Source organism: Quercus robur, chromosome 6 (genome assembly GCF_932294415.1).
Source record: "Quercus robur chromosome 6, dhQueRobu3.1, whole genome shotgun sequence".
NCBI classification, from domain to species: domain Eukaryota; kingdom Viridiplantae; phylum Streptophyta; class Magnoliopsida; order Fagales; family Fagaceae; genus Quercus; species Quercus robur.
In genome coordinates, this window is record NC_065539.1 from 43,894,236 (window position 1) to 43,966,324 (window position 72,089).

The window sequence follows — 72,089 nt, forward strand, 5'->3', positions numbered from 1 at the left end:
TTGACCTTGTATTCTGAAGGGATATTGTCTCTATTGAGACGCCTTCATGCTTTGTCTAAAATCTTTGAAGATTTCTATTTTGGCAATATTCGGTCTAGGATTTTAGCCTTAGGATGGCCATCTTGCTTGCCAAGCAATTGACCGTTAAAACCCGTTTATTTCAAAGATATTATACAAAGGAAAGTTTAGTATATTATATATTAATCTCATCGCATCTTCCAACGTCAACGTCACTGAAGTCATTCTCTCCCTTCAATCTATCTTCATTCGTCCATTTTACAAGGGTCAACAGGGTGTTCACTACTACTTGCGAATTGCGATCCCATCTCAGATGCTGTGGTACAAAGATTATTATGACCCTTGTTCACAATTACAACACAGCAGAAGCAGTAGCAGTAGTCGATCTAGACTCAGAAAACCCAGATCTACCCAGAAAACCACCACCACAAACCCACTAACCACACCACCACCGACCACCACCACATCATAACCCAGCAACCCAAATCAGCCAAAAGTCACGAACCTAACCAAAACCAGATTCACGGCAGTCCATGACCTGACCCACCAAGCCCACGACAGCCCACAGCCGCTACATGTCCTTAACCCACGATTCACAGCCACCAAACCCGACCCATCACTAACATCAAGAGTAGGGGCCATTAAAGACAAAGGAATCGACCTCGGATCTGCCCAGAATGACTTGAACAATCACCGGTCCACTTGTCGGCAGTGGAAGAACCATTAAGGCACTCAATGGAGAGGACCGTCGAAGAAAAAGAAATAAGAGAAAGCCAAGAGAGGAGTTTGACTCGAGAGGGAGAGGGAGAGAGAGATCTAGGAAAATGAAAAATGAGTTTGGCACTATGTCTGAGTTTAGTGTTTATTGATGATTTTGTGTTTGGTTGACAAGAAAATTTAAGAAAAATTGAGAAAGTTACTACAAGTTTTTTTTTTCTTAATCTTTAAATCTTAATTCAAGTGAATTTTGATTTTTAATTCTGTTTTGATTTTTTTATTTGGTTAAAATTAATAAATTAATTTTTTAAATTTATATGCTGATGTGTCATGGTTGATGTGGCATTTTTATAATATTTTAATTCCTCTGGCTGCCACTTCAGCTATATCCGCTGGTTGACTGACGGAAAGGACAAAAATAACACGCATTAATTGGTTTAGGGATTAAAAGTGATAAAATTAAAATGTAGGGACCAAAATGGAAAAAAGCCAAAATGTAGGGACTAAAAGTGTATTTACGCCAAGAAATTTAAGAGGATAATTCCACAGACAAAAATGAACAAAATATTGTTGAAATAGTAAACTTGATAGGTTTTCCTACAACAAACATAATAATGACAGATCCCTCTTTAGAAAAAAAATTTCATATGATCAAGAAATTGATCATAATAAACATAATATTTTGAGTTCAATTGACAGAGTTATTTTTCAAAAATGGCATACAGAAGTCACTTTAATAATTAATAAAGAATTCTCTTTGATAGAAGTTGCTTTGATAGATTCTGGAGTGGACATGAATTGTTGTTGGGGTCTAAAAAGTCATGAAGTTGCACCAAGGCCCAAAATGGCATAGAGAATTGAACCCCATAAAATGCTTGAGTCCACAATAAAGAAAAAAGATGATAGGCCCAAAATCCATTAAGGTTTTAAAAAGGAACCCAAACCCCATGAATGGATAAGCTTTAGAATCCATGAAACGAAGGGAAGACGAAAAGCCTAGCCCACCAAGGTCAAAAAATTGCTAGGGAGCCAAGTAGTGAGAACTGGGCCAGGATACCTGGGGACTACTAGGAGCTCGGGATCCTCGAGACATGCAACAAAGCCAGAGTTGGATTAAGACAGTTCAAAGGGGATCCAAGAAACACAAGGAATGAGAACAGATATGTCCCTATCAACCACCCAATGATGCAGAAAGGAATCAGAAAGCTTGGGAACCAACAATTCATGAATAAGGGGCTGGTATCTCGGCGAACCCAGAAAGAAGAACCATGAAGGGAAGTGGCTGGGAAGCTTTCAACTTGGCAGGGAGGAATCAGCTCACTTAGGAAAAATGACAAAGGGAAACGCAGCCAAAAGCTGAGACTGAAAAAGGTGAGAGGCTGTGAAGGAAGAAGGACCAAAAGTCAGCTCTTTAGGGACACACCAGAATGGAAAGTAGCAGGAGACTTTTGGTGAAGAAGTATCAAAAGGAGAAAATTATGACAAATAAGGAAGGGACCAGCCACCAATGTTGCTGGCACAACATTGGTTCTAGTACCCAGGAGAGCAAATGGGGGGAATCAGTGGTACCTCGAGACCTTGGGATGACACTATAAAAGAAGGAAGCAACCAACAGTGAAGGACATTCAACAACAGTGAATTAGAGCAAAATCATTGAAAAAACTCTATTAGAATTAAAAGAAAGTAAGAAAAGAGAAGGAAATACCGCCCAATATCCTCAAACAGCCACCAAAGAACACACTTGGATTCAAAGGGATTCAAACTTTGCAAGTCATAGAGGCCTGAAGAGCCATCTAAGTCTATGATTTTTAAACTTATTTGGACCTTGTGATACGTCCTAGTGAGCATGATGTATTACACAATTGAGAAATTAATGAAATATATCACAGTATCTTAAGGACCCCTAATGCTTACTTTGTGTCTTTCTCTATCGCATTGCCCCTTTATTGTTTCTTGCTGTTCAATGCATATATTTCTTGTTTGCTAGTATGTATGTGTTGTAGGATTCCTGTTCTGTGCACCATCTGGTTTGTAATCAGTCCATTTAGCCATGGTGAACCAAGCCTAGTCCCTTAAAACAACAACTAAAAGGCCCGAGGTCTTTGTTCCTAATTGGGCCTAGACACCATCCGTAAAGGCCCCTCACAATTGTATACAAGAAGGATTAATACCTTTAAAATATTATGAAAAATCATCTGAATGATTAACTCAAGCTAATGGAGAAAAGCTGAAAATTAATTATAAAATACCTAATGTTCACATATGTAATGATGGAATATGTTTTGAAACTGTTTTTGTTTTAATTAAAGACCTTTCTTCTAAAGTTATTTTAGGAAATCCTTTTATGGCTTTACTTTACCACTTCTTAACAACAGATGAAGGAATTAAAACTAATGTGTTAGGAAAAGACATACTTTTTAGATTCATTTTACTACCTATCCCGAAAGAAATTTGTTTACTCAATAATACTTCCATAATAAAAGAAATTGACAAAGAAATAATTGACAGGAAAAACAGACATTTATTATCTTTAAAGACATAAATAATATATGAAAAAATTGCTAATCAATTGGCAAACCCCATATTGAATCATAAAATAAAATTATTTAAACAACTGATTAAGACAGGAATTTGTTCTAATCTCCCTACTACTTTTTGGCATGGGCACCGACATATAGTACAATTACCTTATGAAAAAGATTTTAATGAAAGAAGTATACCTACTAAAGCTAGGGAATAGTAAAGGAAATGATAGAAAGAATGGAAAGACAAAACAATAGTACTCTAAAGATAGCTAATAAAGAAACTAGTTCAATACAAACAATATGGAAAAAAGATGATATGATAGATATAGAAAGAGAAAAAGGTATAATAATGAAAGAAATTGAAGATGAAAGACAAAAAGACTGTCTAATAGACTTAATCAATAATAGAAAGAGAAAACAAAAAGACATAACAATGAAATTGATTGACAACCTACCTAATCATTTAAAAGACAAAAAAAAAAAAAAACTATTTACTAAAATTGAAAGATTCTATAGACATACCTATTACTTGTATTAAGTGTAGAAAATATGGACATCATGTTACGTAATGTGGAAAAGAAGAAAAAGCTAAGAAAGAAAAAGATAAGAAAAGAAAGACAAAATAGAAACAAGATGCAGTAGATATAAAAACCAGTAACTTTACAAGATTTAATGACAGAGGCAAAAATGGTAAAACAAGAAATTAAAGAGGATAATTCCACAAACATAAATGAACAAAATATTGCTGAAATAGTAAACTTGACAGATTTTCCTACAACAGACACAATAATGACAGACCCCCCTTTAGAAAATGAAATTTCACATGATCAAGAAATTGATCATAATAAACATAATATTCTGAGTTTAATTGACAGAGTTATTTTTCAAAAATGGCATGCAGAAGTCACTCTAGTAATTAATAAAGAATTCTCTTTGACAGAAGTTGCTTTGATAGATTCTGGAGCTGACATGAATTGTATATAAGAAGGATTAATACCTTTAAAATATTATGAAAAATCATCTGAAAGATTAACTCAGGCTAATGGAGAAAAGCTGATAATTAATTATAAAATACCTAATGTTCACATATGTAATGATGAAATATGTTTTGAAATTGTTTTTGTTTTAATTAAAGACCTTTCTTCTAAAGTTATTTTAGGAAATCCTTTTATGGTTTTACTTTACCCCTTCTTAACAATAGATGAAGGAATTAAAACTAATGTGTTAGGAAAAGACATACTTTTTAGATTCATTTTACCGCCTATCCCAAAAGAAATTTGTTTACTCAATAATACTTCCATAATAAAAGAAATTGACAAAGAAAGAATTGATAGGAAAAACAGACATTTATTATCTTTAAAGATAGAAATAATATATGAAAGAATTGCTAATCAATTGGAAAACCCTATATTGAATCATAAAATAAAATTATTCAGACAACAGATTGAGATAGAAATTTGTTCTAATCTCCCTACTGCTTTTTGGCATAGGCACCGACATATAGTACAATTACCTTATGAAAAAGATTTTAATGAAAGACAAATTCCTACTAAAGCTAGGCCAATAAAAATAAACAATGAATTATTAGAACACTATAAGAAAGAAATTGAAGATCTTTTAATTAAAGGTTTGGTCAGAAAGAGCAAATCTCCTTGGAGCTGCGCTGCTTTTTATGTTGATAAACAAGCAGAATTGTAACGAGGAGTTCTAAGATTAGTTATAAATTATAAACCTTTAAATACATCCTTACAATGGATAAGATATCTCATTCCCAATAAGAAAGATTTACTTGATAGACTTTATGATGCAACCATATTTTCCAAATTTGATATGAAAAGTGGATTTTGGTAGATACAGATAGATGAGAAAGACAAATATAAAACTGCTTTTACAGTTTCTTTTGGTCATTATGAATGGAATGTCATGCCATTTGGTTTAAAAAATGCACCTAGTGAATTTCAAAATATAATGAATGACATATTTACACCTTTTACAAATTTCTCAATTGTCTATACAGATGATGTCTTTATTTTTTCCAAATCAATCGAAGACCATTGGAAACATTTAGATATATTTGTCAAAATAATTAAACATAATGGATTAGTTGTCTCAGCCACTAAGATAAATTTATTTCAAGATAAGATTCGATTTTTAGGTCATAACATTTATAAAGGAACCCTAAGCCCCATTGACAGAGCCATTCAATTTGTAGATAAATTTCCAGATGAAATAAAAGATAAAAATTAGCTACAGAGATTTCTTGACAGTCTAAATTATGTTTCAGACTATTTTCGAGGATTAAGAAAGATATGTAGACCCCTGTATAAAAGGCTAAAAAAGAATCCTCCTCCATGGACAGACAAACATACTATGATAATCCGATAGATTAAAAAATATGTTAAGCAACTCCCGTGTGTTGTTATTCCTTCACCCAATACTTTTAAAATTGTTGAGACAGATGCTTCTAACATAGGTTATGGTGGAATTCTGAAACAGGTAGCAAAAAATAATGCTAAAGAACAGATTGTTAGATTCCATTCTGGTTTTTGGTCCGCTATCTAGCAGAATTGCAGTACTATTAAGAAAGAAATTTTATCTATCATATTTTATGTTTCAAAATTTCAAAATGATCTTTTTAATCAAAATTTTTTAATTCGAGTTGATTGCAAAAGTGCTAAAGAAGTTTTACAGAAAGATGTCCAAAATCTTGTCTCTAAACAGAGTTGTGTTAGATGGCAAGCTATATTAAGTGTCTTTGAATTTGATATTGAATATATTAATGGAGAAACTAATTCAATTCCTGATTTCCTAACCTGTGAATTCCTACAGGGAAGATTAGTTCCCCCTCTAATAAGAGCAACTCCCTAAAACCCAAAACCAGACATTCCTATGCTACTACTCCTATTCCCCCTAGCAGATTCCTCTCTTGCCCTTCTTTCACATCACCTGTACTCTCTTCAAATAGATCCCAAGAAAGATCCCCATTGACATGCAGCCCAAACCCCTTTGACCCACTCTCCCTAAGCCACACTCCAACAACCAAACAGACATATGCTTCACCCTCAACTCCTCCCTTAAAAAAACCATTTAACATAACTGCATCCTCTTTTCCCCCTTTAGCTTCTCCCTCTAATCAACCAAAGTACATATCCTCCACCTCTCAGGAAGCTAAAGCCCCGAAAGAAGACCATAGTATTGAACTCCCGAAAGATTCTTGGAACTTTATTTTATGGATTGAACCAGAATACTAGCACATAACAGATACCCTCTCCCTAATCAAATAGCTCATACCCCTAGGATGGGAACATCCAAAGACAGAAACATTAAAAACCCAGAAATTTTATGAGTTTATTTTGGTTGATACAAACTCAATCCTAGTAACTTATATGCCCTGCTCCCAAGACCCAGACAGAATTGGCTACTCTAAAGTAGTCATAAAACAAATCCTCACCCCCTCCCAATGGAAAGTACCACCCTAGATTACTAAGAATTTTTCCCAACCCTTTAACCCTCAATTTTATAATTATTATGACTATATAAAAGCCTGGGATAGGTTCCTTCTATTCCAAAACAATATTTACAGACATGATTTTTCTGCTTTGATATGTATAGAAAGAAAGATATAATGATTCCAAGATGGTTCATTGACTGGTGGAATTCTCATGATCCTGAAGCTATGATTCTCCCTCCTGATCTTCTAAAAGCTTATGAGACTTTTAAGAAAGAACCAGGCATACCGCACCTTAAGAATTTTCCACATCTCTTGCAATTTTATTATAGGTTTCTAGACCTTCCATGGATTATTAGATGGGAATTCAAGATAGAAAAGTATCCCCAATATCCTTTCCCCATGCTCACCAGAAAGTTTAAATTAAAATGGTGGAATAAGTTTAATTTTGATCACATCTGCCAAGAACTATAGAAAAAATCCTCTCCTTCCTAGACAAAAACTTCTAATTTCCTTCTAGAAAATAGTCAAGTCCAATGCCAGCTTGCCTCCGTCTCAGACAGAAGACAGCTTAAGAAGCAATTACTTAAAGCTATGTCACAAATTTCGAATGACGAAGATGACTCAATGATAGAGTCTTCCTTTCCAAATTACAGGACTCACCCAAAAATGTTCCAAGACTCTCAAGATCCTTATGAAATATGATAGAATAAGACAACAGATCCAAAAAGATTAGAAATTACTTTTGATAGATTATTATTCATCAGCACACATGAATGGTACCCTAACAGATTCCCAAACAAACTACTGTTTATGAATAGTAAAAGTTATTTCTACAAGGTTCCACAAGTTTCCACCAACATATTAACTTAAGTTAACTTTACTTACTCAGGTTACTTTTGAAGACATACCATGGTTTATTTCATCTATAAAAAGATAGACTCCGAAGATAGAAGTCAGGTCCAAAAATTTCAGGTTCAAAATTTCATAAGTTTTAGGTACAAAGTCTAGAAAGAAGATAACCCTCTCTCTCTCTCTCTTAGAAAGACTCTTGCAATCCTCCCTCTATTTTGTAATCTTGTAACCATTCCCTTTAGACAGACATAATCTTGTAACCTTTCAGACAGATTTTATTTTGTAATCTTGTAACAAAGACAGAAGTTTTTATTCAAGTAAGAATTTTACTAGTTTCTGTTTTCATATTCCATATTCCGTTTTAACCTATTTTGAATATATCTATTTTGTTGTTTTCTTCTTTATCATATATTTTATCATTGTTTATGCTTCCATATTACTGCTGGACTATGATTTTAGATAGAATATAATAACGAAAAAGAATTCATGTGATTAACTCTAATTAGTCGTATGAAGATTTATAACCAACTCCAAAATTTTGGGATTAAATTTTGGTTATTATTATTGTTGTTGTTTATGATTAAGTTTTGGGTTAATTACACATTTAGTCCTCAACATTTGCCTCATGTTTCAAAATAGTTCCTATTCTTCGGAATGATTCATTTTAGTCCTATTTTTTGTATGGGGCAAAAAGGTCCTCACATTTTATTCTTGCTTTAATTTTTTGTTGAGATTGTTTAGCGAAATCTAGGGATTTTTTTATAACAGCAAAGGAGAGGAGGAATTAGCTATTCAAATACTTTTTTGGTTTATTTTATGTCTATTTGAAAATAGAGAACAATCAAAATAACAATTATTGACGTAGACCTTTTTAACACAAACTTTATAATATAAGGTTTAAAACAAAATATTTAAAAGGATGAGGATTATTTCAAAACAAGTACATTTTTTTTTTTTTTTTTTGGATAGGAAAAACAAGTACTTGAGGATTCATAATGCTGGCTGGTTCAACTGATCAGATGGAGAAAGTTGAACAGATTTTAAATCACGGCTCACCACTAAAATAGAAATAAGAAACCGCCTATATGGGCTGGAGTTTGATTTTGTTTAGAACAAAACTTACACACAAATTCTCCTATCTTTTTTTTTTTTTTCTTTTTTTTAGTTATTATTTTATCACTATATGCAATATTAGGCTTTATCTATTATGGATTAGATATTAAATTCAATAAGACATTGTGTAAGACCCAAGTTTTACACTCTCCAATCCCAACATGTCACATAATCATATCATGTATCAAAAATATGCACAACCACACTTAATTAATTCTAATACTCATCTGAAAATTTAACTTAATTTGGAGTTTATTGAAATGTTATTATGTATGATAGGATGTTACACCTCATCCTTGCCGAATTTGAACTCTATTGATTTTATTAGTGTTTTTATTGAGAATGGTGTTTTCTCTCTAGCATGTATAATTTAGGCGTAAAACCCATTTTCGTCCCTACATTTTCATGCGATTCCCATTTTGGTCCCTAACTTTTTTTTCACTGTTTTTAGTCCCTATCTTGGAAAACGTTTATCATTTTCGTCCCTGCCATTACATCAGAGACGGAACTTGCATAACTGGCAAACGGCTTAAGTTAAGAACATTAAAATAATGCCACATAAATCACGTGGCTTTCCACGTCAGCATCTAAATTAAAAAAAAATTAAAAACAGAAATGAAAACCAAAAATTATATTAATTGAGATCTAAGTGTGTCTTGAACAAGAACACAAACCCAGATCTAAGAACACAAAATTAAAATCTAAAAATCACAAACCCAGAAACATAAACACAAACCGAGCAACAGATCTTCCTAGTCAACCAAACACAAAAGCAACAAACACAAACCCAGCAACTGATTTTTCTTGTCAACCAAACACAAAAACAACAAACACAAACCCAAACATTAGTAAGAATACAAACACAAACCCAGCAATCCATCTTCAAAAAACCTGCAATCCATCTTCAGAAAACCCAAGTCCAAACACAAACCCAAATCCAAACCTGACTACTACTACTCAATCGCCTACCATTATTGAAATCAGAGCCGGCGGTGACGGCTAAGAAGAGCTTGTTTGCACCATGAGTGACGATCTCAGCTGTCGATTTCCATACGAAGGAGCTAATATTGGCTTGACCGACCAACTCGAGCGATTCTTGAAGGACGGAAGCACCAGTGTCGAGTGAAGCCAGGAAATCCATGACGATGCGCGACGCTACTTCTCAGATCACCGACGTTTCTTTCTTCAACCCAGACCCAAATTCTCTACATTGCGTCGGTAGGTCTAGATCATTGACTTCGATTTCGACGTGATCGTTTTGATCAATCCGCTGAAACTCCAAATCGCGGTGGAGTTCGAGTCCAAATCTAGGTTTGGATTTGGGTCTAGGTTTGGTTCGGGAGCGTCGTCGTTTTGGGGTTGATCCGGGTCTTCGAAGAAGATGGATTTGAAGAAATCCATTATAGTCAGCTCCTTGTACCCATTTCTTATTGATGTTTGGGTTTGGGTTTGTGTTTGTGTTTGTTGTTTTTGTGTTTGGTTGACAAGGAATATATGTTGCTGGGTTTGGGTTTGTGTTTGTGTTTTTGGGTTTGTGATTTTTAGATTTTAATTTTGTATTCTTAGATCTAGATTTGTGTTCTTGTTCAAAACACACTTAGATCTCAATTAATGTAATTTTTAGTTTTTATTTCTGTTTTTAATTTTTTTAATTTAGATGTTGACATGGAAAGCCACATGGTAATCACTTGAAAATGTAGAGACAAAAATGGGTTTTACACCTATAATTTATTAAAATTTATACTTTTTTTTTAATAAAAAAAATTGCCTTTACTATTATTTTATAAAAAAAAAAAAAAAAAAAAAAAAAAAAAAAAAAACCTATACCACAAGTAGTTTAGACAAAGACTGTACGGAAAGTTTGTGGGTTTTTTTCCTGGTTGAGAAGATACTGAAAGTAATTTCATAAAAAAAAATAAAAACTTCTCTAATTTTGCAAAAATGACAATTACCTTAATTTTTTTTTTTTGGGAGAAAATTCCCTTAAACTTTGTAATAACAATACCAATAAATTGAAATTTATTACTGATTTTTGGAATATGTGATTCTCTAAGGTTGAAAAAAAAAGTCTGAACAAGGGTTAAATTAATAAATATGAAATTAGAGTGAAATTTTTAAATAAACTACATGAGAGGCCTAACTTGGCTGACCAAGGGAATAACGGAGGTGGCCCAAACTTCATGGAACACCAGAAAAAGCCCAATTGCTATATGTGGCTGAGACCCAGAATTATTCTCTGTAGGTGGGTGAGTTGGTACACTCCAATTTAATTTGTGGTATGATTTTGTGTAAATGGGGAGGTGGTACACACCCACTTTTCCCTTAAAATTACTCACATATACCTTTTCGACACAAACTTAATAATATATAAGATGAAAACAAAACATTTCCTTCTCAAAAAAACAAAACATTTAAAAGAATGAGAATCATTTTTAAACAAGTCTTCGAGGATTTATAATGCTGGCTCGTTCAACTGATCAGATGGAGAAAGCTCAACAGATTGAAATCAAGGCCCACCACTAAAATAGAATAAAGCAACCGCCTATATGGGCTGGAGTTTGATTTTGTTTATTCGAGACTGGTGTGGACTTTGAAAATGGGCCTTAACGGAGTAGCATGGCCTGAAATGGTTGAAGGGGTGGTTTTTAATGAATTTTTCCCTATTTTTTCCTGCCATGAGAATAGTTAAACAAAAAACAACCAAATAAAAACAAAAGAATAATGATAATTACAAACTATGTTTACAGAACACACCATTACAATCGTACAACTTCAGTTATAATTATAATTATGATTGTGATTTTCACCATTCCAGAATTATAATAGAAATCATGTTTTCAAAACATGATTTCAGTTGAGTATGTTTGGCAGTGTATAATTTAACATTTGTAACAATAAATAATTAACGAAAATAAAATTAGAGTAACCAATTGAACAACCAAAACAGATAAAAGAAAACTAGCAAATATGAACACAAGCTAAGGTAGGTCATGTTGCAAGTTCAGCTCTCTCATAGCTGACTCTATGTTACTGTACATTATAAGTAGAACTGAATAAACAATGTAAAATACAGACTATGAGACAAACAGTATGGAAAACCTGTCGCTCTGAAAGCACTCTAAGCTTCTTTAAAGAATGCCATATAAAGTGCAGGCCGCATTGTAAGTTCCCAGGAATGTCTTCCTTCCTCGTACATTTTCAAGTACGAATTGTTCTTGTTCTACATATGACATTTTTTTGTCTGTTACATTATCTTTGTTGCTTGTTTAATTACTATTCTATGTTCTTCTTGTCCTTGCTTCTTAGGAAAAATACCTTTGTTTGATTGTTTCTACTTGCTTAGGAAGACAACATACTAATTGGTTTTCATCTCTCTTGTTTAAATCTGACACAATTTTATTTATAAATCTATACGCAACTAATTGTTCTGGAATAATACTTATGTACAGTTACTTATGTGCTGTACTTGAATAGGGCGGAGTCAGAATTTTTTGTTTGGGAGAGGCCAAATTGCGGCACTAATATATTTATCAAAACAACCTCATACACATACATACACACACCCAACAAACAAAAAAAAAAAAGCTTAGAATTTTCAAGCAAAATTATGTTTGATGGTGATCTTTCATAAAATAAAATTCATTTTTACCATTTTCATTGTGAAATTTTTAAAAAGTTTCATTTTCAATACAAGTTATCAAATTTTATACTAAGGTAAGTAAAAAAAATCTTTCATTCGAACTAATGAAATTTCAAAAACATGACTGATCTAAAACTTAGAGGAATAAGTTATGCTTCAAACATATTTAAAGCTATCTTACTCTAACTCATTATGTGGTAGCTAAAAAGATATTTCATGTGTAGTTTTAGTGACAATTTTTTTTAATGAGTCAATGACTTGTTAATCACCACATAACAGGTTGAAAAAGATAGATCGATCTAAATATGTTTGATTCTAAACTTCATCAAATATTTAACAAATATAAGGGCACATTTTACAATAAAAAATAAAATTGCGAAAAATAAAGTTGTCTCTAACTATTAAACCAATTATTTTTTTTAAGAACATCATTGAACTAATTCAAATATTTGGAGGGGGCAACTCTTATTATTGTAGGCTAAATTTTGAAAACATTAAAATATATATATATATATATATATATATTTTTATAGGAAAATTTCAAAATTTTGAGAGGCCATGCACATGGCTCCGTCCCTATACCTGAAGGTTCCTCAATTAAATTCAATTGTGTGGTTGCATTAACTAATGAACCATATGGTTAATGATGACGTCGAAAATTGTCACCAATGGGTCACACTGTACTCGCGACTCGAATCGAACCTGCACGACAGAAGCAATCGAAGGAATCCTTCAGAGAGCACCGGTGTGGTGCCGGCCAAAGGCTCTCCGACGGTCAAGTTAGAATTCTTCTGTTTTACTTAGAGCGTTAGAGAGGGTCAACTAAAGCGTACCTCGATTTCTGAGGGTGGCAGACCTTTTATAGTGATAAAGGGTTGACTTTTCTCCTTGGTTTCCAAATCTTTTCAATGTGGGACTCTCATACAAATTCCCTTGAGTGTAGTGAGTCAAGATTTCCGTTTTCGGATCATAGGGCTTTTCTAGGCGATAGAGATTTTGGATCATGGGCCCTTACTGTGCCTGTCAGCGATGGGCCTTCAAAGCGCGTGGGATAACCCTTGCACAGGCCCAACAGTCCCAACCCGTCGCTTCAGGTAGGCCCGTCATGCCCGTCAGGCAGGGCCGTCAGGCCCGTCAGGGAGGCCCGTCAGGCCGTTCAGGTGGGCCCGTCAGTCCCATCAGGTGGGCCCGTAAGCCCGTCAGGTAGGCCTTATATCTTACCATCTTCAGTTGCCCCCTTCACCCCAATGGTCCGTCAGCTTTTAGGATAAAGGATCAATGGGGTGACGATCCAAATGTGAGGGTATGACTGGTATTTTCATGACGGAAGGAGGCTCATGAGACGGGGAGTTTTAAGTTGTCATAACGGGTTGACGGATCAACGCAAGATGGGATGACGGTTCAAATGAGGAGTCCGTCGGTCACACTAACTACAGACAGGCTGTACGAGGGTAATTAATGCCGATGACACGTGTTACAAGCTGATTGGACCTTGTCTCGGATCGAAGCGACGCTTCGACTTCCGTGCATCTCTCTTATAAATAAGGGAGTGATTCCTCTCATTTCTTCAGTTTCAGTAGAAATCAAGCTGTCAGAGCGCACCCGTCACCCTTGTCAGAGCGCACCCGTCATAATCTGCTGATCCGTTCATTTACCTTAGTCGTCAACGCCATCCTTCATCACTTCGTTGGCAAAACTGGTAAGTGCTCTTCTTAAAACTTATACTTGTTTTAATTTTCCTTACAATCCATACCCGTTATAGACACATAGACCGTCAGAGTCTTAGGCTCTTGTCGTTTCATGTAGGAAATGTCTAGTGCGTCGAGTAATCAGTCAGTTATTCGTGACGGGGTGGATTACGAGGAATTATATCCGTCCGGTCAACGAGAACAAGGTAGTCCAGATGATAGTAGTCCGTCCACCTCCTCCTCGTCCTCAACATATGAGGATCTGGAGGTGGTTGATCCAGAAGAGGGACCTGGTGTTGGTGAGGATCAAGTTGTCAGATCCGTCATTGGTGCTGATGGGCTCAGGAAGTTTGTCATGCTACCGGAGTGGACGGTGAATTTCTTCACGTCCGTTATCAAGGAAAAGCACTTTAAGACATTTAGGGATAATTATCAAATTCCAGAAAATGTTACGATCCGTCTACCCTACAAATCAGAGGGGTGTTACTATGACGGGGTAGAGGGAGTCGGGGTGTATGAGCAAATGTTGAAGGCCGGACTTAGATTCCCATTGAGTTCGCTTCACCGTTTGCTCCTCCGTCAGCTGGGGTTATCCGTGAACCAGATTTCCCCTAATGCTTGGAGGGTTTTTATAGCGATGGAGGTCTTGTATGGTGCCATGTCCAACGGAGAAAAGAGGCTGACGGTTAGGGAGTTTTTCCACTACTACCGTCCGGACGAAATTGACAAATCCAGGGGAATTTATAGCTTCGTCCCCAGGAGTCCGTTGCTGAAAGTCATCTATGACACGCCGGACTCAAATAGGGATTGGAAGAGCCGGTTCTTCTTCCTAGAGGGCGACGGTTGGATGGGTCGTCCTGGGGAAACGGATTTCATGCCCGTCGACACTACTTGGGGCATATTGGATCCGTCTAGTATGGACTATCCTCCAAACTTTAACATTACTAAGTTTTTTGAATATAATCTAACCGTCTTCTTTCTTCTTTTGTAGTTAGACGACGGCCCCAAATTGACCTTAAGGAGTTTGCTTTCCTTGAGAAAATTCTCTCAAAGACCAAGCCGGAGGAAAGGACTTGGGCGAAGCTGGTAACACTAAATACCATTCACTGGTATTGCGACGGACCGGAACCTACAGCGGCTGCCGTCAAGTACGAAACACAGATAAGGAGGCGTAAGTTCGTCACCCTTTACTTGAAAAAATTATGCATCTTATTTTTTGTTAATTAACTCCCCCGTCCATGTTTCAGAGATGGACGATGCTAAGAGAAGAGCCTTAATCCGGTCAAAGGCTGCAAAGAAGACTACTGACGACACTCCCCCTGCGACGGGCCCAAGCAATCCGTCTGTGAAGCGGAAGACTCAGCCCAAAGCGGACCGCCAGGCCAAGAAGGCCAAAGTGTCTTTAGATCCCGTCGTGGGACTCATGGCGGAGCCTCCGAAGACGGTCACTCCAACCAAGCACGGGGTTGGCAAGGGCTTGATGAAAGGCCCGTCTAAGGATGACGAGAAGCCGCCCGTCCTTCTTCGAGAGGATTCTAAGCATGCCTTAGAACAGATTTCCTCCATCATCTCGGCGGAGGATTATGAAGATTTAGGCAACCACTCGACGGAGGCCATGGGCGAGACGGGCCTGTTTGCAATTACACAGGTAAGATAGTCCGTCTACTACTCAAATACAACTTAAATCATCTGCCGAAAGTTTGTTTTATAACTGTGTTGTTATTTTTTAGGCAATGGTCATGATGAAGGGGCTGATGGGACGGTGCCTCAGCCAAGAGACGGCCTTGGATCGTGTACGGGCCAAGGCGGAGAAGACGGAGGAAGAACTCCTCCAACTGCGAAACTGGAGACCCAAGATAGAGAAGAAGCTTGAGCTGTCGAAGAAGGCAAGGAAGAGCCTTGAACAGATGACGGAGGAGGCAAAGAAGGCTCTAGAGAGCAAGAACAAAGAGATAGCCGAGCTGAAAGATGAAGTCCGTCAGGCTAAGGACGTGGCGGTTCGTGAATACCGTGACTCCGACGCCCTAATCACTGAGCTGGGCGATTCTTTCCATCAGGGCTTCATGGATGCCCTCCGTCAAGTAAAGCAAGCTTATCCAGACGTGGACCCTTCCAAGTTCAAAGTTGAAGACCCGGTTCAGTCATCCGTCGTGCCTGTTGCCTCCGAGGATACAGACGACCTCTTTGATGTCGACGACGCCGTTGGTGATGGGGCCTCTACACCAGCGAAAGTTGATCAAGCTGAGCCTGACACGGAGACGGTTCCTCAGCCCGTCGATAATGCGGACAAGGCTCAGTAGAAGGATTTTTTTTTTTTTTTTGGAACAATTCTCATCCGTTGTTGATGATATGTAAACATTGCCTTTTAATGGCCTATTTTGTTAAATGAATCCGTGCACCTCATTTTATATGTTTTGAATTTTGCCGTTGCTTGACCTGTTTATATCCGTTCATGTATAGGTATGTTTTTGATCTTAAAAATTTATTCTTTGCAAAACTTGTGGAATGTTCCGTCCACCTTGTGGACACTACTTTATTGTCTAAAATGATCAGTCCGTCTTGTTTGCTTCATCTTACTTCCGTCCACGTCGTGGATGATCCGTCCAACCTGTGAACTTTAAGTGGTCATCTTCTGAGGTGATCCGTCCATATGGTGGACTTCATTTTGTATCCGTCCATTTTATGGACTAAGTTATCTCCATTTAGTATAGTCCGTCCACCTTGTGGTGATCGTCCTTGTAGGATGATCCGTCCATCTTGTGAACTTAAAGTGGACTTGAAGTGATCGTCCATGCAGGATGATCCGTCCATCTTGTGGACTTAAAGTGGTCGTCCTTGCAGGACGGTCCGTCCATCTTGTGGACTTATATTGTGTCCGTCCATCTTGTGGACTTAGGGTTATCGTCCCTGTAGGACGATCCGTCCATCTTGTGGACTTATATTGTGTCCGTCCATCTAGTGGACTTATATTTTGTGTCCGTCCATCTTGTGGACTTAAGGTTATCATCCCTGTAGGATGATCTGTCCACCTTGTGGACTTAAAGTGATCGTCCCTGTAGGATAATCCGTCCATCTTGTGGACTTCATATTGTATCCGTCCATCTTGTGGACTTTATTTTGTGTCCGTCCATCTTGTGGACTTAAGGTTATCATCCCTGTAGGATGATCCGTCCACCTTGTGGACTTAAAGTGATCGTCCTTGTAGGATAATCCGTCCATCTTGTGGACTTCATATTGTATCCGTCCATCTTGTGGACTTTATTTTGTGTCCGTCCATCTTGTGGACTTAAGGTTATCATCCCTGTAGGATGATCCGTCCACCTTGTGGACTTAAAGTGATCGTCCCTGTAGGATAATCCGTCCATCTTGTGGACTTCATATTGTATCCGTCCATCTTGTGGACTTTATTTTGTGTCCGTCCATCTTGTGGACTTAAGGTTATCATCCCTGTAGGATGATCTGTCCACCTTGTGGACTTAAAGTGATCGTCCCTGTAGGATAATCCGTCCATCTTGTGGACTTCATTTTGTTTCCGTTAACTTTGTGGACAATTGCAATGACATACATTCAAGTAGAAGATCAAAATTGCATCTGATTATAGAAATGCGTAAAGGAAAAGTGCCTGCCCCCTTGGGCTTAAAAAAGGCACGACAAGATTGTAGCAAAAGAAAAACAGTTAAAAGAAAAACTTATAAAAAGCTTAAACCGAAAGAAAATTGGTTGTTGTTCGCCGTGTTTCTATTACTGGTAGTATTTCCTCAAATGCTCAGCATTCCATGGATGCGGTAGCTTTTCTCCGTCTGTCGTCTCCAGGTGGTATGTTCCTTTCCTTTTCCATGACGTAACTCTATAAGGTCCTTCCCAGTTGGGGCCGAGTTTTCCCTGTGTAGAGTCTCTAGTTGCACCCATGACCTTCCGGAGTACGAGGTCTCCTACTTGGAAGTTTCTGTGTCGGACCCGGGAGTTGTAATGTCTGGACATCCGATCCTGGTATCTAGCGATCCTTTGCTCCGCCGCCGACCTAACCTCATCTATCAGGTCCAGCTGTAGCCTCATTGATTCGTCATTCCTGCTCTCGTCATGGTTGTGAACCCTGTAACTTGTGAGCCCCACTTCTGCCGGGATGACTGCCTCGCTCCCGTATGTCAGTCGAAATGGTGTCTCTCCTGTCGGAGTCCTCGCCGTTGTCCTGTATGCCCACAGTATGCTCGGCAATTCTTCGGGCCATATGCCCTTTGCCCCCTCGAGCCGAGTCTTGATAATCTTTAACAGGGATCGGTTCGTGACTTCAACCTGGCCGTTAGCCTGAGGATGGGCGGGTGATGAGTAGTGGTTTTTTATTCCTAGCTGTGTGCAGAAATCCCGGAAGTGGCCGTTGTCGAACTGCCTCCCGTTATCTGAGACAAGGACTCTAGGAATACCAAACCTACATACTATGCTCCGCCAGACAAAACTTCTAATGTTCTTTTCTGTAATGGTGGCCAAGGCTTCCGCTTCTACCCATTTTGTGAAGTAGTCAATACCCACTACCAAGAACTTTAGCTGCCTTATCGCCGTTGGGAAAGGTCCCATGATGTCCAGTCCCCACTGAGCGAACGGCCATGGAGCTGTTATAGGGGTTAGCTCTTCAGCTGGCTGTCCGATAAAATTGCTGAACTTCTGGCATTTGTCGCATCTTTTAACGTAGGACTTAGCATCCTTCTGCATGGTCGGCCAGTAATACCCAGCTCGTAACAGTTTGTGCACTAATGACCGCGATCCAGAATGGTTCCCACATATTCCTTCGTGTACTTCCCTCATCACGTAGTCTGCCTCTTCAACCCCGAGACATCTTAGGTAAGGACGGGAGAAACCTCTCTTGTAAAGAATGTCTTTTATCAAGACGAACCTTGCCGCTCGGACTTTTAGCTTTCTCGCTGCCTTCTTCTCTTCTGGCAATATCCCGTCCTTTAAGTATGAAGTTATCTGCGTAGTCCAGTTTCTTTCGGAGCGTATCTCCTGAATGTTGTTGGGGTCTATTAGCGGAAAGATTTGAACAAAGGGAAGTACATTACCCGGTGTCATCATATGTTCTGCTGAAGCGGCTTTGGCTAGCCGATCGGCGAGCTCATTGTCTCCTCTGGGGATCTGGACGAACATTGCTTTTAGCCCGTCGACTCTCGCCCTTACTTGATCAAGATATCTCTTCAACCTTTCCCCTTTGCATTCATAATCTCCGTTTACTTGATTGGTCACGACTTGAGAGTCGCAATGCACGACCACACTTTCAGCTCCGGCGGCTTTGGCTAGGTCGAGTCCTGCTGCCACCGCTTCGTATTCTGCTTCATTGTTGGTAATGGGGAAGTCGAGACGGACCATACATTCAATCTTGTCTCCTTCAGGTGACAGCAATACTATGCCGGCTCCTCCAACTCGCTTATTGGATGATCCGTCGGTGTAGATGTTCCACTGGGGGGGTTCTTCTGCCCCCTTGTCCGCGTCATGCGTAAACTCTGCTATGAAGTCGGCTACAGCTTGTCCTTTAATGGCCACGCGTGGACGGTACTTGATGTCAAACTCACTCAATTCTATTGCCCACAGCGTCAGTCGACCTGCGGCTTCAGGATTACTTAGTGCCCTTTGCAAGGGCTTGTCGGTCATTACGTTCACGGTATGGGCTTGAAAGTAGGGCTTGAGCTTGCGAGCTGCCGTGACCAACGCAAAAGCGAGTTTCTCCATAGGTTGGTATCTTTCCTCGGCACCGCGGAGCGCCTGGCTGGCGTAGTACACGGGCTTCTGTGCCCTGTCCTCCTCTCTGATTAAGGCCGCGCTGACAGCCACCGTGGAGACAGCCAAATAGAGGAAGAGTTCTTCACCTGGTTGCGAGGGGCTCAGTAGAGGTGGTGAAGATAGATAGGTTTTTAACTCCTCGAAGGCTCGCTGACACTCGTCCGTCCACTCGAATGACTTTTTCAATGTTCGAAAGAAGGGTAAACACTTGTCCGTCGCTCTCAACACGAATCTATTCAATGCCGCTACCTTGCCGTTAAGGCTCTGTACTTCCTTCACGTTTCTCGGGGGGGCCATCTCCATTATGGCTCGGATTTTGTCCGGGTTAGCTTCAATCCCCCTTTGAGATACCATGAATCCTAGGAATTTGCCTGCCGTTACACCGAATGCGCACTTTCCCGGATTGAGTTTCATGTTGTAGGATCGGAGTGTGCCGAATGTTTCCTTGAGATCTTCCAAGTGGTCTTCCTCCTTCCGGCTCTTCACCAGCATGTCGTCGACATAGACTTGGACATTCCTCCCGATTTGCTGTGCGAACATCTTGTTCATTAGTCTCTGGTATGTTGCCCCTGCATTCTTCAGGCCGAATGGCATTACTTTGTAACAGAAGAGTCCTTGACTGGTTACAAACGAAGTCTTCTCCTGATCGTCCTCGTGCATGCGGATCTGGTTATAACCCGAGAAAGCATCCATGAAGCTTAGCAATTGGTGTTGAGCCGTCGAGTCTACTAGGATGTCGACCCTTGGAAGGGGATAGCTATCTTTGGGGCATGCTTTGTTAAGATCGGTGAAGTCCACGCACATCCGCCATTTGCCGCTCGTTTTCTTCACCATTACCACATTCGCCAGCCAATCGGGGTAGTAGACTTCCCTGATGAAGCTTGCCTCTTGGAGTTTGCGGACCTCTTCCGCTATTGCTTGGTCTCGTTCCGGGGGTGGAAACGAGGGCAACACATTCAACTTATGTACCATGACCGAGGGATCGATTCCTGGCATATCGTCATGGCTCCAGGCGAACACATCCTTATTGCTTCTCAAGAAAGCTACGAGCTCTTGACGGATTGCGGGTTTGGCAAGCGTTTCGATCTTGGTGGTTCGGTCTGGATTGGAACTGTCGAGAGTTATCTCCTCTAGCTTCTCTGTAGGTTTTGCCGTCGTTCGGTGTTCTTCTATGTTCAATGCCTGGATCTGGTCTTCCACCTCCATCATAGCTACGTAGCATTCTCGTGCGGCAATTTGACTTCCGCGTAGCTCTCCTACCCCATACTCCGTTGGGAACTTGATCATCAGGTGGTAAGTTGATGTTGCCGCCTTCCACGAGTTGAGCGTGGGTCGTCCAATAATAGCATTGTAGGCTGACGAGCAATCGACCACCAAGAATGTTACGTCCTTGGTGATTTGTTGGGGGTAATCTCCTACTGTCACCGATAACGTGACTGCGCCCAAAGGGAATATCCTACTCCCTCCGAAACCAACGAGCGGGGCGTTTGTCGGTATTAGCTGCTCCCTGTCAATCCTCATTTGTTGGAACGCCGGATAATACAAGATGTCGGCCGAACTACCGTTGTCGACTAACACTCGGTGGATATTGTAGTCGCCTGCCCGCAAGGTGACGACGAGGGCATCGTCGTGTGGATGGTGTAGGCGTCTTGCATCCTCTTCTGAGAACCCGATAATGAGGCCTTCCCTTCTTGCCATCTTTGGCACTGTACCCGCCAACTGGACATTCTGTACCATCCGAAGGTATGTTTTGCGAGCCTTTTTCGACGATCTGGCCGCGGCTGTTCCTCCAATTATCATCCTTATTTCCCCTAATGGGAGCCTTGGTCACTCGTTTTCTCGACGGGGGTGTTGTTCTTGTGGGTGTTGCTCCGTTCTCTCCTTGCTGACGAACTTCTTCAGCTTCCCTTGTCGGATAAGGGCTTCGATTTGTTGCTTCAAGTCGTAGCAATCGACCGTGTCGTGACCATGGTCACGATGGAAGCGGCAATATTTGTCTCTGGACCTTTTGTTAGGATCACTCTTCAGCTTTCCCGGAAACGTCAGGGATCCTTCGTCCTTAATCTGCATTAGGACTTGGTCTATCGGAGCAGTCAACGGGGTGAAACTTGTGAACCTTGCGCCCATATGTTTTGGACGTCTCTCCTTCCTTCGGTCTCCCATCCTTCCTTTCTTCCGCCCCTGGTCCTGTCGGGGATCCTCTTGTCTGTCTCTTTTCTTGGGTCTATCTTCTCGGGCTAATAGTGCGTCTTCAGTGTTCATATACTTGGTGGCCCTGTAAAGCACCTCCGACATGGTCTTTGGGTCGTTTTTGTATAGGGAAAACAAAAACTTACCCCCCTTCAGCCCGTTCGTGAACGCTGCCACTAGTATCTTGTCATCGGCTTCATCGATCGAGAGCGCTTCTTTATTGAAGCGTGATATGTAGGCCCGTAACGTCTCCTCCTCTCTCTGCTTGATGTTCATTAAGCAAGCCGTGGATTTCTTATACCGATGTCCTCCGATGAAGTGCGTAGTGAATTGAGCGCTCAGCTCCTTGAAGGTGCCGATGGAGTTTGGTGTTAGCCGGCTGAACCAAATCCTTGCTGCGCCCTTTAGGGTTGTAGGGAACGCCCTGCACATAATTGCGTTTGCCACTCCCTGAAGGTGCATTAGGGTCTTGAAGGTCTCTAGGTGATCGAGAGGGTCCTTGATTCCGTCATAACTATCCATACTTGGCATGCGGAATTTACTTGGCAAGGGGAAGGAATTGACGGATGCCGTAAATGGCGAGTCAGTCCGGTTGACAAGGTCGTCAAGATCATTGGACACTCGCCCCTTGAGAGCGTTCATCAGTACTTCCATCTGTTCCTTCATCGCCTACATCTCCGCGATGATGGGTTGTGGAGCTGTATCCGTCACTGAAGGGATGCTAGCGTCCCGTCGCACTTGTTTGCTTGGGGCGTTACTCTCTTGTGGTCCGTCATGGTTCCTCCTTTCAGCGCTGGTTCCTTCTTGATCCGCTCCTTGGTTATTGACGGCCGCACTCTTTTGGTTCAGCTGCTCTTCTAGGTCGTGGTTTTGTTTTGTGAGGCGCTCCACGGCTGCGGCGAGCGTCCTGACCTGTCTCTCAAGGGCAGTCGTAGGGGCTTCCCCTTCCTGAACGTCGTTAGTGGTTGCCATCGAGCGTGTGAGTACCATGTAACTCCTTTGTCTAGGAAGCGATAGTGCGCTATGTTACTTCTTTCCCACAGACGGCGCCAACTGATGACGTCGAAAATTGTCACCAATGGGTCACACTGTACTCGCGACTCGAATCGAACCTGCACGACAGAAGCAATCGAAGGAATCCTTCAGAGAGCACCGGTGTGGTGCCGGCCAAAGGCTCTCCGACGGTCAAGTTAGAATTCTTCTGTTTTACTTAGAGCGTTAGAGAGAGTCAACTAAAGCGTACCTCGATTTCTGAGGGTGGCAGGCCTTTTATAGTGATAAAGGGTTGACTTTTCTCCTTGGTTTCCAAATCTTTTCAATGTGGGACTCTCATACAAATTCCCTTGAGCGTAGTGAGTCAAGATTTCCGTTTTCGGATCATAGGGCTTTTCTAGGCGATAGAGATTTTGGATCATGGGCCCTTACTGTGCCTGTCAGCGATGGGCCTTCAAAGCGCGTGGGATAACCCTTGCACAGGCCCAACAGTCCCAACCCGTCGCTTCAGGTAGGCCCATCATGCCCGTCAGGCAGGGCCGTCAGGCCCGTCAGGGAGGCCCGTCAGGCCGTTCAGGTGGGCCCGTCATGCCCATCAGGTGGGCCCGTCAGTCCCGTCAGGTGGGCCCGTAAGCCCGTCAGGTAGGCCTTATATCTTACCATCTTCAGTTAATTTCCTTAGGAAACATGTCACATATGGTTAATTTCCTTAGGAAACATGTCACTATTTTTGTTGCATTAGTCACTACAATTGCATGATTGAATTCAAATGGAACCTAAGATATAACACTATAGCTGAGTTTTGTCCATGTTAATGGAGCTTTATATGTATATCCAAATGGCATTCATATAATCAAATTATTGCGTGCCACTCTACAGGCCACCTTGACAACATCAATGCTACTGATGATCGAGGGTGTAAGAATTTGTCAAATGTAAGATATTATGATTGGGTTTTTTTTATTTTTTTTATTTATTTATAATTTTAAGATATGGAATTTAAAATAATTAAATCAAGAATTTTTCTGTTTGTGTATTTCTAGAATTGTTCAGTATAAAACTAGTAGTCTAGTGCTGTGTACCATCTATTAACTACAAGTCTACAATTGAGAATTTGAAATACCAGATTTTGAATTATCTCCATTTTTAGATGGCAAACACGGTGTTTGCTTCTGAAGAGTTTGGCTTTAACGAAATTGAAGATAACTTTAGTTTTTCTGACAAAGGTTGTCTTAGGTTCTAAAGTTTAGGATTTTATGTATTTAGAACTCTAATTTATATTGTTGGCAAACCATGATCAAAATAATGTGTTTAGAAGTGTTTAAAGCTAGCTCAAAGTTGTATGTCAATGTAAAGTTGGAATCGAGTTTAAAGCAGGAAGCACTATGGCTTTCGGTCTGGCTCAATCGATCGAAGCTTAGGCTCGACCGATTGAAGCTCGAGCAGATTGCTTTTCTGCAGATTCGTCCAACTCAGCCCTATTTGTTTTAAAACGTTTTTAGGGTTTCTTATTTGTCCTAAGTATAAAAAGCAAACCCTAGCCACGTTTTAGTATTGCTCATATTGCGGTTTGTATAAATCTCTTGTGAGATCTAGAGGAGCTTTTCTTTACACAAACTTAGGGTTTTCAAGGAGGAGATATTTTTCTACACCTTGATGATCAATTCAGTTGCTGCCATAAAAGTTTAAAGAATACACAAGCGGGTGTGCTTGTAGCTGGTGGGAATCCAAGAAAGAAGGAGTCCGTGGATTCGGAGCTTGCACGTGGTCGTGTCAGTAAGTTCTACTGGTTGGTAGCATTAGGAAGTCTAGCGGGGGTGCTTGTAAGTCCTTTTGTATGAACTTCGATTCTTTCAAGATAGTGGATTCAGGTTTACCTTGAAGATAGCTAGGTCAAATCCTCCCCAGGTTTTTACCGGTTTGGTTTCCTAGGTGATCATATCTTGCATTATTTATTTTTCGCTGCTTTGCATGATTTGATCTTTATTATTGTGATAACCTAGACTTGTTTAATTGGACTAAGTAACAACTTGGCTAATTACCTAGATTTAATCAATTGTTTAAGGGGTCTAAAAACTGTCAAGTGGTATCAGAGCGGGTAGCTCTTCTGTTGTTGATCCTTTGATCACTAAGCTGATCCTTGACCCCTGTTGTCATGGAACATGGACACTCTCTAGTTATTCCTCCTCACTTTGATGAGAATAATTATGCTTACTGGAAAGTAAGGATGAAAACTTTCCTGAAATCCATTGATGAGAGGGTGTGGAACTTCGTTGAATACGGATGGGAGAAGCCCACTACTCCTGTTAGTGAGTGGGAAACTTCTCAAAAAGAAGCAGCTTCGTCTAATAGCAAGGCTATGAATGTGATTTTTAACGCTGTTTCTATGGAGGAATTTAAGAGAATCTCGAATGTTGAGATCGCTCATACTGCTTGGAATATCCTCCAGACTGTGCATGAAGGCATTAAGGCTGTCAAAATAAATAAATTGCAGCAATTGACTTCTAAATTTGAAAGCATTAGGATGTATGGTGATGAATCTTTTGATGAATTCTATGCTAAACTGAATGATATTGTTAATTCTGCTTTTAACTTGGGTGAAATCTATGATCAACCTAAAATTGTTAGGAAGATTCTTAGATCTTTGACTGAAGACTTTAGACCCAAGGTGACTGCCATTACTGAAAGCAAGGATGTGGTCTCCATCCCTGTTGATGAGCTTGTAGGATCTCTTCAATCTTATGAGTTGGATCTACCCAAAACTACCAAATCCAAATCAATGGCTCTTAAGTCAGTTGATGATGTTGATAGTGGTGGATTTGATGATGAGTTCTCTGCTACAGAGATTGCCTATCTTGCCAAGAACTTTAGAAACTTTCTCAGGAATAGCAATAGAAAGGCAAGAGGCACAAACACTGCTGAACCTAGAAATTTTAGGAAGCATGATCCCACTAAGGCTAATAACAATGATAAACCTAGAGAAAAAGTAGGTCAATCTTCAAATAATTCCTTGGGCTCTCAATGTTTTGGATGTCAAGGGTATAGACACATGAAATCTGAATGTCCAACCTATTTGAAGTCTAAGGGTAAGGCTATGGCTGTAACCCTTAGTGATGGTGAAGTTTTTGATCATGAGTCCGATTGTGATGAGGATGGAAACTTCATTGCTTTCACTGCTACTGCTGTAGTTGATGAGAGCATATTTGTTGAAGAGAACCCTTCTGATGGGGAACTCTCTGAAGATGCAGATCTTCAAGAGGCCTATAACAAACTTTGCAAAGTTGCTGCAAAGGATGCTATGAATGTTGAACTTGGCCTAAAGAAAATTGAATCTCTTGAGCTTGAAAAGAAAATTTTGCTTGTTAAATTATTTGATGCTAATGATCTTTTGAACAATGTGAAAACTGAAAACATGCTTTTGCTTGATAAAGTTAAATCTTTGGAACTTAATTTATCTGTTGCTAGATCTGCTAGTTCTAAACTTGATCAAATGTTAAGTGTTCAAAAGTTGTCTTCTAACTGGTTTAGGTTATGTTGATAGCATCTGTGTGTCCGCTCCCTATTCCACTAAGTTTGTTCCTTCATCTTCTTCTTCTGAACCTTCAGTGAGTCAGATAGTGAGTGAGACTGTCAAACCCTCTGTGAGTGAGGTTGCTAAACTCTTAAAAGGTTCATCATCTAGGAAGATTAGGGTTGATCTGAAAGAATCTAAGCCTAAGAAGCCTACCCTATCTAAGGACAAGACACATGATAAACCTGCATGGGTTTGTCACTTTTGTGGAAAGACTGGACACATCCGTCCAAATTGCTACAAGCTGCAAGCTGCTAAGAGAGCAAACAAACCAAAAGTACCTGTGCCTCAAGCACTTGATCCTATGGTACTTATTGGTGATTTGGTAAAGGTTTTAAACCTTTATTCCAATCCTGGAGTTGGTAATCATTCTCAAGTGAATAAGAACTCCAATACTCATGGTGCATCTAAAAAGTTTTGGATGCAAAAGACTCGACCTAACTGAATCTTTCTGACATGGTCCTTGTGCTTCATTGCTCTACCCTTTGTGACCATTGTTCTTTGGTTTTGTTTTTTTTGTGTCTCTAGGATTTGCATAGCTTAACATTCATGCATTTCATTCTAGGTGTTTTTTTATTTTTATTAAACAAAAAAAAAAAAAAGGGGAAAGGAAGCGCATTTTGTTTTACACTATTCTTCTTGGTTTTTGAAAACAAGGTTGGTTAATTTATTTTCACATAACATATCTTTTGTACCTTATTTAGTTTTGATGAGCTTATTTATTGCACTCTACTAGTTGAAGATTTATAGTGCATGTTGTGTGGGAAAGATGTGTATGGTTTTTGATTACTATGTCTTAATCTTGAAGTCATATGTTTTTAAATGTTGGACTTGAACTTTTAGAGAAAGGCATAAATAACCATTTCACCACTGTTCACTAACCAATCATGAACACCTTAGTGTATATCATAAGATTTTGTGCTCGAGAAAGTGTAGCACATGCACAAAAAGAACATAAGGTGAAGCCTCGGTTAAAGTGCTTAATTCTTAAAATCAAAATTGGTGTGTACTATTAGGTTTGATGCCAAACTCACATAACTTAAAATTGGAATGTATATTATGAGGCATAAATACAAGAAACTTACATGATTGCAAGCTTATGATCTAGGAGATGTGGGAGTTATATGATGTAACTCTTTAGGTGATAGTCTCTTTTAAATTTTTTGTGATGAATTTTGTAGACTTTGTGATTGATTGCTATTCACATATCACCTCACATGTATCTCAAGTTTTTGCTAGTCGCACACACTACACGAGTTACTCTTTGCTAAACTTTGTACATGTTATTGTGTGTGTTTATGGTCTGACCAACCAAGTTTTTGCAATCACTTTGAATTATGTGCAAACTAAATTCGTTGCTTGAAAATTTGTGGAGAATGCAAAATTTTGTTTTTGGGAATTTTGGGCTTAAAATTCTTGATTGGAAAATCATATCATCTCATACTCATGCATTTTTGTTCGTAAATTTTAATGCTTTGAGTTAAATCAACTTGTTTTTCAAAAATTGTGTTTTTCCTCAAAAATATGGTGAGCCTCTGCCTGATTCGATCGGTCCATTCTGTTTTTCGACCGATCGAAATTTTAAATTTTTTTTTTTTAAATTTAAGAGAGGGAGTCTCTGTCTGTTTCGACCGGTCGAGGCTGATTTTCGACCGATCGAAACTCGTGAATCAGGTTTTTCAAAAGGCAGAATTGGACTTTTTCAAACTCACTTTTCAAATAGTTCTTTTCTTTTCACTTTCTCCGCGTTGGCTCTTGGCTCCACCATTCAATTTTTGTCGTTTTCCTTCAAGATTTTTGCAAGGTTTTTGTCCTTAGAAGCCGGTATGTCCCTTTTGCCCTTCTTTTTCAAGTTTATTTCTTGTTTTCATGCATTTTTCATGCATTATCATGGGTATTTTCGGCAACTTCAAACTTTTTGGGGTTTTTGATGATTCAAGCCTATTCTTATGTAATTGATCAATGGGTTTTTGTGCCATGATGCTATATTGATGTTCCCTATAGTTTAATTTGATCAATTTTATGGTTTTTGAAAAAATTGGAAATTCTAGGGTTTTAAAGTTGATCCGAATAGGGGATTTTGTCAAATTGGCTTAAATTGATGAAATTGGCTTATCTAATTGATATATTTGGTCATTATTTTTGTTATTATATCATGTGTAATGATCAATTAGTCAATATTTTTTCAAATTGATCAAGTGGTTTCTATAATTTTGGGGTTTTTTGTGTTAAAAACCTTGATGTGCAAGCCAATTTTGTAATTTGAATTTTTTTGACTTAATTCACTGCATTAGAACATGCATCATGATATTTAAACTTGTTCATGCATCATATAGCTTTTGTTTCTATATTTTGTTTTTGTGCTAACTTGTAGTCTGCTCTTGGTTTTGGTCTGTGGTTTTTTTGTTCTTTCGCTCTGTGTTTTGATCCTTATCTTAGCACTATGCCTAGGAAAACTAGAGCTCATAGGACCACTTCCACTTCCTCTGAGTCTCCACCTAGGGTTAAGCTGTTTAAGAATGATAAGTGTAGAGAAGCCTATGACTCTCTGAATTGTAAGCATAAGATCTGGTCTGAGCGAGCAGTTGTTTTAGATCAGCTTGATCCGGCCATTAGGGCCAATTTTGAGTCTAGAGGTTGGTTGCCTCTCTTAGAGATAGATCATCCACCCCCGACCGCCCTGATTAGAGAGTTCTACTCGAACCTCTCTTGCCACATCTATGATTCCAACACCCTTGTTAGGAGTTGGATACGAGGTGTAGAGTTCACCATTACCCCTCGGGTGGTGGCTGAGGCTCTTAGGGTGCCGGTTGTTTGGGATGCTATCCCTATGATGAGTCACCCTTATTAGACGTTGTCATGTCTTACATCACTGGGTCATCTATCCAGTGGGGTACTGATCCTCGGATCACGTCCGCTGAACTTACTGAGACAGCCTATCTTTTCTTTAGGATTGCGTGTCATTCCTTGTGGCCTATTTCTCATTTCCACACCATCCCTTTAGAGCGATGTGTGTTTTTGTACGCCTTTGCTTTTGGAGCGTCCATCAATTTTCCTCACTTGTTCCTTCGTTCTTTGAACGAGGTTTATAGGAGTTCTGCCGTAGGGCATGCGCTGATTCATCCTATTTTCATTCATAGGATTCTGCTCTACTTAGGTCTAGATGGTTTTCCGTCGGGTGAGCCTGTTCATGTGATAGCTCCCATAGGTGCCACCTTTCTTCGTCAGAGGGCTGCTCAGTTGAGAGTTGCTCCTCCTCGTCCTAGAGGTGCGTCATCTAGTAGTGTTCCCCCTCCTCCCTCTTCTACAGGTACAGTTGCTGCTGAGACTTCAAGTGCTGCTGCTGATGCTGATGCTATTGTTCCTCCACCGACTGCTTCGGATGATTCAGACATTCGTTGCACGTTGGATCATGTCTTGACTGTTCAGGCGGCTCAAGGACAGATTTTGGTGGACGTACTTGATGAGATCCGTGTCTTGCGTGCGGAGTTGGCATAGTTTAGACCACCTCCCTTTTGATGATGGATATCTTGTTTGCCCTTTGGCATTCCGTCACAAAAAGGGGGAGTACTGGTAGGTTTTTTGTTTTCAGGGGGAGATTTTTTGTTTTTGGTTGGAGCTTGTGAAGTTTTAGATTGTATCTAGGTGCTTCACTGTGTACTTAACATTTTTAGCTCTTACCTTGTTTTTAATGGGATATTCATGTTAGGGGGAGTTTTATGTTTTTGTTGGTACTTTATTTGTTTCTTGTTTCAAACTGCTTATTGATTTATATTTATGAGTTATTCATTGATATATGTCTTTATTTGTGTGTTGTTTGAAATCAAGAAGTTATTTTGTTTACTTGTATTATTTCCACACATGCGGTTATGCATTTTGTTTAGTGTTTCAGGAAATATACAGGTTGATTCAATGGAGCTGCTGTCTACCTTGCAACTGATGGATAGTAGTTAGGATTGAATTTGGTTTATGAGCATTATTTTGTAAAGGGCTTTTCATTTTGTAAACTTTGAGCTTCTAAGTTGTGTTTTGTCACGGATTGCCAAAACGGGAGTTTGTTAGGTTCTAAAGTTTAGGATTTTATGTATTTAGAACTCTAATTTGTATTGTTAGCAAACCATGATCAAAACAATGTGTTTAGAAGTGTTTAAAACTAGCTCAAAGTTGTATGTCAATGTAAAGTTGGAATCGAGTTTAAAGCAGGAAGCACTGTGGCTTTCGGCCTGGCTAGGCTCGACCGATCGAAGCTCGGGTAGATTGCTTTTCTGCAGATTCGTCCAACTCAGCCCTATTTGTTTTAAAATGTTTTTAGGGTTTCTTATTTGTCCTAAGTATAAAAGGCAAACCCTAACCACGTTTTAGTGTTGCTCATATTGTGGTTTGTGTAAATCTCTTGTGAGATCTAGAAGAGCTTTCCTTTACACAAACTTAAGGTTTTCAAGGAGGAGATATTTTTGTACACCTTGATGATCAATTCAGTTGCTGCCATAAAGCTTAAAGAATACACAAGCGGGTGTGCTTGTAGCTGGTGGGAATCCAAGAAAGAAGGAGTCCGTGGATTCGGAGCTTGCACGTGGTCGTGTCAGTAAGTTCTACTGGTTGGTAGCATTAGGAAGTCAAGCGGGGGTGCTTGTAAGTCCTTTTGTATGAACTTCGATTCTTTCAAGATAGTGGATTCAGGTTTACCTTGAAGATAGCTAGGTCAAATCCTCCCCAGGTTTTTACCGGTTTGGTTTCCTGGGTGATTATATCTTGTGTTATTTATTTTTCATTGCTTTGCATGATTTGATCTTTATTATTGTGATAACCTAGACTTGTTTAATTGGACTAAGTAACAACTTGACTAATTACCTAGATTTAATCAATTGTTTAAGGAGTCTAAAAACTGTCAGGTTGGGAGAGTAAGAAAGAAGTGAATAGTGTGAAACACTATAATTTTAATGGAGCAGAAGATTATGTAGAGTCCTGGGGTATTGATTCCCTTTATTCTGACTTTGGTTTCTATCAAGGGGATTCAGCAGAGGAAGGATTCCTTTTCTCAGAGTATCAAAGACAAGCACAGCAACATGAATCGTTTTCAGATTATGGGCCTGTTGATGATATGCAGTTCGATATTGTGTCTCCACCACTTCAAACATGTCAAGATGAAATTACAAAGCTTGGTGGATTCCCAACTCTTCCAGATGTTGAATTCCAGAAGGAAAAGCCATATGCTTTCTCTTTGGCCACACTTGAACTCCTTAACAACTATGGAAATGGGTTCAAATGGTTGAACGGGGACAGAATGATTGAGCCAAGCAATTGCATGCCATGTGCAAAGGTGGAACGCCGGAAATTGTCAAACTGAGGAAATCATGAGGAAAGCTGGAGAAAAGTTCATCCACTCCTTTTCCCAAACTGCTGATGGTTTGTCCATACTTAGCCATGCTTTTGGTTTTTCCTTCTATGGCCTGTCCAATGAAGAGGCCAAAGATGTGGAGCTTGCTGAATCCCTTTTTACTGCTGCTGAGAAAGTAGCCTGTCAACAGTTTGACCGTGTGAGCAAGTTGCTCAACCGGTGTGATCAGTGGTCTTCCAATACAGGGAACCCCGTTCAGCGTTTGGTTTACTATTTTTCTAAAGCTGTTGGAAGGAGGATTGATCGAGAAACAGGAAGAATCACATTGAAGAGCTTGGGAAAGTCTTTTGATCTTCATGAGGCATTTGATGAGACCAAACCCCGCCAAACTTACATTCTATGAAAGAACTCCCTTTTCCCAGGCTCCACAATTTGCTGGAATTCAAGCCATTGTAGAAAACGTGGCTGAGGCGAGGAAGATCCACATAATTGATTTTAGTATCCGGTCTGGGGTGCAATGGACGATCTTTATGCAAGCTCTTGCAACTCAATCCGAATGCCCTCTTGAGCTTCTCAAGACAACTGCTGTTGGAACTACTTCAAAACATTTAATTGAGGAAACAGGTAAGCAGTTGGCAAGTGTTGCTCAGACCATGAACTTAACCTTTTCTTTCAAGGTACTAATGGTATCAGACATGCTAGATCTCAAAGAAGATCTTTTTGAGCTAGATGCTAATGAAACAGTTGCTGTATTCTGTCACTACTCACTGCATAGCATGATTTCACAGCAGAATCGGCTGGAACGTATAATGGAAGTGGTCAGACGTATCAATCCATGTATGCTGGTGGTCACTGAAGCTGATGCAAACCACAATTCACCTGCTTTTGTGAGCCGTTTCGTTGAAGCTCTATTCTTCTACACTGCTTACTTTGATTGCCTAGAAACTTTTATGAAAGAGAATGAATCACACAGAATGATTTTAGAATCAGAATACTTTGGTGAGGCAATTATGAATATATTGGCAGCTGAGGGAGAGAAAAGGAAGGTTCAAAATGTAAAGATTGACGTCTGGAGAGCATTTTTTGCCCGGTATGGAATGCTGGAGACAGAATTGAGCATGTCATCCTTGTACCAAGCAAACCTGGTGGTTCAGAAATTTGATTGTAAGAGTTTTTTCACGCTTGATATGAATGCCAAATCCCTGATTATTGGATGGAAGGGTACACCAATTTGTTTTCTTTCTGTTTGGAAATTCGTTTGACCATAGTAGAAAGGGAGTGAAATTAGTGGATTAGAATATTTCCTATCTTACCACTTTCTAGGAAATATTTTTTTATTGATTGTGATCATCTCGTATACCATTGTCGACAACCCTATTTTAATTTAACCATACAAAGCAAGGTGCATGTCGTGGTGATAGTCACACATGCCTATGATAATTGCATTACTCTCTTGAACTTGTATGACTATATATATATTTTTCTTTTGCCCCTTTTTCTTTGAAGATTATTTATGGAGGTGATATTAAGTTGTAACTTCCTTTTCCTTACATCATTTTTTTTATGAGTGTTGATAATGACTAAAAGATGGGTGAAAATGCAACCACCATAGTCATGTCTATGTTTTTAACATCTGTAGAGTGGATTGCTGTAGTATATTCCCGGCTCACAGGCATTCACTCTCCAAAAGGAACTCTACCTACCTAGTGTTGGTGTGGATATGTGTTCCAAACACTTTTATTATTATTTATTTTTTAGCTGTTGGAAATTTATGAGTAAAATAACCGTTGAACAATTATGATAAAAATAGCCGTTGGGTAATAATGGATAAAATAACTGTTGGACTTTTATGGGTTATTAGTAACCAATAACTATAGCCCATTATTGTCATGAATAGCCTATATAGTACCCATCATCACACCCTTTCTTATAAGTCATATTTTACTGCTCTATATTTAGATCAGGGACGTAGCTATGCTTAGACCAAGGGGGGCAATGGCCCCCCTTGGCCCAATGAAAAAAATCAAAATATAAAATACATAAAATGTGATTTTGAATTTTTATGCTCTATTTTTGTTCAATACTTCCTTACTTTCACCAAAAATACACTTTCTTTATTCAAATTTTCATTAAATTTTGATTCTTTTTGTGAGTTTCTATCTGTGTTCTAAATGATTTATGAAATTTATCTTAAAGCGTTTGCATAGGATAATTGCAGTTTAAGTGTTTGACGAAATTCCCCAAAGAAGCTTGGAATAAACACACAAACTATATATATATATATATATATATATATTCTTTTATAAGTAGCTTGGATAATTTATATATATATATGGTTGTCTTTGGGTTAATCTATAGCTACGATATGAAGATTTAGGCTATAACAAATTTTTTAAGCATTTGGGTTTGAGTTTATCTCGCCCCCCTCACTCGAAATCCTAACTCCGTCCCTGATTTAGATATACACAATCCTATCATATGTATCTCCCACATATTTTTCTACAATTTATATTTGTTCTAAGGAAAGGCAATAGAGGGTTGTTCTTGAACCTTCGTGAATGGAAGTGCACCCATCATGAAGGCTGATGCTATAATCTAATCCTGGAGGATTGTTTGGCTAAAAGAAACTGGTCGCACCGAGTTTTATTTCAAGTGGCACAAATTAACCTTTAAGGACAACGCTTTCGCAGCGTGATTCTCTAGTATTATAAGATTGTTCTAAACTATCTTTATTTTATATTCTTGCTAATTACTTAGGATATTATTCGTTGTATCAAAACTTGTTTATTCACTAAAATATTTCCAACACTTAGTTACATTCTCTTCATGTCAATCATGGACCTACCACTCTATAAATTGTACCTTAAGTTGTGTCTCAATGAACAATTTACAGCTTAATGGAGATATTCAGTCTCCTTTATTTGTTCAGGGAAAGGATTTCCATCTGGAGATATCCACCTTGGCTGTCTCATACTATCTTTTTTCATCAAGAACATTTCCTTCTTATATTTATCCAAAAGCCCCCAAAAAAAGAAGAAGCATTTTTTAAACATGTAGTCCTAAATGTTATCTTTGTTTAGTTAACACTTATGATAGCTCCAATAGAACATTAAATAGTTAATTTGTATAATACATATGCTCATTGTGAGATTGTTCTAAACTATCTTTATTTTATATTCTTGCTAATTATTTAGGATATTATTTGTTGTATCAAAACTTGTTTATTCACTAAAATATTTCCAACACCTAGCTACATTCTCTCCATGTCAATCATGGACCTGCTACTCTGTAAATTGTACCCTAAGTTGTGTCTCAATGAACAATTTACAGCTTAATGGAGATATTCAATCTCCTTTATTTGTTCAGGGAAAGGATTTCCATCTGGAGATATCCACCTTGGCTGTCTCATACTATCTTTTTTCATCAAGAACATTTCCTTCTTATATTTATCCAAAAGCCCAAAAAAAAAAGCATTTTGTAAACATGTAGTCCTAAATGTTATCTTTGTTTAATTAACACTTTTGATAGCTCCAATAGAACATTAAATAGTTAATTTGTATAATACATATGCTCATTTATCATATCCGAGTGTGTTTGCCTTTCATGAACTCCTGCTGCTGCTACATGACAAACTCCTTGTTTGTACATCCTTCTGCCTGTGATGTTTCTTGCTTTTTGTTTTCCATTTTTATATTTAATCAGGGTTTCAGTACTGGCTGGTATTCCTAGCAAGAGGTCCCTTTTTTCCCCCGGTGGCCAGAAGAGAGAAAGCAGATTTTCTATGTTTAGTGTTTTGTCTTTGGTCTTCATTTTTTTTTATTCTTTTTGCTAAGAATTTTTCATATTCAATTACTACTTTAGTTAAAATCCTTATTATAGTTATCAAAAGAACGATATAACTTATGAGAGTCTTCCTCTCACAATTAATTGATAGCCTCTAGATTTCATTGTCTTATTGTGGTTGGAAATATTATATATATATATATAGAGAGAGAGAGAGAGAGAGAGAGAGAGAGAGAGAGAGGATTGCTATGGGAATCGTTTGTATCATGTTCAAAACTATTAGAACTCTTTCTTGTTTAATGCTGTAAGTTTATGTCTCTCCATGATGTGATATAACACCAAGGTAAATATGCTAGTTTCCATCGTTTAGGTGGCGAATTTTGCGTTTTCTATTCTGCCATTCCTTTTTGAAGAGGGTCAAGAAGAAAGGATCCAAAGAAAGAAAACTTACGTGTCAAGAAAGATATTTTCAAGTCAGAGGCTGGTGAAGTTGTTGCTGTCTATTCCCCAATTCTGCAGCCTACTTGCTTTGAATATCTAAGAAGAATGCTTAGAGATCTCAATCCATGTGTCATGGTGCTCGTCAAAGTTGAAGTTGAAGCTGATAATAATTCACCAACTTTCTTAGATTGTTTTAATGAAATACTCAACATATTGTTAGAATAATGGTTAAATGATTAAATTTACCATTTCCTAACAGCTTAACCTTTTTGAACAAGTAGTAGTTTATCATGGTATTAGAGTTGGTGGTTCTGAATTAGAATTGTGTTTAAGCTTTTAAGATAAAAGTGGAGGTTGTTTTCTTGGGTCAGGAGATACAAAATATTGTTGCAAGTTGCAACTGAGGGTGAGAAAAGAATTTTCAGGTACATGGGGAAAAAAAGTTTGGCATGTCATCTTTTTATCGAGAAGGACTTTTGGGGGAAAATTTTTTTTGCTTGTCCTTATGGGAGCTTCTGCACCCTTGATACAAACGGAAAATGCCTGGATGTTGGGTAGAGAAGGGAAGGCCATTTCTTTCTCTTTCAGCTTTGAAGTTCCACCCAGACAAAGCCTAGGAAAGTATTTTGCAGTATTTACTGTGAATCTCTTTATGTAATGACTAATTAACCCCATAATTTATTTTAAGTGTCCCTCCATAGTGTTCCCAAATTAACTAAAACAGCCAAATTTTTGACAATTCAAATGCTTTTTCTCCTTTTCAAGGCAGGTGAAACAAATTCTAATCAAGATATTGATAATAATAGTTATAGTAACCATAATAAAATCAACGATAACACTAAAAGAAAAACAAAATCCTCTCTTGAAGCCATAAAAGAGAATAGTTTCACAAGTAGAAGAATTAAATTCCAGAATAGTGAAATTATAATATTGAGAAAGCCAGCTCAATCAGTCCAACTGAAACAGCTAGCACTTATATGCATGTGAACTTTCCCAAGGTCTCTTCACTATCTGTTATGGGCTACAAATTCAAAATAGGAGGGTGCAAAACAGCCATGTAGAGTGATTTTTTATTAAGCCTACATAAGCTTATCAAGTCTTACACAAGCTGAGGATTCATACAGCTGCTCATGATCAATAGTCAATTCTTCTTTTGTTTTACATGGTTTAAGGGATTAAAAACCTTGTATTTCAGATTATTTGCCAGTAAATATAGTAGACTAATATTTACGCGCAACAATTACTGAATTTATGACCTCATCTGTTGGATGAAAAACTGATAGAACATCAAATCCTTGAAGATCACAGGGATCAATGACAGGGTAGAGGAATGCACGAGCTCCATGTGCACTCCTGAGTAATAGAATAGCTCCGGGAGCCATGTGCTTAGCTAAGTGATCAATTGCTTGAGCCTTTTCCTCCTTTTCCATGCCTACTAGTGCTGCCAAGAAGACAACTTCATATTCCTTTAAGCCATTTGACACTTCCATAACATCAGCAGTGTGGAAAAACATTCTCTTTGACAAGTCAGGATCCGATGAAACCAAGTTGAGTGCTTTGGAATTTGCCGAAGGGTCAATATCATAGTTATGAAAGCATGTAGTCCTAAGGTGATAAGAGGCCAAGACTATCGAGGTGAGAGGGAGGGGACCAGAGCCCACAAATGCAACTTTTGTGGGTACTTGATTGCAATGCTTGATGAGCATGTCGAATTCTAAATGGCCAAGTTTGAGGTAATTGGAATAGTAAGGAAAGAGGCTGATATGGTTAAGTGGGTTGTCATGGGATGCAATGAAGGTAGAAAAATGGCTTTCTAAAAGTCCCTCAGCCTTCCCACAAAGTTCAATCAGCTTAGACCTGATTTCAAGAACTCTTTTGCATAGCTTGGTAACATCTATAGGACATGGTGATGTACAAGTGAGTACAAGTTGAGTGAAGAGGGTGTTAACATGCTTTGAGGGATTGAGGTTTTCTAAGCTTGAAATTTCATCGTAGAGCTCACAAACTTTTCCCACCAAAATCTCTTGTTGATAGTCCATGAAGATACTGAAAAAATTAACAGTTCCAAAGGAAAAACTTAGTCCTCTCCAAGACACTCCCTCCACGATAATTTATATGCCTGTCTTTCCTTGTAGATGGCTACTTTTTTCTTGCTAAGTTTGTAGATGTCCATTCATTACCATAGTGTCCACTCATAGGATGGCACAATGTGATTAAAGAAATTTTTTCTTAGTAAAAAACCATAACCAACTACAAATTGGTCCAAGCCACAATGGAGAAGGGTCGCCAAGGAAAAGCTAAAAGTACTTTTAGCTTTTCCTTAGTCCAAGAACCTCGTAGGAGTTCTTCACAGCTTCAGCATTACTAACTAAAGAAGCTTATTGAAAATCCATTAACCTATGTTGGTCTTGTCAAAACAGGTCATTGGAGGTAGATTTGAATACAGTTGTTTCAACGAAATGCTCACTCTCTAATCGATAGCCATACAGTAGGAACAAACACTGCCCCCCTAAAATAAAACATGAGAAGACAATTTTATGTTAAAAATCTTGTGTGTAGCTTGTGATAAGGAAGTGAGTTTGTGTTTTAAATGGACTTGTACCGAGAAATTTTACAATTTTGATCTTCTTGTTATACCAATCAAATAAGTAATTCGTAAGAGATTCTCTTATAAGGGAATTTCAGAATTATTATCTATAATTGATGATTTTGTTTTATTCTGGAGGTGAATTATATGGAATCCTAGGGGCAATTATCAGTTGAATACCTTAAAATTCGTGTTTATACATGTCTCAAAGTTGCATTAATTTCCTATAATTTTTTTTTTTTTTACTCATTTTGCTCAAAAATTTCAGCCTAAGACGCAACAAGAAATTTTCATAGGAAACTTCTATAGTGGCCAAAAAGCCATAATAAAGTCATGACTGACGAGGCACCATGAAAATGAGTTATTCCCTCATATGACTTCCTACCACTGAACAAAGTGTATCGTAACATCGTGTCACCATGCAATGGGAGGAAATGGGATAACACAACTTTACGTTATTTATTACAGAGCCATTTAAACCACCATTCTTAAATCAAAGGTGGAGCTAGGCATCATATAGAGCAATTCACTTGCAATATAAAATTCACTACAGTGAAGTGTTTGTAAAATTTAAGTTTCTCTGTTAAAGCAATCCACATTAATCAACACAAAAGGCAACGCATTCATTCGATTTTATGAGTCTATTATGTCGACATTTCATGGCATCATAGCAGCTAGTTCCCCGCAACTTTAAAATACTGATTAATTTATGCTGTTGCTCTCTGTATCTATGTTAATATTTTATTGATAATCTTTAATTGGCAAACCAGAACTCGTGCATCTTATCATCATGGTTGAGTTAAGCTATTGGCTCCCCCAGGTCCCCATTCATGCTTTTGCCCTTTGAATTTCTTATCAAGCTTCAGACACAGACATTGGTTTGCTCTAGTAGTTCATGGAAAACGCTGCAACAAATTATTTACTAGTGTCACTAGATAGCAGTTGAAGTAACTGTCCTCCAAATCAGTATGGAGAAAAATTCTGTCCTCTAAATATTCAATGATACACATTATTGGTTGTTAAGAAAACAATAAAACTGCCAACCAATCTATAGGAACCATCCCATCCAAAAGTTGGCTACCAACAATCATAATGTGGTGATTGCTAGGCATTTTTCCAAAAACTAATGGTCAGTTTGGATTGAGGGGAGGCAGGGAGGGGGAGTAGAGGGATCAATGCAAACTGACTATATGGGATCAATGCAGTGTGCCAAAGGTCCTAAAAACCAGCTGGTGCAGCCTATGAACACCCTAATTTATATTCATAGTAGCTAGTTCCCTGCAACTTTAAAATACTGATTAATTTATGCAATTGCTCTCTGTATCTATCTTTAATTTTCTATCAATAATCTTTAAGGAAGCAAATCAGAACTCGTGCATCTGATCATCACGGTTGAGTTAAGCTATTGGCTCCCCCAAGTGGATTTATGATTTTTGCCCTTTGAATATCTTACTAAAAGCTTTAAACACAGACATTGGTTTGCTCTAGTAGTTTGTGGCACAAAGTGTATCATACCATCGTATTGAAAAGTTGGCTACCAAGAGACGTGATGTGCCAATCGCTAGGCAATTTTCCAAAAACTAAGGGAGGCAATTTTCCAAAAACTAAGGGACTGATGCAGCATGCCAAAGGTCCTAAAACTGGCTGGTGCAGCCTATGAACACCCTAATTTATATTCATCCTATCTCTTCATGGGTAAACTAGCTTAACATCTAGAATGGAAAAAATTCTAACATGATTTTCATGGAAAAGATTCAATAAAATAGCCCACAAAGAAAACACAATGATACACATTGTTTAGATTGAATACAAACTATCTCCGCACAAACTATTAACATGTCTATTAATAACGGATGAAAGAATACAGAGCATATTTATGATACTGTGTCATAACCAATTCCTAATGTTCCATTTAGAGTAGAAAATTACACTGTTTTTGCAGGCCATGTGGCTTGAGCTGACATAATAATTCCCACCATCACTCCAAACAACCCAAGTGCACTACCAAAGATTTCGATAACAAGAATCTTTACAAAAAGAGAGAAGTTTTGAGCATCAGACAAAGCGCAACTGCGCAACTGCTTCCAATGATTCTCACACATAGCCTGTTGTCAAAAGAAGAATCTGCACAATTGTAAGAGCAAGGGAAAAAAATTTTAGTGTTAGTTAGGAGAACTCCATTGGAGGATCTAAGAGTAAAAGAAAAGAGATTTGAACCCGCAGACAAGGTTTAAAAAGCCCACAATAATCCCAGAGGCAAAGATCGCATATCCTGCTCTAAGAGACTTAGGTACATAAATCTGTGATTTTGGAACACTCTAACTTTGTTTGTAGAATAATTGCCACAATAAAGCCATAAATTGCAACAGCTTCACAAAAGATAACACTGGGGGAAAAAAAATTGGAGCCATCAATACATAAGAGGTATAACAGGTTTGTACCCCAAAATAAAAAGTAGCTATACATTAGAAGTGCAAACAGAAAAAGTGCTTTGTTGGACCTAATTCAAGGTATCATCAAAAGTATCTTCATTTTTTAATTTTCTGATAAATCAAGATATCAACAAAAGTATCAAGATATGCAGATCATTTGCAGCCTGGTGTTAAAATTTAACATTGTGGGGATTATTAGACCATAATATATGATACTTCAAAGCAGAAACCCAGTTACCCCCAAAAAAAAAAAAAACTACAAACACATACTGGGGTTTCTCATTTCATCTATAAAGAGACGTAATTGCTTATACAGAAGCATATTTAGGGCGTTTACCTACTCCAACTAATAATGAGCTAAAGAAGTCTATATGCAAGCTTGTACATTTACTCTCTCTCTCTCTCTCTCTCTTTCTCTCTCTCACACACACATGCATACACATACAATCAAAGTTCATTCTTACTCTGTGATGCATGTTGTCTCAATGCGGTTCCTATACATGAATTAGTTGGTGAAAATGGAAATTGTTTTCTAGCATAGTTTGAAAGAATGCTAGAAGCCCCCCTCCAAATTAAAACATAAAGCTAAAAATATTTGTATTCCTCTTTTCTCCTCTCTTTCCTTCTTCTCTTGTGGTAATGGCACCTGAGCACAATTAAATGTTCCCTTTTCCTTCTTCCATACAACCCTTAATCAAACTCTTCTCCTTACCAATCAGAACTCTAAAACCCTGGGGACTTTTTCTACCAAAAAGTCATCAAACCAGCTTTTGATTCCTAAACAAAACTATATCTGTATTTTTCTAACTTCTTGTTTGCTTCAAGAAATGGTCTTGTTCTTTTTCCCTATCTTATCAAACTCTAATCAATTTTGAGCCCTAACCCTTTCTTCTAAAACCACAAATCCTAATGACTTTTTAAACCTATCATAAGCACGTGTAAACAGGTTTACAAAATTTTTCCTGCATCACTAAAGCAGCGAATACTAGGTTAACGAGTAAGTTCATGTTCTTCATAATACACAAATACAATACACATTTACAAACAATTTCAATTCTAGCACGATAATCTAGGAAGCACTGATACTACAAATTAGTAGCCATATCCATATCTGATACATATCCAATCCAGTGGATACTTCTTTATTTTATTTATTATTTCTCTCCATCTCTCTTAACCACAAACTCTCTATGAAACTAAGAGTTTGTTAAATAGTTTATTATTTAGACATATTTTATGTATCTAATCTTTTTATATATATATATATATATATATAATTGTTAAAACAAGTGGAAAAGGGGTTTGAAACCTAGTTCCCCTCACAAGGGAAACCTAGTAATGCCAATAACGTATAAAATTCTTCTTCTAAATAAAAAGGACAAGATTCTTGGCATATGTTAAGCATCTTATCATTTCTCATTTATCTATGTTAATATTGGTAAAATTATTAAATTCACAATTTTCTATTAGTTTAAGTTTTCGGATCTTTGTGCGATGGCAAGTGCCTTCCACCAAAAGTGAGAACTTGCATGTTCAAGTTTGGAAATCAACCTCTCCAAAAACAAATTGGGGGTAAGGCTACCTACCATGACCTCTATAGAACCCTGCAAAAGTGAGAATTTTATACATTGGGTACAACCTATTTTTTTAAGCTTTTGAGACATTTATCATGGTATTAGAACAGGCCATCATGAGTTCAAACCTGTCTCTGCTCTATTCCGTGTGAGTAGGAGTGTTAGAATATTGGTTTAAGTGTTTAATTCAACATTTCCTAACAACTTACACTTTTGGGATAGTCACTAATTTATCAATCTATTGAACTAAAAATTTACATAATATGCACTTAAAATTACTCATTTATATCTAGATTAATTAAAATATTCAAGACATAGAAATTTCGCAACTAAAGTGTGTTATCAAGTTCAAAATCAAATTTAACCAAAACCCAAAAGCTAAAATGACCATTAAAAAATTTTAAAAATAAAAAAATAAAAAACCCAAAAGCTAAAATAAACATATATTATAAACACTGAATTTGTTAAAAGTATTTAGATTTAAATTCATTATCGAAAAATATAAATTTTAAATAAATAAATAAATAAATAAATAAAAGTAGAAGAAGAAGAGGCAATGGTACCTAACTAAACTCTTGGTACTTGGAAGGAATATGGGGAGCTTTGATTGCAGCACCGATCAAACTGCTTCCGGTTATATAAATGCCCCTAAGAATCCAACATAATTACAAAATTAGGTTTTCAGAAACTTTAAAAAAGATATTCTATAATAAAAAAAAGTTAAAAATAAAATATGATGATAGAAAAGAGAGTAAAAGGAGATACAAGGCGGCGCCGAGGACAGATACGCCAATGGCGACGGAAATTATGACGGCGGCGAAGGTGTAGGGTAGACATCTTCACAAGCGCGTGGGGCCACGCGCCGCTCTCCATGGATGCTGCTTCTGTTCTGTGCCTGACATGAGTTTAGCGTCAGAAACCTCATTGGTTAATGGGCCTACACTAAAATGGTAAATTAGCTGGTGATACTCATGGGCCTGATTTGGCGTTGGCAGGCCCAAATATTAAGGGGCTTTACTATCGGCTCATCCAGCCCATTACAAAATATGTTAAAAGGAGAGGTAACTTCTGGGAAATTGTGAATGAAACAATATCACTTTTAGACCATACTTGAATTATAAGAGTAACAGTCCGATACAATATTCTTTACGCCTTGAGAAGATTTTAATTTTGATTGTTGGATTTTAATTAACTCAATTGTAAGGTCTCTTATGTTTTAACAAGAGTTTGAGTTTAGCTTATGGCAGCTTTCCACCTTCTCAAAAAAAAAAAAAAAAAAAAAAAAAAAATAGCTTATGCCAAAAATAAAAAATTTATTGGTGTCAAGGAAAATAATAATGAGCAATTATTATTGAATGGAATAGATGTTACCCAAGTTTTTTTTTTTTTTTTTTTGAGAGAGAGTTTCAACGTATGGCGTCCAAGATGCTACCTAGATTTTAAATCCTTATTTTGTGATTGAAACAATACCCTTACTTGGATGGTTGGACCTATTAGTGAGACTAATTTTATTATGCACTAGTTGGTATAATAACAAAGTTTAGTTTCAAACTAGTTTGGAAAAATTTTCCTCTAACTCATTATGTGGAAATTTATAAAATTATCAATATGTCTTATTTAAACAAATCACATGACTTATAAAAGAAAATACATTTAAATAAGTCACATAACTTATCAAAAAAAGTTATATAACTACACATGTATGATCTCTTTAATCCCAATATAGTAAATTCACATTCATTTTTAGGGGAAACCCAGTACCCATTTATTGCTTTTTTTAGTCAGGGCAAAACCTAGGTACATAATTTGTCCTTTTAGTTATGCGTAGATGCATGTGGTAACAATTAATTCTATATCTCTTTAAATTATGACTAGTAATCGCATTCTATCACTTGTGCTTGTAATACTATGGTACTGTTTTTTGGAAAATGGTTCCAAATCAATATGAAGCGAAAAAATTTTTTATAAGAGGATGGAAAATAATAGGTATTCCCGGAGTACCATAAATGCAAACTCTCCCTCTCATATAAATGGTGGGTCCCATCATGAATTTAATTAGTGAGATCTACCATTCATGTGAAAGGAGGAAGTACACATTTATAGTACTCCGGGAGTACACAATAATTTCCCTAAGAGGACAAAATCCATGTGGTGATTGAATTTACTATGATATTTTTACTATATATATATATATATATATATATATATATAAAGGAAGTGATATCCTAACCTTCTAACAAATTACTCCACTCTCTATCTATTAGAGTAAGTTATAATTAAAAAACCTTATATATGATATCAATTGTACAATGCACCAATTAAAAATTATAATTTCCAAATCATAGCTCCAAATATATTTGAAATTATCTTTTCTGACCCATTAGATAATGAATTATAAAAATCATCCTTTTATATTACTTAAATAAGTCACAAATGAAATTGGAACAAGATTGATGAAAAGAAACTATTTTCTTTACAAATTCATTAAAAAAAATTACACGACACCAAAAATTAAAAATTGTGTAGAAAAGCAAATGATGGAAGCTGCTTACACGTGCCATCGGAGTTTGGCACGTGGTGAATTTTGCTGTTTCATGATTGGCACGTGTACTTACTGGAGAAAATAAAAGGTCAGTTTTGCTTGCGAGTTGGCGAGAGTCAAATTGGCATCAACACAACACAAGAGAGTGAGAGTGAGAGGAATGGAGGGAAAGAAGACGAGGGAAGAAGTGGAGAAGCGCGGAATGATAGACACGTGGATGAGGAAGCACCGACTGATTTACACCGGAGCTACAAAGCACCCTTTCATCCTTAACATTCGAGATGGGACCGTCGATCTCGAAGCCTTCAAAACATGGCTGGTTGGTTTCACTTTTTCTTTTACTTATTATACATTTTGTTCTGCCATATTTCACCTTTGCTTTTATACGCTGTTTGAGTTTGCGCTTTCGGTGGAACCGCTATCTTAAACTACGGTTTAAACCATTAAGGACACGGTTTTCTCATTTCTGTTGTTAGTTATTGTTTTTTTTAAAAATTTTTTACACTCCAGATGTTTTGAAAATGTTATTAAGATTTTGTTGTCGATCCTACAAATTTTACTGTTTATTACACAGTTACATAAATTGTGCTTCAGTATTTAAAACACACACAGCAACAACAACAAAACTAATTAAAAAATTAATTTACTGTATTATTGACATGGTATGGCATTAATGGACCAATCAAATTCATTGTTATATCTGCTAAAATTAATATTTTTAGTATTTTACAATTTCTGTTCATTAGTTGTTAGGAAACTAGCTATATTATAGCTAGTGGCTATATGTGTATGTACTGGAATATATCATGTGAGTATAATAGATTAGTGTTGCTAGGAGATTCAGTTAGTTGTTACTGTTAGTTACACTGTTCAGTCAGTTACTGTTAAGCAGTTAGTGGTTAGTTTTGGGGGGAAAATATGGGGTTGTATTGTATATAAGCTGCTATGATGATCAATAAGAGGTATCCAAGAAATTAACCAAGTTTGTTCTCTCTATCCTTCTTTAACTCTCTCTCTTTCTCTGGAGGTAATTACCCTCGAAGTGACTGTCATTCTCTTCTATTCCCATTCTTCCTTCCATTTTCTGAATTGTCAAGCACTTAACACTAGTTCTTGCTAAAGACTGACTTAAATTCTTTTTTTCTTATTTAAATTGATGTTAGGTACTTCAAATTTTTACATAAGTCTTACGCACTAATGCATTATTTATTTATGTTATTAACAGTGGCGACAATCATATTGATGTTCACACTTATTTTGAAAGCATTTAGCTTCATTTTTTAATTTGTAGTACATTTGGAATTTTCCTTTTTCTTTTGGTAGGGACAAGATTAAAAATTTGCAATACATTTATCAAATTTTGTAATTTGTAGTACATTCAACATTTCTTTTTTGCAGGGACAGGATTACATATTTGTTAGAGCCTTTGCCCCATTTGTGGCAAGTGTGTTGATAAAGGCATGGAAGGAGTCAGATGATAGTAGTGATATGGAAGTCATATTGAGCGGCATGGCTTCTCTAAATGATGAGATTGCATGGTTCAAGAGCGAAGCCGCCAAGTGGGGTGTTCAACTATCTAAAGTTGTCCCTCAGAAGGCAAATCAAGATTATTGCCGGTATCATATCGTCTCTGATACTAGTATGACAAATAAATTTTAATTTCCTCTATTACATTGGTTGCGAATGATGCTAGGGGTATTACAAGTTTTAAAACATAAACCTTAGAAACTGGCGTGTCACTTTTAAACACAAAACAGAAAGAAAATTGAGAAATATTTTTATTATGTTGTTGATGACATCACTCGCATTAATTATCATGTAAGGTTGTAAGCCATTTATGGTATAATTGGTAGTAGCTTTAACATTTTTTTATTGGTTATTGGATTATGAACTCTTTTATTGATGTAAATGAATATACCTGAAGGGCTTGACAAACAAATAAAGTTTGATCCGGCTGAACTACTCTCTAATGTTTGTAGTGCTGGGTTAAAAATTTCAGTGCCTATTTGAGTTGTGTCCATGGTTGTTCCAGTGTTCCATGTTATATAGCATGTCCGGGCCTGAATAGTAGTCTTATCTTATTAGCCATAGACATGAATCTTTCGGATTGCCTAAGGTGGAGCTGATCCCCCTAGTTAAGGTCTACTATGTTAGATGTTGTCTCTATTTTAGATTATACTTATTGTAGTCACACGCATTTCTGCGAGTTCCCTCAAGTATTTTTGTCCTTCTTGTCCTTCACTTTGAACAACTATTGAGATGAATCTAGAAGATGCTAGTACAACTTCGTTTCTGCAAAGAGATGCTTTTTTTAATTTATCTTATTTCTAATCTAAATCATCAACTTGTTTTTCTTTGCATCAAAGATGACATCTTAATAGGCCTTCAAAGGCCATTCCTTAGAAAATTAAGCATTCTTTGGATTCTGTTTCCAGGTTCAGTATATAATTCATTTATTGTAGTTATAATTTAACTGTTACATGGTGTGCTTACAGATTTCTGGAGAGTTTGATGAGCCCAGATGTTGAATATACTGTGGCTATCACAGCCTTTTGGGCCATTGAAGCTGTTTATCAAGCAAGCTTTGCCCTCTGCCTGGAGGATGGCTCCAAGACCCCTGCTGAGCTAAGGGAGACTTGCCGAAGATGGGGCAATGATGGTTTTGGTCAGTATTGTAATTCTCTTCAGAAAATTGCTAATAGGCGTCTAGGGAAGACACCTGATGATGTGCTCACGAAAGCTGAAGTAACTTTACTACGTGTTTTGGAATATGAAGTTGAATTTTGGAACATGAGCCAGGGGGCGGCTTGATCAGCCTCAGCTTCAGAAACCTCACATTATGTAGTGATCTGGTGGACTCTATTGCACTGAGTAAGAGTATAAAATGCTAAGAAAATACAGTATAGTATAGTATTTCCTCAATCTTTGCTCTTTAGGATCTATCAAAACATGTATATTTTGGTCCTTCCTCAGCTTTTCCGTTTTGCCTCATCACTTTGGTGTGGAATGGAACATAGGCAGTAGTTTGTATGTACTGAATATATATACATGCTTATGCTGCTTATAATTAAGCTGGTAGCATATGGACAAGCAGCGAGTGTGAAGTTAATGCTTTAAATGTAGCATTATGTGCTCTTAGTTTTATAAGTTTATGAAAAGGGCTTTACAACCTGCTCCTGTAAAGTTGCATTTTACTGGAGAGATACCAGTAGCAATATGATAACTTTCAAATTCAGAGAAACCTTGGAATTAAAAATGGGCAATCCTGAGCCAAATCTTATTTTACGAAAACAAATAAGGGTTCAAAAGAAAGCGAGAATAAAAAAAGGATAGGTGCAGGGACTCAATGGAAGTTGTTCTAAGAAGTGGGGTTGACTTCTTTACGTTATTACATTTGCGGAAGAGGCAGATTTAGACAACCAACGTCAGCTACGAGTTCACACCCCTACCAACGGCTGCCTTTGGTAACCTTGCCTTCTTCAATGATTTCACGGATGTAATGAAATTGAACCGCAATATGCTTTGTCCTCTTATGAGAAACCGTGTTCTTGGCCAAACAACAGTCATGCTATGGCTGATCTTCCCCAAGGGCTCACATCGATGGGAAGTTTTGGCACCTTGATGTCGGCTCTTCGCCACCTGAGGCTGTAGTATGTTCCTAGGGTTGGGTTGTTCGCCCATTAAAGTGGTATGTGAGCTGGGTTTAGAACGTCGTGAGACAATTTGATCCATATCTGGTGTGGATTTTTCCAGAAATTTCTTCCATAATGGTACAAAACAATTGTCTCATTGGACTAGATACACAAATCACTTTAAATACAAGAAGTCGAGTGGAAAAAATTGGTCCAAGTGGAGATAAAAAAAAAAGGATTGAACTTAAGTTAATAGTAAGGAAATGCATTCATTTCCTTTGCATTGACCCGATTTATATATATATATATATATATATATATAATACCATCGAAGTGAAACGAGCAATCTAAAGAAGAACAAGGACTAGACTTTATTAGTAACAAGTAAATCTTTTGTATGTAAAAGAAGTCTCAATATATATTTTTTTTATTTTTGGGAAAGAAAAGGCAATTGCAAGGTTTGAGATGACCTAGAAAGCGGGAAAGAGAGGTGAAAAAAGAGAACTTAAGGAAGGTCTCTCTCTACCTCACTAGCTCTTGGATTCCATGGCTAAGGCTTACTTTGGCAGATTTTAGGTGAGGGTGGAGGAGTAGGGTAGAGGGTGAGTGTAAGATAGAACCTCAGGATTCTAGGGAAATTTTTGAATATAACAAGGGTGGTGCCCTCGTGCTCTAGAACTCCTTAACTTCGGTTGAACAAAAAAGGTTAAATCTTGCGAAACTGTAGCATAGGCAAAACCCAATAGCCCACCCAGAGTTTTATCTTCTCTAGTCCTGCAAGGAAGCCCCATTTCATTCCCCTTGGGAATGCTCTCTTATTTTATTTATTTATTTTTTTCCTTTCACATTTCTCATCAAAGAAATATGGGAATTCCCATTTATTCAACTAGTACTAATTGAAAGGTGAAAGGCATATGTGAATTAGTACAACTATTGGTAGAAGCACCCCTTTAATATGATGAGAAGAAGAGGGGCCACCCTCTTTTTCCTTTTTGCACCAATCCTCATTTATTACTTTTTTTTTTTTTTTTTTTTTTTTTTTTTTTTTGGGTGTGTAGCTTAGTTGGTGTAGATCAACTGCCCTAGATAAACAACTACATAGAGGGTCTCTACAAGTCTATATATTCTTTAATTTCGTTCAAAGGCAAGTAGGGTTCTCCTCTATGTGGTGCACTCTTGCTTTTTCATACCTAGAATAAGTTTGAGCTGATCCAAAGGGACAACTTTTTGCTGCCAGATGAAGGTCTTACATCGGTTAAGAAGCCAATGGTATGGTCAAGTGATTAGGATGTGCATTTAACCCATGACTCAACCTAATGACTCAGGTCGATTTTTCATTGGTTGATGGGTTATGTTTTAATTTTATTTCCAAGCTTGGATCGGGTCAATTATCTATACTACTAATAACAGGGTTCTATGTTTGGGTTTTATCATTTTGCGTACTAAAATATCCTCACACAAATTCTTAAACTCTCTAAAATACCCCTACCCCTATTCTTTAGTTAAATAATTTTAAATTTAAAAACACAAATTGATTAAAAGAGTAATTTACTAATTTTTAAAAAGTTCCTAAGTTTTAGGCCTCTTTCTTTCTCTTTTGTACTCTAAATTACCATATTTTAAATTCAAAATTTCAAACTTTTATCAACTCACGCGTAGAGAAAAATCCTAAGATTTAGGATACTATACACTATACCCAAAATAATAATAAATTAAAAAATTAAAAAGAGCCTCATCACACAGAAATTCTTAAACTCTCTAAAATACCCTTATCTTTTAGTTAAATAATTTTAAATTAAAAAACACAAATTGGTTAAAAGAGTAATTTACTATTTTTTTAAAAGTTCTTAAGTTTTATGCCTTTTTCTTTCTCGTCTTCAATTTGAATTACCACATTTTATTTCAAATTCAAATTTTCAAACTTTTATCAACTCACACGTAAAGAAAGATCCTAAAAATTAGGACACTATCTCTATCTCACTGATACTAAACCAAAAATAATCTGAATGACCGCGTTTTATTTTAAATTCAAAATTTCAAACTTTTATCAACTCACACATAAACAAAGATCCTAAAAATTAGGACACTATGCCTCCGTTTGGATACCACTTAAAAATGAAAATTATTTCACTATTTAGCTTATTTTTTGTACTATTCATAGGCCTCACTGCACTTTTTTGGTACTATTCATGGCCCCCATTCTAATATTTCAACTAACTTTTACCTTTATCTACAGTACTTTCAGGCTTTCAATAATAAGTTTTCAGTTTCAGCAAAATAAGCGATATCCAAATAGATTCTATCTCTATTTCACTAATACTAAACCCAAAATTAAAAATTAAAAAGTGCCTCATCGCACACATTTTTTTTCTTTCTCTTCTCCAATTTGAATTACCATTTTTTTATTTTAAATTCAAAATTCCAAACTTTTATCAAGTCACACGTAGAGAAAGATTTCTTAGAACACTATCTCTATCTCGCTTTTAAACATTATGATACTATACCTAAAAAAATAAAAATAAAAAAAAAAGAGCCTTATCACACGCGCAAAGCATGTATGATGAATCTACTTTAACTTAAGTAATTTGATCTAACTTACATTATTAATAATTTAATTTAAGAAAATCACATTTCAATAATTTAATTTAAGAAAAATACATTTTAAATCCTTGACTATTAATTTGTTACTTTTTAAAAACTTATGGTTTAATTAATTACTTTTGAAATTACAGGTTTAATTTATTATTTTTTAAAAACCTTATTACTTAATTTGTTACTTAAGTCTAATTTACACTCATAAAAATAAAATATATAAATGTTAAATTTGTTAGTTTAATATATTTTAGATTGTGGGATTCAGTTTAATTTTGTTAATTTTATATTGGTTTTTGAGACTTAATTAGTTTGAAATTAAAATATTAGTCCCACTTGTATAATGGTAATTATTTATTGAATAATTTTTGTAAATAGTTGGCTTGGATTGGGTTTGACAATTTTTCAAACGGTAGGGTAGGATTGGATAATACCTCAAACTCAACCCAATCAATGCATGCCTGTTTGACAACCCGTTTGTGGTTTGGGTAAAAGAGATTGTCAATTCAAAAACCCGTTTGAAATTCAATCAAGAAGGCAATTCAATTAGATAGCGCGTAATATAACAAAGAACTAATCAGATTTGTTCGAACTAGAATTATTTTCAAACACACCCGTAAGACGCTTTAATAGGAGAAATAACTTATCTATTATTACCAACTAAAAGCACTACCAACCTCGGCTTTTGAGTAGAGTTTGTTGTATGCGATTGTGTTAAAAGTTAAAAACTGTTTTCCCTTTCCTGTAGGTTTGTTTCTAGAAAAAAAAAAAAAAAAAAAAAAAAACTGTAGACACTACCAAATGGAATTAAAATACTAAAATCAGACACTATAAACCACCAACTTATAAACATTCCAACAGATTTTATCCACATGAATACAAATACAAATGTCAACCAATCCTATTCCACAGAGAGATCAAATATCTGACTAAACTAAAGCCTAAGTATTCCTGCAGATGCTAGGACAGGCCCAAAATTTTGATTGGGAATAGGAACATGCCAAGGATTAAACATTGGTTCTGCTGGAGTTCTCTCAGGTTTATTGTATGAGATCCCAAGGTTTTTCATCAACAAATGCAAGCTATTCAAATACTGAGCCAATCTCAATTTTTCAGTCCTCATCAGAACATTGTTCTCTGACTCCAATGCATGCCATTCTCTCTCTGAGTGCTCTAACTTCTTCTCTTTCTCCTCTATGTCCTTCAACAGCCAGCCCTTTTCCAAGGCCAAATCCTCCAGCTTCCTTTGCTTCTTTACCCGTGACCGCTTCGCGGATTCTCTGTTTGATTGCAATCTCTTCCTTTTCTTCTCGTCCAAGAATGCACGTATTGCATCAGCTTCAGACACTAAACTCACTGCCTGAATCGATTGCATTTGTTTCCCCTTTGATGGACTCATAGGTTTAGTTAAAGACAAAGTGAGTGAAAGTTTAACAGAAAACGTATATAACCAACAAAATAAAATTACTGCCACTGAATGCAAGAGAAGGATATAAATAACGTAGTTCATATATACTTCACACATCACAACTCAAGGGAAAGTTGATCACTTGTTCTAGCGAGTCAGAATCGCTTAGACCAAAGAAAATTTGACCCTACACAATGCTAAGAAAGTATGAACGTGCAATTCAACCTTAAAAAAGCAAGGGAACAAGAAGTTGGATCTCAAGGAAGAGTTCTAGAAGCCTATAACATAGGAACAAAGGGAATATATAGTAAACAAGGATGTCTTATCCTATCAAAATTATGATTTTTAATTGGATTAGGAATTTTTTTTTTTTTTTTTTTTTATAAAAAAACTTTAAAAATTTTGTATTCTTTCCGGGTCGGTGCAGTTAAAAGATTAGTTTTTTACAGCTAGTTGTGGACTTTTCTTTAAGTAATTTTTGGCTAATATAGTAGTATAAACCAAAATATTCTATCTCCCATTCTTCTCAAAAAAATTTAAAAAATAAAAATAAAACTTCTACTATTTCCTAGAGGAGATGTGAAAACTGGTAAGTTGTGATGATCCTATTTAAAGGGTATATAGCCGTGTTGGACAGCAATTAATTTGACATTAGCTTTAAACTTAGAATGATTGCCACCTCATTTTGACTTTTGATACAAAAATTATTACATACACCCGGTTTACTAGACTTTGGTTGTATGGGTTTACTTCTATATGAAAGGAATGTGTAATAGCATGGTACATAATTCAAGTTTTAAGAGGCAATGTATCTAGAGCAAGAGAGATGCTAAGTTCATAATAAAAACTCAAAAATTTCACAATAATATTCAATTTGTCTAACACCTCACACATGGTCATTAAAAAAAAAAATTAATTGTAAATTTTGGTATAACAATTTCACTACAAGACTAACACCTCACACATGATCATTAAAAAAAAAAATTGTAAATTATGGTTGACAAATTGGATGCCATGAAATTGTTGTAAATTTTTATTGTGACTGGAAGAACAATAATTTTAACTCTCAACACCACACAATATAGAGAAACAAATTGATTGGGTTTGTAGGTATTAATTAAAATTTTCCTGATTTATTAAAAAACGGTGCAATAGGAAGCCTACAATTGTAAGGATATAATTTTCTTTTATTTGAAATAAAAATCCTACTCTAACATCATCTAAATGTATGTATGTGAAGCTCTTTTATTGAGACTTGAACCATGTCTTCTATCCTCCCCACCCGACAAGAATTTATATTTGTGAAACGACCATCATGCCAAAAGTACACAATAATTATTGTAAGAATATAATTGATTTTGAAATCTACAAATTAAAATTCAAAGTATAAAATTCTTTAGGGCCTATTTGGTAAGAGGGTTTAAATATAATTTTCTGTTTTGCAAACCATAAAATGTTGAGTCCCACATTTAAATATATTTTTTGATGGATATTCTCTAAATACAGTTTTCAGAAAATTGTATCCTATTTTTCTTATTTAAAACATAATTTTGAAAACTGCTGAGAGGATGTTTTTAAGGTACAAAAATAGTTTTTAATGACATAATTATAAATAAATTGAAAAAAATAGACCCCATAGATTTGTCCAAACTTTTCTATCTCTTAAATTATGGAGCTTATTTTTATCACCAAAAAAAAAAAAAATTCTCACACTTCAAATTTGGAACTTATCATTATATATTGAATCTATTTCCTTATCATTATCCTTTTTGTAAACTTTTTTTTTTAAATCTCAAAAATAAAAATGGTCTCCCAAACATTTTTTTTCCAGCATTTTGAAAATTGTTTTTAAGGTGGGAGCTAAACACGTATAAAGTAAAATTTATTATCTAAAAACTAGTTTCAATTTCAATTTTTTGAAAATTGTTTTCTTACTATTTTTAAAACAAAAATAAAAATCCTTCTATCAAATAGACTCTTAATATCCTAAAATTACATAAATTTAAGAGCATATTTGGTAAGAGAATTTAAATACAATTTTTTTTTTTTTTGTTTTGGAAACCATAAAATGGAGGGTCACACACTTAAATTTATTGTTTAACTAATGTTTTCTAAATAAATTTTTCAGAAAATTATTTCCTATTTTTCCTATTGAAAACATGAATTTTTTTTTATTTTTTTATTTTTGGATAACAGAATTTTGAAAACAACCAAGATGATGTTTTCCAAAAAAAATTTTTAATGGCATAACGATAAATAAATCGAAAACAATGAATGCCACAGATTTGTCCAAACTCTTTTATCACTTAAATTAAGGAGCTTATCTTTATGATACAAAAAATTTTCACATCTCAAATTTGAAGCTTATTAGTTATCATTAAAAAAATAATAATAATAAAAGAGAGAGAGAGAGAGAATGGTTCATAGTTCTATTCCCTCATTTCAATTTTGAAACTTATCATTACAAAAAAAAATAATAATAATAATAATTTACTTTTTGTAAATTTTTTTTATTTAAAAAAAAAAAATCTTAAAGTAGAAATGGTCTCCCAAACTTTTTTTTTCAATATTTTGAAAATTATTCACAAAAGTGGGAGTCAAACACATACGGAGTATAATGTAAAAACTATTCTTTGAAAACTAGTTTCACTTTCAATTTTTTGAAAATAATTTTATACTATTTTAAAAATAAAAACAAAAATCCTTCTACCAAACATGTCCTAAGCAAGTTTCAAAACACTTCCTCAACTAATCCATTTTCACAACCAAATATCAAACCCAAAATTTTGAACACCCATTTTCAATATCTTAGTGAAAGTAAATCATTTTTAAGTACCACATATAAAGAATGTGATAAAATAAAGAAAATTGGCTAAAACAACTTCCATTTATCAAGATTTAATTGCCTTTAGTTAGGCTTAGACACCCCCCCCCCCCAACACACACACACACAAACACTCTTAACTCATAGTTGACTACTTTTATTTTATCGTCGTGTCTCATATCGATACTGCACTAAATACTAGTAAAAAACTTTTTTTTTTTAAATCTATAAATTATGAGTTCTAAAACATAATATAAAAAAACAACTAATCTCATCAATAATTAATTAGAAAGTTTCTATCTATTTTTCTTTTGTTCTAAAACAAAATACATTTATGGATTTCTCACACCAAAATTTCAAACACCCAAAAACTCAAAGCCAATTAGAGCATTTACAAACCCAAAACATATGACCTTAACATCAAAAGCATAAGTCGTCGTCACACGATAAAAAACACAAGCTCACTTTCCTGGTCATAGTCAACTCATATAAGTTAAGATCAGATGGGTTGACAAGGTTGGGGTTCGGAAGTTGTCATTAAAGGGTTGCAAGATTTTTCTTAGCCTCAGTGTATTTGAGATGGGATGACATGAAGGGTTGTGAACATGTGTATGTAAAGGAGTAGAAGTGCAAGAGGTGAAAAGGGTAAAAGAAAATACCAAGTGTTTTGTATATGTGAAAGAGAAAAAGTCTTGAAACATTGAACTAAATGAAACAAAGAGTCCTTGTTTTTTAATTGGAAAAGTCTTGAAACATTAAATCAAAGGAAACATATAGTCTTACATAGAATCCTTATTCTTTAATTGGAAAGGTCTTAAACATTGAATCAAAGAAACAAAAAGTCACTATTTTTTTAATTTGTTCTTATCTTTGATAAATTCCCTTTTCAAAGAGTGTGCCATATGGTATAACCGTATGCTTTACAATCATCGTATATGAAGCTACAATTAGTACTTTTGCTTGAGGTCAACTACCTATTTCTATTATGTGACATTAAATCCTTACTAAAAATTTTGAATTTGATTGTGCATTGGATATTTCACATTTGATATGTTTTAAATATTCGGGAGAAAGAATTTGACTTTGATGTGAATTTTATTTTTCCCTTTCGTTTTTACTTTGAATTGTAATTTCGTTAAGTTCTATTAATTTTTTTAGATATGTTTTTCAGTATTTTGGATTATAGGGTAGAAAAAACTGGGTTTGAGAAAGTTTGCTTAAAACTAAAAGAATAATTTCCAAACTATATATGCTTTTTAATGGTACACAAAATGTTATAAATAACTTTTATCAAAAAAATAAATAATTTTGCTAACTTACCTTTTGAACTTCCTAGAAAATTTGGATTATTTTCATTTTAGTATGATAGAAATTGTATGGACCAAATTTGAGTCCCTAGCCCAAACGATGGATGGACCTAGGCCCAAAAAGTCCAAAACAATGAAATTGTGGAGAGTAAGTTGGAAAACTGGGCTACAATGAATTGGACAACAAATAAAGTGGATTCAAATGACAAGAAAAAGAAAATGGACAAGTTTTAACTGCAGAAAATTGTCCTCGACAAGGTCTGAGGAGATCAGTTCTTATATATTACTCTTAAGTTTGATTACAAAGTTGGTTCCTGATTGCTACAGTGTTTCTCTCTTGGTTTCTCGATCCCTTCTCCAAGGTGGGTCTCTTCTATTATATAGTTCTCCTTAGGCGAACTTGGCCCTTTACTTGTTGATCATCCAAGCCACCACTTGAGTGTTTGTCCCATCAGACACCTTCTCAATCCCTTTGTGCGTTACGGTAGCCAATGCAACACTGTTCAGGGGTCTTCTCTATATTAATGCAACCAGAAAGTTAGCTACAGAGCATTCAATGCGGTGATAGCAGTGAAGTTTGGTATACATAAATAATTGTCCTCGAATGCATTCCAGTCCTCGGCTTGGGCCTCAAACCCATTATATACATAAATAATGAGCTCTTGGGCCTCATACCCCTACAATAGCCTTTCGAGATTCTTCTTTTTGGCTCCTCGGGAAGAAAGGAGGATTTTGACGTCACTATAGTTGCCCTGCACACTCTACATCCCCCCTCTGCCAGTGAAGATGCCTTTTTAACTGCCCAAGGCATGCTCCTTGTGCTTTGGCATTCTAGACACGCCTTCATTAAATTCTTACGGCTTCCTGTTCCCCACGTTCTACGACGTGATGCAAATCCAACGGTTGATGTTTTTGTTAGGTACTGAGCGGGAATTTTCCACTTCCAACTCCCTCCGTTATATAAATACCTCTCAAATCAACTTCTCATCTCACTTTAGCATTCATTCCATCTTAGCGCGCTTATCTTGAACCTGCATACTTTTCCAACTCACCTAAGCCCTTACAAATACCAAAGGCCTGTCTGAGGACACTTTTATTCTTTCAGTAAGTCTTCTTGAACTTTTACTCTTTATTTTTCTATACACTCTTCTTTTCTCTATGTCTTTCCTCCCAGGCTTCATTTTCTTTTCTCAATCTTCTTAGTCCCTCCCCACCTTTCCAAAAATGGGTAGATTTAAAAGTTTGGTAGACTCCAAGGAGGGGATAGAGAACTTTAGAGCTCTATATAGGATCCCCCCAGGAGTAGGTATTAGATATTGCAAGGAAGGGCAATGGTTTGAAGAAAGGCGAGAGAGGGAGGTAGTGATCCCAATGATCACTTTCATAGAGGGTAGGATAAGGATTCCCATAGGCACCGTGACCAGAGATTACCTTAGGGCTCATAGGTTAGCCCCCACCCAGTGTGTCCCAAACGTATTTAGGATTTTAGGAAGTGTAGATGCCCTTAACGAAAAAATGGGTTTAGGGTACCCACCATCTGAAAGGGCAGGGGTATTACTTAAAGTCTAGGTATCGCGAGGTTAGACTCATTCAATGCTTTCCTAAATCCAACAAAGGCCTAAATAAGGATTTCCTTATCATGTCAGAGGAATGGCACAATGGCTTCCCCTACCCGGCAAGAGAGGGCAGCTAGGTGGGGTTTTTAGGTCTAGGGCGTTCAATTTAAAGTTCTCTTTTCTTTTTCCTTCATTTGTTCCATTTTTACTTCTAACAAGAAAATTTTTCTATCTTCCTAATGGTTTTGCAGATAGATACGCAGCTGAGCCGAACTTCAATTTGGTCAACAAAGAGATCCTAGATAAAATACTTCGGGCCGAGGTTTTTGTAAATAAGGATGGTCGATTACGAGTAGCTCACTTAATCCTAGGATACACGCTTATCTTGTCTAGTTTTCAGGCGCCCAAGTGCATTATAAATGCCAAAGACCCCTGCCTTCATCGGATAAGCGTAGCCGTCCCAAGTTTTCTCCTTCCCGAGGGCACGCCAATCCCAGAGGGCGCTCTCATTACTCAACCCATCCCAGAAGGTGTCCCCAAGGTAGACTTTCCACTTCAACGTACAACTGGTGAAGCTACTTCTTCTCAACCTATCAACAAGAAAGGAGATGAAGAAGAAGAAGAAAAAGAAAAGGAGATAGTGGACATCTCGAATTCAGAGGACTTGTACGAGGTTTTTGATCATCCCTGGTCTCCTGAAACTACATCTTTGCCAAACAAGATAGGTATCTAGTGCAGAACCCGAGGTAGCTTGTTGGAAATGATGGAGTCTCAAGCCGAGAACAAGGCACCCAAGACTACCAGTCAAGCTAAGCTCCCTCCTTTTCCTACTCTCCTCGACTCCTAGCAGGAGGCTATAGACAAGAAGAGGAAGAGGGAAACAAAAGGGAAAGAAGTGATAGAAGAAGGCAGGGACGTTTCCTCCAAGGAAACTGAGCCTCAGAGAGGAGCTAAGACAACCAGGACCAACCAACCAAGGATTCCGTCCGAGGTGGCTCCTGGAGATAGATGGCGTGACCTTCGTACTAGGGTTCCTAACTGGAATCCAGCCTTGGTGTTGGATGGGTCCCCTCTCCCGACAAACACATCCATCAGGGACCCCCAACAAGGGAAGGCTAGGTACGTGGCAAATGCTGTGAAGTAGGCTCTACTACTACCTAATGATATGACCGAGCTGAGGACCTTGAAGACCTACGAGGTGTTTCTAGGGTTGAAGAAAGACCTAGCCAAGGTAAGCCAAGTTTGACCTTTATTATCCATCTACATGCTATCATTTTCTCCTCTTTCATCTTTTTATTTTTTATTTTTTATTTTTTTTAACTCCTTTCTTTTTCTTTTCTTTTTTTACTGTGTTTCCTACATAGGCTGTCCAAGCTGCCTTTAGGGCCAAGGAGTTGGTGGACTACTCTCACCGGCAATACAAAAGTGAGGAGGGAAGAAGGATAGCTGCGGTGGAGGCCTTCAATGTGGCTGAGAAGAGCCTGAAGGATTTGAAGGTTGAACTCTCTCAGTCCAAGAATGAGAGAAAGAGTGTAGCAGCTACATTGGAGGGGGCAGAGAGGCAAGTTGAGACACAATGCAAGTAGCTTCACCAAGCTGAACTCGACCTCGCCAATGCTAGGGAGCAAAATAAGATTTTGATGAAAAAGCTAGAAGAGGTTGAGAGAACCAAGGACCAAGCTGAGTAGGACAGCTACAACGTGGGGGTAGCTGAAACTAAAGAAGCCTTTAGGTCCAAAGTCACGGGGGTGTGTAAAGTGTACTGCTCCCAGGTGTGGACCGAGGCTCTCAACCAGGCAGGGATTGAGGCTTCCTCAGCACTTAGGAGGGTAGAAAACGTATACTACCCTCCTGCCATTCGAACCTTGGGCCCCTCCTCTTCCTAGGATGACACAGCCCCCAATGTTGCCAGCCCTACTGAAGAGGCCCTGTCCAAGGATCCTCCCCCTCCCAGCAATTTGCAGAAAGGGGAAAAGCAGGCTAAGGAGCAGGAAGCCCCCTCCGAGATGGCGAAGTCCTCTGATGTGCCCAAGGATACTTCTAAGGATGGGGTGGGTTCTCAAGGCTATGAACTGGTTTTGGCAACCCCTCCCATCCCCACCAAGGAAGATCTAAAGGGTAAAGAAGGGATATCCTCCATTGCAGCCAACATTCAACCTGCCAAGACCTCCAAGGATAAGTTTGTGATAAAGATGAAGCCTTGAATTGTCCTTTTTCTTCCCTTTAACTTTTTTTTTTAATGTTTTTTTTTTAAATATTTTTTACAATGTAATCAGACCTTTGGTAATGAAATATATGTATTTCCTTCAAATTTGTGAAAATTGTGCCTTTTACTTATACAATTTCTGCTTTAATTAGTACTTGATTAGTCATAGCAATGAGATATGACCTCACTTAGTTACCCACATAAAGGGTAATGCAGTTTCCACACCTTCCCAACTGATCAACAATATAAATTAAAAACTACTAAGCTAACAACATTATTAAAACCTGCATTTGACTTCAAATTCTATACATCACAACCAAATGTTTAACTACACATTCTTAATAAGCTAGCTAACCTTGAGGAAATACTCAGGTGTTGTCCAGATGACAGACACGTCTAATATAGTCGGAAATGCTTTAAGTGATGCTCATGTACTTCCATTTGTTTATGTACTTATTGTTGGAACCTCCAAGGCATGTGATCCAAGGACCAAAAAATAAACTAGATCCGGTTTAATACTTATAAAAAATGTTGAAAAATATCAAATTATACAAAGCATATGGTCCGATGAGTCAAGCATAGCTTAGGTTCTGTTTGATACTTAGGAAAATAATTGGAAGTGTTAATTTACCTAAAGCAAGTGGTCCAAGGAACTAGACATAACTAAGGTTTTGTTTAACTCTTAGAAAAATAATTGGAAGTGTTAATTTACCCAAAGCAGGTGATCCAAGGAACTAGACATAGCTAAGGTTCTGTTTAACACTTAGGAAAATAATTGGAAGTGTTAATTTACCCAAAGCAGGTGGTCTGAGGAACTAGACATAGCTAAGGTTCTGTTTAACACTTAAAAAAATAATTGGAAGTGTTAATTTACCCAAAGTAGTTGGTCCGAGGAACTACATAGCTAAGGTTCTGTTTAACACTTAGAAAAATAATTAGAAGTGTTAATTTACCCAAAGCAAGTGGTCTGAGGAACTAGACGTGACTTAGGAAAATAATTGGAAGTGTTAATTTACCCAAAGCAATTGGTCTGAGGAACCAGACATAGCTAAGGTTCTGTTTATGACTTAGAAAAATAATTGGAAGTGTTAATTTACCCAAAACAATTGGTCTGAGAAACTACATAGTTAAGGTTCTGTTTAACACTTAGGAAAATAATTGGAAGTATTAATTTACCCAAAGCAGGTGGTCCGAGGAACCAGACGTGACTTAGGAAAATAATTGGAAGTGTTAATTTACCCAAAGCAATTGGTCTGAGGAACCAGACATAGCTAAAGTTCTGTTTATGACTTAGAAAAATAATTGGAAGTGTTAATTTACCCAAAACAGTTGGTCCGAGAAACTACATAGCTAAGGTTCTGTTTAACACTTAGAAAAATAATTAGAAGTGTTAATTTACCCAAAGCAAGTGGTCTGAGGAACCAGACATAACTAAGGTTCTGTTTAACACTTAGGAAAATAATTGGAAGTATTAACTTACCCAAAACAGGTGGTTTGAGGAACCAGACTTAGTTAAGATTCTGTTTAACACTAAGGAAAATAATTAGAAGTGTTAATTTACCTAAAGCAGGTGGTACGAGGAACCGGATGTAACTAAGGTTCTATTTAACACTTAGGAAAATAATAATATAAAGCTCAACAGATAATGTAATACACGAGAAAGTGAGAAAGAAGACTTTCATTAATAATAATATCTTTTGAGATTATTTACATTTTATGAGTGTGATACAACCTTTTCCTTTAGATCTTCAAGATAGGATGCACCCATTCCAGCCACTGATATGATATGATATAGCCCTTCTCAGTTAGGTCTCAATTTTCCCCATGTTGGATTCTTTGTAGTACCCAAAACCTTTCTTAAGACCAAGTTTCCAAATGTCAGTGGCCTTAGCTTTACGTTGGCATCATACCCCTACTTGAGCTTGTGTTGATAGTAGGCCAATTGGACCATAGCATTTTCTCTTCGTTCTTCAATTAAGTCCAAACTCTTCTCCCATAGGCCATCATTACTGCTTGGGGTGAAAAAACTTGTTCTCAATGTGGGGAATCTAGTTTCTAGAGGAATAATAGCCTCAACCCCATAAGTCATTGAGAAGGGCGTCTGCCCTATGGATCTACGGGACGTAGTTCGATATGTCCAAAGGACGTGTGGCAGTTCTTCCACCCATTTTTCCTTTGCATCGTCCAACATCTTTTAAGCCCATTGACTTTGGCCTTGTTAACAGCTTCGACCTACCCGTTCCCCTGTGGATATGCTAGGGTGGAATATCTATTTGTTATGCCCAGATCATAGCAATACCTCCTGAAGGCTTTGTTATCAAACTGCAATCTGTTGTCCGAGATGAGCGTATGAGGGATTCCAAACCAAGTGACACTATTCTTCCTAATAAATCTCTTTGCATCCGCATCTTTGATATTTGCCAAAGGTTTAGCTTCAACCCACTTTGTAAAGTAATCTGTATCGACTAGCAAATATCTTTTATTCCTTACCGCTTTAGGGAAAGGACCTACAATGTCTAATCCCCATTGAGCAAAGAGCCAAGGGCTAAACAGTGGGTTAAGGACTCCTCCTGGTTGATAAATGTTCGGCGCAAATCTTTGGCACTAGTCACACTTCTTCACATATTCATGTGTTTCCTTCTGCATATTTGGCCACCAATAGCCTTGTATGAAGGCCCTGTGAGACAAAGACCTGCCCCCTGTGTGGCTCCCATAAATCCCTTCATGTAACTCTTCTAAGAGTGGTTCAATTGTTTCTAGGTGTATGCATAGCAGATATGGGCTAGAAAATGATCTCTTATACAACTTTTAGTCCTCAGACAACCAAAACCGACGAGCCTTCCTCTGTACCTTGTCAGACTCAGACTTATCCTCGGGTAGGACATCCTCCTTAAGGAATAATACTACAGAATCCATCTAGCTAGGTCCTACCCTAATTTGATGAATGGGAACCAAATTGCTCCCTACTTCAGTAGGCTTATACAAGTCTTCCACAAAAATTACCCGAGGTAAATTTTGTGCCGAGGAGGTTGCTAGTGTGGCAAGAGAGTCAAAATGTGTATTCCTACTTCTAGGGATTTGTGATAAGCTAAAAGATTCAAATTTTGACTGTAAATGTCTAACCTAGCTTAAGTACTCCTACATTCTGAGATCTCTAGCTTTTAACTCTCCTTGAATTTGGCCTACAACCAGTCTTGAATCCGAGAACATTTCCACAGCTTTTCCACACATCTTTTGAACCATGATCATCCCGACCAACAGAGCTTCATATTCTGCCTCATTGTTTGTGGCCGAGAAGCCCAATCTTAAGGATTTCTCAATTGTAATCTTCTCAGGAGATATCAGAACTAGTCCCACTTCATATCCTCTATGGTTCGCTGCCCCATCAACATATACTTTCTAGGATAAAGGCTCTCGTAAGGAGATTACACCAATCAATTTTTCATCCATGTTCTGCTTTTCCATTTTCTCTTCTAACGAATTTTCAGCAAACTTAGCCACCAGATCGGCGAGGACTTAACCCTTGATAGAGGTGCGAGGCATGTACTTGATATCAAAGGTTCCTAGGATCGTACCCTATTTGGAAATTCTCCCAGTGTAATCGACACTTCGAAGTAGGGATCTAAGTGGGAGCTGGGTAAGGACAACAACCTTGTGTGATTGGAAGTAATGGGGTAGCTTACATGTGCCATGCACCACTACTAAAATGGCTTTCTCCAATAGTAGGTAACGGACCTCGGCCTCATGTAGTGACTTGCTTACATAATAGACTGGTCTCTGCATGCCACCATTAACCCGTATCAGCACCAAACTTACCGCATGGGAAGTCACTGCGATGTAGGCAAATAAAACCTCATCCACCTCGGGCCTAGACATAATGGGGGGACGAGATAAATATTCCTTCAACTGCTGGAAAGCTAGAACACATTCCTCGGTCCATTCAAATCCCTTATACTTGTTCAGCAACTGGAAGAAGGGTCCACACCTATCTGCTGACTGAAAGATGAATCGGTTTAAAGTAGCAGTCATCCCTGTCAGCTTCTGGACCTCCTTGGGATTCCCAGGTGGTTGTAAATCGTTGATCGCCTTAATTTGGTCAGAGTTAACCTCAATTCCACGGTGTGTAACCATGTACCCTAAGAACTTCCCTGACCCAACACCAAAAGAGCACTTGGAGGCGTTAAGGCGTAGCTTGTGTCTCTATAATATCCTTAAGGTCATTAACGTGCCTGGATTCTGTCTTACTCTTTACCACCAAATCATCTATATAAATCTCGATATTTTTTCCTAACTGTGACTCAAACATCTTGGTTATCATCCTCTGGTAGGAAGCACCTGCATTCTTCAAACCAAAAGGCATCACCTTGTAATGGTAATTCCCAGTAGGAGTAACAAAGGCTGTCTTCTCTTGATCATCTAAAGCTAAAGATATCTGGTGGTAGCCTTGAAAAACATCCAAAAAGCTCATCCGATGATGGCCTACAGTGGCATCCACTAGCTGGTCTATCCGAGGCATAGGAAAATGATCTTTTAGGCAGGCCTTGTTCAAATCTGTAAAGTCTACATACACTTGCTACTTCTCACTCTTCTTTTTTACTACTACGCTATTGGCTAACCACTCGAGATAAAAAACTTCTTTAATAGCCCCAGCCTATTTGAGCTTCATTACCTCGTTCTTGACAGTATCAAAATGTTCCTTGGATGAGCGCTGAGGAAGTTGCTTTTTGGGGGGGTGACAGATGGATTAACATTTAAATGATGGCAGATGAAATTCGAATCCACTCCATGTGAACACATAGACATTCCCCCTGAGAAAATCTATCAGCTCTTCCTTCTCCTCAGGAGGCAACTGAGCTCCGACCTGAAAAAAATTCTCTGGATCATCCCCCACAACAATCCTCTCTAAATCCTCACATTTCGCCTCCACGGCTGACCCACTGGCAGGTGACATCAGGGTCTTTGATTGCTATGAGCCCCCCTTGGCAGAGGCTGAGGGCTTAGCCCCGATCCAATGCAAAATGGCGGCCACCAGGCACTACCTAGTTGAGGATTGACTCCCAACAAGCTTTTCAATCCAGTCCCCAGATGGATATTTCACCTTCAGATGCAAAGTGGAGGAAACAGCCCTCACGCATGAAGCTAGGGTCTTCCCACGATGGCCGTGTAGAGAGAATAGGCGTCTACCACAATAAAGTTTACCTCTATTACCTCTGATCCTGCCTATATGGGTAGTCTAATCTGACCCTTTGGGACGATAACTTTCCCATCAAAACTTATCAAGGGCAAATTGTATGCTGTAAAATCCTCAGGTTTCAAGTTCAGCCCCTTATATAAATCAAAATACATTACCTCTGCCCCACTGCCCTAGTCCACCATAACTCTCTTTATGTCTTATCCTCCTATTCTGAGTGTGATCACCAAAGCATCATCATACGGTTGTATGGTTCCAACCTTATCCTCATCCAAAAAACTCAACTCCGATTAAACCTCCATTCTAGCCCTCTTCGACATAGGATTAACGTCCTCAGCAAGCGACCAAGCCACAGACATCACTCTTGAAGGTTACGAGCCGGTCCTCCCTAGAGCGGCAAGGATTACGTTGATGGTGCCCAAAGGGGGCCTTGAAGAGGCGTTTCCCTACGCCCCTGACCTTAACTGGTCTCCCTACCCATTGGGCCAATACAAAAACTGCTGTAACCTTCCTTCTCTAACTAACTGCTCTAGATGATTCCATAGAGTTCTGCAATCCTCGGTGGTATGCCCCCGCTCCTGGTGATATTGGCAATGAAGGTTCTGGTTGCACCTCAAGGGGTCTCCTCCCATCTTGTTTGGCCATTTGAAGTACGGCTCATTCTTGATTTTTTCCAAGACTGATGCACCAGTTCTCGGAACACAATGTTAACCATCTGAGGAGCCGTAGACCCGGATTGCTCGGCAAAATCTCTTCGGGGTCTATTATTGTTGTAACGGTCCGACCTGAAATCCCTCCTCTCTTGAAGGATAACCTTACTCTTCCCCTTCTCTTGTTGTTGGTCTTCCTCGACCCGTTTATACTTATCTATCCTATCCATAAGTTGGCGTACACTGGTGGCGGGTTTTTTGGTCAAAGACTTCCTCAAGCCATGCTCAATGGGTAGGCCAACCTTGAAAGTTCTGATGGCCACGTCGTCAAAGTCGCCATCTATCTCATTGAACGTCTCCTAGTACCTGTCCGAATTCATTTTCAGAGTCTTTCCCTCTCTTATGGACAGAGACAACAAGGAATCTAAGGGCCGAGGGACCTTGTTGTACATGATAAAACGGGATCCAAATGCCTAAATGAGCTCCTTAAAGGAATCAATGGAGCCTACTCCCAAGCTATCGAACCACCTCATGGCTACGGGCCCTAAACTGGAGGGGAAGACCTTGCACATTGAGGCATCATTCTTGGAGTGCACAGCCATTCTCTAGTTAAAGTAGCTCACATGCTCCACGGGGTTCGTCCGACCATTGTACATGGTGAACACTAGTTGAGTGAATTGCCAAGGAAGTCTCCCTCCCTTGGTTTTGCTTGTGAAGGGTGATTTGGAGATTTGGTTTAGTGCTCTACTCATTGTGTCATTTCCTAAGCCTTTGAAAGATGAACTTCTGTTTCTATGTTGGTGATGGGCGTCTTCATCGTACGAGTAAGACTCATTAGGAGGAGTCCTTGACCTTCATCTATAACTGCGACCCTCTTCATCATCAACAGAAGAGTCAGAAATGGATGGAGTTCTTTTTCGCCGTTAGTGACGTAGTTTTCTCTTCAGATGGTCGATTTCTAGTTACAGGGCCCTGGTATCCTCCTCGTGAGATAGGTGGCTTGCATTTCATGACTGGCTCCTGCTAGTACGGGTGGTATGCATACTAACATCACGGTCCCTTCTTTGCTCCAGATTGATGAAGTGATCTTCACCTTGGGACCCCATAGATTCTGCCTGGTGTGAACCTGACCCTACCATAGTTGCACGTCAGACTCACTACAACACCAGAATTTCTCATAGACGACGCCAATTGTAAGGACCAGATTTGAGTCCCTAGCATAGACGATAGATGGACCTAGGCCCAAAAAGCCCAAAATAATAAATTTGTAGAGAGTGGGTTGAAAAACTGGGCTATAATGAATTGGATAACAAATAAGGTGGATTCAAATGACAAGAAGAAGAAAATGGACAAGTTTTAACTGCAGAAAATTGTCCTCGACAAGGTCTGAGGAGATCGGTTCTTATATATTACTCTTAAGTTTGATTGCAAAGTTGGTTCCTGATTACTACAGTGTTTCTCTCTTGGTTTCTCGATCCCTTATTCATGATCGATCTCTTCTATTATATAGTTCTCCTTAAGCGATCTTGGCCCTTCACTTGTTGATCATCCAAGCCACCATTTGAGTGCTTGTCCCATCAAATACCCTCTCAGTTCCTCTGTGCATTGGGGTAGCCAATGCAACACTGTTCAGGGGTCTTCTCCATATTAATGTAGCTAGAAAGTTAGCTGCAGAGCATTCAATGCGATGGTAGCAGCTTTTTCCTTAGATATTTTAGGACTCCTCCTTGTTCTGTGTTCCCGTAGTGCTTATCCATATCAACAGAATGTTCCTAGGACATTCCCCCGGACAACAGACCACCCTACGAACCTTGGCCTTGGTTAGCCGAGGAGGCATTCATCCTCGGCACAACCCCCTGGGCCATTTATGATCAAAACTAACTTCTTCATTTGTTAACATATGCTCTCTTAACAATGTTTACCCTCCTCGGACACATTCCAGTCCTTGGCTTAGGCCTCAAGCCCATTATATACATAAATAATGAGCTCCTGGGCCTCATACCCCTACAGAAATTATATATATTACATTTGTTATTATTTCTATAATAAATAAAAATAATTTTTAAGAAATACATTACTCTTTATTAAATTAGTCCAAATAACAAAAAATAAATTTAATGAGACCATCTTAAAAAAATCATCACACACAATAGTATTTAATAATACTAATGAAAAGATTACGCGAGAGAGAGAGAGAGAGAGAGAGAGAGCTTTATTTTTTCTTCCTCGTCCTCTTTGTTATATCCTATTATTGGTGTAGAAAGTAAAGAGCTCCTGGTGTAGAAAGTAGAAACTGATTGAATAAAGTTTAAACTTTAAAGTGTCAATAAACGTGGTCGGTAGATTGGTTAATTGGTAGAGGAGATTTCACCAAAGTAGGAAAATATGAAGGAGAAATATATATAAATATATATATATATATATATATATCTTCTGTCTCATTTATATTATTTATGTTTTATCAATCACAACTTATGATGGGTCTGGATTTTTTTTTTCCACTTTTAAACTATGATTATTTTATAAGAAAATAAAAAGAATATGTGATAAGTTGTAATTGGTAGAACTTCAAGTAGAATACTTAAAATGGTTAAAAATATAGCAATAAAGTTTTTTTGCCAACTAGCGTTCCATTTTTTTCGACAATAATATTTTCTAAAAAATGAATCATTTTTTAAAAAGAAATTTCTAGAAAACTATTTTATTTTTCTATGTTTGGTAGTAACCTTTAAAATGAGTTGGAAAACTATTTTTTTTTAAACCCCCACTTTTTTTTTTTTTTTTGAGAAACAACTCTATCTTTTTTTTTTATTTACCTTTAATTCCCTTATTTAGCTTAGTGTGAGTTAGTGGAAAACAATTCTATCTCAATCCAAGCTAAATAAAGGAAGTAAAAAAGATAGTTTTCTAACTCATTTTAAAGTTGCTACCAAACATAAGAAAATGAGATAGTTTTCTAAAAACTACTTAAAAATTATATATACTTCAAAATGAGTTGGTCTATATTTTTCAAACTTTTGTCATAGTGTTATTATTATTATTATTATTATTATTATTATTATTATTATTATCCAACTAAAATTTTTTAAGTTTCAAATTAATTATTTAAATGTCTCATTCTCTTAAGGAGATTATCATGATAATCAAACATCATCACAAATTTACAATTGATATTGCTGACATAATTGATAACCAAATTCAAATACATAGTTATGTAGATTGTATTTTGATATAAATTCAAAGCCTCATTTTCAAAATATCAAAGAATTAATTCAAACCAAAACTATAAGAGGGAGAGGGAATACTTGTGATGGGTAACTAGAAAATGCACCACCAAAATATATCATCCCAAAGTAGAGGTACAAAAAACACAAAATTTCACCAATCTAAAGTAGAGTTGCAAGAAAGGATAAATAAGAGAGAGAGAGAGAGAGAGAGAGAGAGAGAGAGAATAATCACCTTTATTGGGAAATAATGTGAGAGAAATAGCAAATTTATATAAAAGAAAATGAGTACAATAATATTCAAAAGAAAAAATATAGTTGTGAACACCAAATTATCCAAAATTTAATCGAGATATTTGGAAATTTTATTTGGTATGCAGCAATGGCAATAAAAATCCTCTAGGTAGCACAAGTGGAAACTCCAGTTTCAAACAATAAAGCCAGCATAAACCAACTTGCACATCGTCTTAACAAAGCATATGACTCTTACTTGAGATCACTTGGAAATATAAGGGGAACTGAAGAGCAAAATAGGGGAAGTGTTTGGATGAAGCCATCTGATCAATGGGTAAAGCTTTTTGATGCGTCGTGTGATCAAAATAATGTAGGCTTGGTTGTGGTTCTCAAATACATGTGCTACTAATTTAACAAGTGTCATTTAAGCCTATTAAGGGGAGGCATGTCGAAGAGGTAGACATTAACATCAAAATCTAAATAAGAGACTTGTAAGGACTAGATTTGGATTAGACCCAATATAGGATTGGGTTTTAGCCCAATGAGCCCAAACAATGAATTTGTAGAGCGTGGGTGAAAGAACTAGTTTAAGTGACTAAGAAAGATAGTAACCATTGTCTATTTAGGTGGATCAAACACAAGTAATATAAGAAAATTTATCCTCAGCACAATCCGAGGAGCTCTGTTATATTGTCAAGCTGATGATCAAGGTTACAAGAGTTTAAAAGATTATTATAAAGATTTCTTTTTCTCGACCAATTGTAAGGACTAGATTTGGATTGGACCCAATATAGGATTGAGTTTTAGTCCAATAAGCCCAAACAATGAATTTGTAAAGCGTGGATGAAAGAACTAGTTCTAGTAAGTAAGAAAGATAGTAACCATTGTCCATTTAGGTGGATCAAATACAAGTAATATAAGAAAATTTATCCTCAGCACAATCCGAGGAGTCAAGCTGATGATCAAGGTTACAAGAGTTTAAATGATTATTACAAAGATTTCTTTTTCTCAATCCTTTTTTCTTAGGCCACCTTTCCATGCTATATACTATAATTTTTGGTATCATCCCCACCATACAAATTGTAGGTTAGATTCCAAGAACTCCTTCTTGTCCCATCCAACACCTCCTAGAACCTTCAACCAGCAGCTGTAAGGCTGCTTCATCACTGTTCAGGTATCATTTCCACATTAATGCGGCCAAAAAGTTAACTGTGATGCATTTAATGCGGATGTAACAGCCTTTGAAGATATTTGTTGCCCTCTTCTACTCCTCTCCTATCCAATATCTGACTTCTAACTATGATGCAACTTGGAAGTATGTTCAGGACAATAGGACATTTTTACTAATCTCGAATCTAGATTTCTGATTTGACTTTTCTCCTCGGACACCTTTTGGACTATCACGGACAATTCTTATCTCTTCCTCTTCTACCATACCCATAATAACATTATTTGACCATCCTCGGACTGGGGCATAGGCCAAATATATACAGTTTTAATAGTACCTTCTGGCTATCTGGCCCCCACAAGACTTATTTCCAAAAAAGAGAGACCACATTAATCTAAAGGTCCAATTTCAAATTATTTAAAAAATTTTGATAGATGTTATGACTAGAGCAACATCACATTTATATGGATCCATCACTTAATCCATTTTTAATTGCACCAATTATAAGATATCATATTGGTGGCTGTGAAAAATAATGGATTCATTGAACACTATATTGAAAGCTAAGTTAATGCATGATTATATGTAAGGGTTAGATTGTTATAGAAATGTTAGGATACCTCAGTCTCAACGTTGTGGCTGTAGTTTAGTGGTAAGAATTCCACGTTGTGGCCGTGGAGACCTGGGCTCGAATCCCAGCAGCCACATTACTTACCATATTTTGGGGCTTTCTAACCCTTTTTTTTTTTTTTTTTTTTTGATGGGAAATATGTGAATTTCAATCGACTGAACGTGGATGCAATATATGTGTGCTATAAGCCGATAACCACGTCATAAACTTTTAGTAAATTTGGAACTATGTTTTTGCATTGG

General features: G+C 37.3%; 3 protein-coding genes, 1 long non-coding RNA gene, 1 other non-coding gene and 1 pseudogene across 6 annotated transcripts; 3 read left to right on the forward strand and 3 right to left on the reverse strand.

The window, feature by feature from the left end:
* Positions 1–24,062: 24,062 nt before the first annotated feature.
* On the forward strand, positions 24,063–33,215 carry LOC126690238 (DELLA protein RGL1-like; annotated as a pseudogene).
* Positions 33,216–36,928: 3,713 nt separating this feature from the next.
* On the reverse strand, positions 36,929–38,202 carry LOC126688920 (nicotianamine synthase-like). Its single transcript, XM_050383857.1, has one exon. It carries the CDS (start codon positions 38,126–38,128, stop codon positions 37,310–37,312), a length of 819 nt encoding a protein of 272 aa, XP_050239814.1. The 5' UTR covers positions 38,129–38,202; the 3' UTR covers positions 36,929–37,309.
* A 2,292-nt stretch (positions 38,203–40,494) lies between these two features.
* On the reverse strand, positions 40,495–43,612 carry LOC126688923 (uncharacterized). 2 transcript variants are annotated; one of them, XR_007644374.1, is made up of 4 exons: positions 43,448–43,612; positions 43,246–43,330; positions 40,894–41,062; positions 40,495–40,800 (listed from the first exon to the last, which is right to left on the reverse strand). It is a non-coding gene; the product is annotated as an uncharacterized LOC126688923 (long non-coding RNA). The 2 variants fall into 2 exon arrangements; XR_007644375.1 differs by lacking the exon at positions 40,894–41,062.
* Positions 43,613–45,326: 1,714 nt separating this feature from the next.
* On the forward strand, positions 45,327–48,393 carry LOC126688922 (probable bifunctional TENA-E protein). The gene is made up of 3 exons (XM_050383858.1): positions 45,327–45,543; positions 46,623–46,840; positions 47,720–48,393. The coding sequence occupies exons 1-3, from the start codon at positions 45,385–45,387 to the stop codon at positions 48,033–48,035; spliced, it is 693 nt and encodes a 230-aa protein (XP_050239815.1). The 5' UTR covers positions 45,327–45,384; the 3' UTR covers positions 48,036–48,393.
* Positions 48,394–52,382: 3,989 nt separating this feature from the next.
* Positions 52,383–52,847, reverse strand: LOC126690239 (bZIP transcription factor 53-like). Its single transcript, XM_050385361.1, has one exon. The coding sequence runs from the start codon at positions 52,845–52,847 to the stop codon at positions 52,383–52,385; it is 465 nt and encodes a 154-aa protein (XP_050241318.1).
* Positions 52,848–71,851: 19,004 nt separating this feature from the next.
* TRNAH-GUG (transfer RNA histidin (anticodon GUG)) lies at positions 71,852–71,923 on the forward strand. The gene has a single exon. It is a non-coding gene; the product is annotated as a tRNA-His (tRNA).
* Positions 71,924–72,089: the final 166 nt, after the last annotated feature.

What these genes read in the sequence shown, in the direction of transcription:
- LOC126688920 (XM_050383857.1), bottom strand. Translation starts at nt 38,128, where the DNA reads ATGGACTATCAACAAGAGATTTTGGTGGGAAAAGTTTGTGAGCTCTAC.
- LOC126688922 (XM_050383858.1), top strand. Translation starts at nt 45,385, where the DNA reads ATGGAGGGAAAGAAGACGAGGGAAGAAGTGGAGAAGCGCGGAATGATA. An exon ending in AAGCCTTCAAAACATGGCTG is followed by an intron (nt 45,544 to 46,622) that starts GTTGGTTTCACT and finishes TCTTTTTTGCAG; the next exon opens with GGACAGGATTACATATTTGT. An exon ending in GCAAATCAAGATTATTGCCG is followed by an intron (nt 46,841 to 47,719) that starts GTATCATATCGT and finishes GTGTGCTTACAG; the next exon opens with ATTTCTGGAGAGTTTGATGA.
- LOC126690239 (XM_050385361.1), bottom strand. Translation starts at nt 52,847, where the DNA reads ATGAGTCCATCAAAGGGGAAACAAATGCAATCGATTCAGGCAGTGAGT.